Raw genomic sequence first — 71,095 nt, 5'->3', positions numbered from 1 at the left:
TGGGTAACAGAACCTGGTCCGAGCCACACAAGTCACCCCATCTTGGATTCCCCTAGGTCTCTAGTTTTCAGAAATGCACAGGTTTGGTAGGTTTCCCTAGGTGGCGGCTGAGCTACAGGCCAAAATCTACAGGTAGGCACTTTGCAAAAAACACCTCTGTTTTCCTTCAAAAATTTGTCTGTGTCCACATTGCGCTTTGGGGCGTTTCCTGTCGCGGGCGCTAGGCCTACCCACACAAGTGAGGTATCATTTTTATTGGGAGACGTGGGGGAACACTGAGTGGAAGGAAATTTGTGGCTCCTCTCAGATTCCAGAACTTTCTGCCACAGAAATGTGAGGAACATGTGTTTTTTTAGCCAAATTTTGAGGTTTGCAAAGGATTCTGGGTAACAGAACCTGGTCCGAGCCACATAAGTCACCCCATCTTGGATTCCCCTAGGTCTCTAGTTTTCAGAAATGCACAGGTTTGGTACGTTTCCCTAGGTGGCGGCTGAGCTACAGGCCAAAATCTACAGGTAGGCACTTTGCAAAAAACACCTCTGTTTTCCTTCCAAAATGTGGCTGTGTCCACGTTGCGCTTTGGGGCGTTTCCTGTCGCGGGCGCTAGGCCTACCCGCACAAGTGGGGTATCATTTTTATCGGGAAACATGGGGGAAATCTGGGTGGAAGGAAATTTGTGGCTCCTCTCAGATTCCAGAACTTTCTGCCAGAGAAATGTGAGGAACATGTGTTTTTTTAGCCAAATTTTGAGGTTTGCAAAGGATTCTGGGTAACAGAACCTGGTCCGAGCCACACAAGTCACCCCATCTTGGATTCCCCTAGGTCTCTAGTTTTCAGAAATGCACAGGTTTGGTAGGTTTCCCTAGGTGGCGCTGAGCTACAGGCCAAAATCTACAGGTAGGCACTTTGCAAAAAACACCTCTGTTTTCCTTCAAAAATGTGGCTGTGTCCACGTTGCGCTATATGGCGTTTCCTGTCGCGGGCGCTAGGCCTACCCACATAAGTGAGGTGTCATTTTTATCGGGAGACGTGGGGGAACGCTGGGTGGAAGGAAATTTGTGGCTCCTCTCAGATTCCAGAACTTTCTGCCACAGAAATGTGAGGAACATGTGTTTTTTTAGCCAAATTTTGAGGTTTGCAATGGATTCTGGGTAACAGAACCTGGTCCGAGCCACACAAGTCACCCCATCATGGATTCCCCTAGGTCTCTAGTTTTCAGAAATGCACAGGTTTGGTAGGTTTCTCTAGGTGGCGGCTGAGCTACAGGCCAAAATCTACAGGTAGGCACTTTGCAAAAAACACCTCTGTTTTCCTTCAAAAATTTGGCTGTGTCCACATTGCGCTTTGGGGCGTTTCCTGTCGCGGGCGCTAGGCCTACCCACACAAGTGAGGTATAATTTTTATTGGGAGATGTGGGGGAACGCTGGGTGGAAGGAAATTTGTGGCTCCTCTCAGATTCCAGAACTTTCTGCCACAGAAATGTGAGGAACATGTGTTTTTTTAGCCAAATTTTGAGGTTTGCAAAGGATTCTGGGTAACAGAACCTGGTCCGAGCCACACAAGTCACCCCATCTTGGATTCCCCTAGGTCTCTAGTTTTCAGAAATGTACAGGTTTGGTAGGTTTCCCTAGGTGGCGGCTGAGCTACAGGCCAAAATCTACAGGTAGGCACTTTGCAAAAAACACCTCAGTTTTCCTTCAAAAATTTGTCTATGTCCACGTTGCGCTTTGGGGCGTTTTTGTCGCGGGCGCTAGGCCTACCCACACAAGTGAGGTATCATTTTTATCGGGAGACGTGGGGAAACGCTGGGTGGAAGGAAATTTGTGGCTCCTCCCAGATTCCAGAACTTTCTGCCACAGAAATGTGAGGAACATGTGTTTTTTTAGACAAATTTTGAGGTTTGCAAAGGATTCTGGGTAACAGAACCTGGTCCGAGCCACACAAGTCACCCCATCTTGGATTCCCCTAGGTCTCTAGTTTTCAGAAATGCACAGGTTTGGTAGGTTTCCCTAGGTGGCGGCTGAGCTACAGGCCAAAATCTACAGGTAGGCACTTTGCAAAAAACACCTCTGTTTTCCTTCAAAAATTTGTCTGTGTCCACGTTGCGCTTTGGGGCGTTTCCTGTCGCGGGCGCTAGGCCTACCCACACAAGTGAGGTATCATTTTTATCGGGAGACGTGGGGGAACGCTGGGTGGAAGAAAATTTGTGGCTCCTCTCAGATTCCAGAACTTTCTGCCACAGAATTGTGAGGAACATGTGTTTTTTTAGCCAAATTTTGAGGTTTGCAAAGGATTCTGGGTAACAGAACCTGGTCCAAGCCACACAAGTCACCCCATCTTGGATTCCCCTAGGTCTCTAGTTTTCAGAAATGCACAGGTTTGGTAGGGTTCCCTAGGTGGCGGCTGAGCTAAAGGCCAAAATCTACAGGTAGGCACTTTGCAAAAAATACCTCTGTTTTCCTTCAAAAATTTGGCTGTGTCCACGTTGCACTTTGGGGCGTTTCCTGTCGCGGGCGCTAGGCCTACCCACACAAGTGAGGTATCATTTTTACCAGGAGACGTGGGGGAACGCTGGGTGGAAGGAAATTTGTGGCTCCTCTCAGATTTCAGAACTTTATGCCACAGAAATGTGAGGAACATGTGTTTTTTTAGCCAAATTTTGAGGTTTGCAATGGATTCTGGGTAACAGAACCTGGTCCGAGCCACACAAGTCACCCCATCTTGGATTCCCCTAGGTCTCTAGTTTTCAGAAATGCACAGGTTTGGTAGGTTTCCCTGGGTGGCGGCTGAGCTACAGGCCAAAATCTACAGGTAGGCACTTTGCAAAAAACACCTCTGTTTTCCTTCAAAAATTTGTCTATGTCCATGTTGCGCTTTGGGGCGTTTCTGTCGCGGGCGCTAGGCCTACCCACAAAAGTGAGGTATCATTTTAATCGGGAGACGTGGGGAAACGCTGGGTGGAAGGAAATTTGTGGCTCCTCCAAGATTCCAGACTTTCTGCCACAGAAATGTGAGGAACATGTGTTTTTTTAGACAAACTTTGAGGTTTGCAAAGGATTCTGGGTAACAGAACCTGGTCCGAGCCACACAAGTCACCCCATCTTGGATTCCCCTAGGTCTCTAGTTTTCAGAAATGCACAGGTTTGGTAGGGTTCCCTAGGTGGCGGCTGAGCTAAAGGCCAAAATCTACAGGTAGGCACTTTGCAAAAAATACCTCTGTTTTCCTTCAAAAATTTGGCTGTGTCCACGTTGCACTTTGGGGCGTTTCCTGTCACGGGCGCTAGGCCTACCCACACAAGTGAGGTATCATTTTTATCGGGAGACGTGGGGGAACGCTGGGTGGAAGGAAATTTGTGGCTCCTCTCAGATTTCAGAACTTTATGCCACAGAAATGTGAGGAACATGTGTTTTTTTAGCCAAATTTTGAGGTTTGCAATGGATTCTGGGTAACAGAACCTGGTCCGAGCCACACAAGTCACCCCATCTTGGATTCCCCTAGGTCTCTAGTTTTCAGAAATGCACAGGTTTGGTAGGTTTCCCTAGGTGGCGGCTGAGCTACAGGCCAAAATCTACAGGTAGGCACTTTGCAAAAAACACCTCTGTTTTCCTTCAAAAATGTGTCTATGTCCACGTTGCGCTTTGGGGCGTTTCTGTCGCGGGCGCTAGGCCTACCCACAAAAGTGAGGTATCATTTTTATCGGGAGACTTGGGTAAACGCTGGGTGGAAGGAAATTTGTGGCTCCTCCAAGATTCCAGACTTTCTGCCACAGAAATGTGAGGAACATGTGTTTTTTTAGACAAACTTTGAGGTTTGCAAAGGATTCTGGTTAACAGAACCTGGTCCGAGCCACACAAGTCACCCCATCTTGGATTCCCCTAGGTCTCTAGTTTTCAGAAATGCACAGGTTTGGTAGGTTTCCCTAAATGGCGGTTGAGCTAAGGGCCAAAATCTACAGGTAGGCACTTTGCAAAAAACACCTCTGTTTTCCTTCAAAAATGTGTCTGTGTCCACGTTGTGATTTGGGGCGCTTCCTGTCGCGGGCGCTAGGCCTACCCACACAAGTGAGGTATCATTTTTATCGGGAGACGTGCGGGAACACTGGGTGGAAGGAAATTTGTGGCTCCTCTCAGATTCCAGAACTTTCTGCCACAGAAATGTGAGGAACATGTGTTTTTTTAGCCAAATTTTGAGGTTTGCAAAGGATTCTGGGTAACAGAACCTGGTCCGAGCCACACAAGTCACCCCATCTTGGATTCCCCTAGGCCTCTAGTTTTCAGAAATGCACAGGTTTGGTAGGTTTCCCTAGGTGGCGGCTGAGCTACAGGCCAAAATCTACAGGTAGGTACTTTGCAAAAAACACCTCTGTTTTCCTTCAAAAATTTGGCTGTGTCCACTTTGCGCTTTGGGGCGTTTCCTGTTGCGGGCGCTAGGCCTACTCACACAAGTGAGGTATCATTTTTATCGGGAGACGTGGGGAAACGCTGGGTGGAAGGAAATTTGTGGCTCCTCCCAGATTCCAGAACTTTCTGCCACAGAAATGTGAGGAACATGTGTTTTTTTAGACAAATTTTGAGGTTTGCAAAGGATTCTGGGTAACAGAACCTGGTCCGAGCCACACAAGTCACCCCATCTTGGATTCCCCTAGGTCTCTAGTTTTCAGAAATGCACAGGTTTGGTAGGTTTCCCTAGGTGGCGGCTGAGCTACAGGCCAAAATCTACAGGTAGGCACTTTGCAAAAAACACCTCTGTTTTCCTTCAAAAATTTGTCTGTGTCCACGATGCGCTTTGGGGTGTTTCCTGTCGCGGGCGCTAGGCCTACCCACATAAGTGAGGTATCATTTTTATCGGGAGACGTGGGGGAACGCTGGGTGGAAGGAAATTTGTGGCTCCTCTCAGATTCCAAAACTTTCTGCCACAGAATTGTGAGGATCATGTGTTTTTTTAGCCAAATTTTGAGGTTTGCAAAGGATTCTGGGTAACAGAACCTGGTCCAAGCCACACAAGTCACCCCATCTTGGATTCCCCTAGGTCTCTAGTTTTCAGAAATGCACAGGTTTGGTAGGTTTCCCTGGGTGGCGGCTGAGCTACAGGCCAAAATCTACAGGTAGGCACTTTGCAAAAAACACCTCTGTTTTCCTTCAAAAATTTGTCTATGTCCACGTTGCGCTTTGGGGCGTTTCTGCCGCGGGCGCTAGGCCTACCCACAAAAGTGAGGTATCATTTTTATCGGGAGACGTGGGGAAACGCTGGGTGGAAGGAAATTTGTGGCTCCTCCAAGATTCCAGACTTTCTGCCACAGAAATGTGAGGAACATGTGTTTTTTTAGACAAACTTTGAGGTTTGCAAAGGATTCTGGGTAACAGAACCTGGTCCGAGCCACACAAGTCACCCCATCTTGGATTCCCCTAGGTCTCTAGTTTTCAGAAATGCACAGGTTTGGTAGGGTTCCCTAGGTGGCGGCTGAGCTAAAGGCCAAAATCTACAGGTAGGCACTTTGCAAAAAATACCTCTGTTTTCCTTCAAAAATTTGGCTGTGTCCACGTTGCACTTTGGGGCGTTTCCTGTCACGGGCGCTAGGCCTACCCACACAAGTGAGGTATCATTTTTATCGGGAGACGTGGGGGAACGCTGGGTGGAAGGAAATTTGTGGCTCCTCTCAGATTTCAGAACTTTATGCCACAGAAATGTGAGGAACATGTGTTTTTTTAGCCAAATTTTGAGGTTTGCAATGGATTCTGGGTAACAGAACCTGGTCCGAGCCACACAAGTCACCCCATCTTGGATTCCCCTAGGTCTCTAGTTTTCAGAAATGCACAGGTTTGGTAGGTTTCCCTAGGTGGCGGCTGAGCTACAGGCCAAAATCTACAGGTAGGCACTTTGCAAAAAACACCTCTGTTTTCCTTCAAAAATGTGTCTATGTCCACGTTGCGCTTTGGGGCGTTTCTGTCGCGGGCGCTAGGCCTACCCACAAAAGTGAGGTATCATTTTTATCGGGAGACTTGGGTAAACGCTGGGTGGAAGGAAATTTGTGGCTCCTCCAAGATTCCAGACTTTCTGCCACAGAAATGTGAGGAACATGTGTTTTTTTAGACAAACTTTGAGGTTTGCAAAGGATTCTGGTTAACAGAACCTGGTCCGAGCCACACAAGTCACCCCATCTTGGATTCCCCTAGGTCTCTAGTTTTCAGAAATGCACAGGTTTGGTAGGTTTCCCTAAATGGCGGTTGAGCTAAGGGCCAAAATCTACAGGTAGGCACTTTGCAAAAAACACCTCTGTTTTCCTTCAAAAATGTGTCTGTGTCCACGTTGTGATTTGGGGCGCTTCCTGTCGCGGGCGCTAGGCCTACCCACACAAGTGAGGTATCATTTTTATCGGGAGACGTGCGGGAACACTGGGTGGAAGGAAATTTGTGGCTCCTCTCAGATTCCAGAACTTTCTGCCACAGAAATGTGAGGAACATGTGTTTTTTTAGCCAAATTTTGAGGTTTGCAAAGGATTCTGGGTAACAGAACCTGGTCCGAGCCACACAAGTCACCCCATCTTGGATTCCCCTAGGCCTCTAGTTTTCAGAAATGCACAGGTTTGGTAGGTTTCCCTAGGTGGCGGCTGAGCTACAGGCCAAAATCTACAGGTAGGCACTTTGCAAAAAACACCTCTGTTTTCCTTCAAAAATTTGGCTGTGTCCACTTTGCGCTTTGGGGCGTTTCCTGTTGCGGGCGCTAGGCCTACTCACACAAGTGAGGTATCATTTTTATCGGGAGACGTGGGGAAACGCTGGGTGGAAGGAAATTTGTGGCTCCTCCCAGATTCCAGAACTTTCTGCCACAGAAATGTGAGGAACATGTGTTTTTTTAGACAAATTTTGAGGTTTGCAAAGGATTCTGGGTAACAGAACCTGGTCCGAGCCACACAAGTCACCCCATCTTGGATTCCCCTAGGTCTCTAGTTTTCAGAAATGCACAGGTTTGGTAGGTTTCCCTAGGTGGCGGCTGAGCTACAGGCCAAAATCTACAGGTAGGCACTTTGCAAAAAACACCTCTGTTTTCCTTCAAAAATTTGTCTGTGTCCACGATGCGCTTTGGGGTGTTTCCTGTCGCGGGCGCTAGGCCTACCCACATAAGTGAGGTATCATTTTTATCGGGAGACGTGGGGGAACGCTGGGTGGAAGGAAATTTGTGGCTCCTCTCAGATTCCAAAACTTTCTGCCACAGAATTGTGAGGATCATGTGTTTTTTTAGCCAAATTTTGAGGTTTGCAAAGGATTCTGGGTAACAGAACCTGGTCCAAGCCACACAAGTCACCCCATCTTGGATTCCCCTAGGTCTCTAGTTTTCAGAAATGCACAGGTTTGGTAGGTTTCCCTAGGTGGCGGCTGAGCTACAGGCCAAAATCTACAGGTAGGCACTTTGCAAAAAACACCTCTGTTTTCCTTCAAAAATTTGGCTGTGTCCACTTTGCGCTTTGGGGCGTTTCCTGTTGCGGGCGCTAGGCCTACTCACACAAGTGAGGTATCATTTTTATCGCGAGACGTGGGGGAACGCTGGGAGGAAGGAAATTTGTGGCTCCTCTCAGATTCCAGAACTTTCTGCCACAGTAATGTGAGGAACATGTGTTTTTTTAGCCAAATTTTGAGGTTTGCAAAGGATTCTGGGTAACAGAACCTGGTCCGAGCCACACAAGTCACCCCATCTTGGATTCCCCTAGGTCTCTAGTTTTCAGAAATGCACAGGTTTGGTAGGTTTCCCTAGGTGGCGGCTGAGCTACAGGCCAAAATCTACAGGTAGGCACTTTGCAAATAACACCTCTGTTTTCCTTCAAAAATTTGGCTGTGTCCACGTTGCGCTATGGGGCGTTTCCTGTCGCGGGCGCTAGGCCTACCCACATAAGTGAGGTGTCATTTTTATCGGGAGACGTGGGGGAACACTGGGTGGAAGGAAATTTGTGGCTCCTCTCAGATTCCAGAACTTTCTTCCACAGAAATGTGAGGAACATGTGTTTTTTTAGCCAAATTTTGAGGTTTGCAAAGGATTCTGGGTAACAGAACCTGGTCCGAGCCACACAAGTCACCCCATCTTGGATTCCCCTAGGTCTCTAGTTTTCAGAAATGCACAGGTTTGGAAGGTTTCCCAGGTGGCGGCTGAGCTACAGGTCAAAATCTACAGGTAGGCATTTTGCAAAAAACACCTCTGTTTTCCTTCAAAAATTTGGCTGTGTCCACGTTGCGCTTTGGGGCGTTTCCTGTCGCGGGCGCTAGGCCGACCCACACAAGTGAGGTATCATTTTTATCGGGAGACGTGGGGGAACGCTGGGTGGAAGGAAATTTGTGGCTCCTCTCAGATTCCAGAACTTTCTGCCACAGAAATGTGAGGAACATGTGTTTTTTTAGCCACATTTTGAGGTTTGCAAAGGATTCTAGGTAACAGAACCTGGTCCGAGCCACATAAGTCACCCCATCTTGGATTCCCCTAGGTCTCTAGTTTTCAGAAATGCACAGGTTTGGTAGGTTTCCCTAGGTGGCGGCTGAGCTACAGGCCAAAATCTACAGGTAGGCACTTTGCAAAAAACACCTCTGTTTTCCTTCAAAAATGTGGCTGTGCCAACGTTGCGCTTTGAGGCGTTTCCTGTCGCGGGCGCTAGGCCTACCCACACAAGTGAGGTATCATTTTTATCGGGAGACGTGGGGGAACGCTAGGTGGAAGGAAATTTGTGGCTCCTCTCAGATTCCAGAACTTTCTGCCACAGAAATGTGAGGAACATGTGTTTTTTTAGCCAAATTTTGAGGTTTGCAAAGGATTCTGGGTAACAGAACCTGGTCCGAGCCACACAAGTCACCCCATCTTGGATTCCCCTAGGTCTCTAGTTTTCAGAAATGCACAGGTTTGGTAGGTTTCCCTAGGTGGCGGCTGAGCTACAGGCCAAAATCTACAGGTAGGCACTTTGCAAAAAACACCTCTGTTTTCCTTCAAAAATTTGGCTGTGTCCACGTTGCGCTATGGGGCTTTTCCTGTCGCGGGCGCTAGGCCTACCCACATAAGTGAGGTGTCATTTTTATCGGGAGACGTGGGGGAACGCTGGGTGGAACGAAATTTGTGGCTCCTCTCAGATTCCAGAACTTTCTGCCACAGAAATGTGATGAACATGTGTTTTTTTAGCCAAATTTTGAGGTTTCCAAAGAATTCGGGGTAACAGAACCTGGTCCGAGCCACACAAGTCACCCCATCTTGGATTCCCCTAGGTCTCTAGTTTTCAGAAATGCACAGGTTTGGTAGGTTTCCCTAGGTGGCGGCTGAGCTACAGGCCAAAATCTACAGGTAGGCACTTTGCAAAAAACACCTCTGTTTTCCTTCAAAAATTTGTCTATGTCCACGTTGCGCTTTGGGGCGTTTCTGCCGCGGGCGCTAGGCCTACCCACAAAAGTGAGGTATCATTTTTATCGGGAGACGTGGGGAAACGCTGGGTGGAAGGAAATTTGTGGCTCCTCCAAGATTCCAGACTTTCTGCCACAGAAATGTGAGGAACATGTGTTTTTTTAGACAAATTTTGAGGTTTGCAAAGGATTTCTGGTTAACAGAACCTGGTCCGAGCCACACAAGTCACCCCATCTTGGATTCCCCTAGGTCTCTAGTTTTCAGAAATGCACAGGTTTGGTAGGTTTCCCTAGGTGGCGGCTGAGCTACAGGCCAAAATCTACAGGTAGGCACTTTGCAAAAAACACCTCTGTTTTCCTTCAAAAATTTGTCTATGTCCACGTTGCGCTTTGGGGCGTTTCTGCCGCGGGCGCTAGGCCTACCCACAAAAGTGAGGTATCATTTTTATCGGGAGACGTGGGGAAACGCTGGGTGGAAGGAAATTTGTGGCTCCTCCAAGATTCCAGACTTTCTGCCACAGAAATGTGAGGAACATGTGTTTTTTTAGACAAATTTTGAGGTTTGCAAAGGATTTCTGGATAACAGAACCTGGTCCGAGCCACACAAGTCACCCCATCTTGGATTCCCCTAGGTCTCTAGTTTTCAGAAATGCACAGGTTTGGTAGGTTTCCCTAGATGGCGAATGAGCTAAGGGCCAAAATCTACAGGTAGGCACTTTGCAAAAAACACCTCTGTTTTCCTTCAAAAATGTGTCTGTGTCCACGTTGCGCTTTGGGGCGCTTCCTGTCGCGGGCGCTAGGCCTACCCACACAAGTGAGTTATCATTTTTATCGGGAGACGTGTGGGAACACTGGGTGGAAGGAAATTTGTGGCTCCTCTCAGATTCCAGAACTTTCTGCCACAGAAATGTGAGGAACATATGTTTTTTTAGCCAAATTTTGAGGTTTGCAAAGGATTCTGGGTAACAGAACCTGGTCCGAGCCACACAAGTCACCCCATCTTGGATTCCCCTAGGTCTCTAGTTTTCAGAAATGCACAGGTTTGGTAGGTTTCCCTAGGTGGCGGCTGAGCTACAGGCCAAAATCTACAGGTAGGCACTTTGCAAAAAACACCTCTGTTTTCCTTCAAAAATTTGGCTGTGTCCACTTTGCGCTTTGGGGCGTTTCCTGTTGCGGGCGCTAGGCCTACTCACACAAGTGAGGTATCATTTTTATCGCGAGACGTGGGGGAACGCTGGCAGGAAGGAAATTTGTGGCTCCTCTCAGATTCCAGAACTTTCTGCCACAGTAATGTGAGGAACATGTGTTTTTTTAGCCAAATTTTGAGGTTTGCAAAGGATTCTGGGTAACAGAACCTGGTCCGAGCCACACAAGTCACCCCATCTTGGATTCCCCTAGGTCTCTAGTTTTCAGAAATGCACAGGTTTGGTAGGTTTCCCTAGGTGGCGGCTGAGCTACAGGCCAAAATCTACAGGTAGGCACTTTGCAAAAAACACCTCTGTTTTCCTTCAAAAATTTGGCTGTGTCCACGTTGCGCTATGGGGCGTTTCCTGTCGCGGGCGCTAGGCCTACCCACATAAGTGAGGTGTCATTTTTATCGGGAGACGTGGGGGAACACTGGGTGGAAGGAAATTTGTGGCTCCTCTCAGATTCCAGAACTTTCTTCCACAGAAATGTGAGGAACATGTGTTTTTTTAGCCAAATTTTGAGGTTTGCAAAGGATTCTGGGTAACAGAACCTGGTCCGAGCCACACAAGTCACCCCATCTTGGATTCCCCTAGGTCTCTAGTTTTCAGAAATGCACAGGTTTGGAAGGTTTCCCAGGTGGCGGCTGAGCTACAGGTCAAAATCTACAGGTAGGCATTTTGCAAAAAACACCTCTGTTTTCCTTCAAAAATTTGGCTGTGTCCACGTTGCGCTTTGGGGCGTTTCCTGTCGCGGGCGCTAGGCCGACCCACACAAGTGAGGTATCATTTTTATCGGGAGACGTGGGGGAACGCTGGGTGGAAGGAAATTTGTGGCTCCTCTCAGATTCCAGAACTTTCTGCCACAGAAATGTGAGGAACATGTGTTTTTTTAGCCACATTTTGAGGTTTGCAAAGGATTCTAGGTAACAGAACCTGGTCCGAGCCACATAAGTCACCCCATCTTGGATTCCCCTAGGTCTCTAGTTTTCAGAAATGCACAGGTTTGGTAGGTTTCCGTAGGTGGCGGCTGAGCTACAGGCCAAAATCTACAGGTAGGCACTTTGCAAAAAACACCTCTGTTTTCCTTCAAAAATGTGGCTGTGCCAACGTTGCGCTTTGGGGCGTTTCCTGTCGCGGGCGCTAGGCCTACCCACACAAGTGAGGTATCATTTTTATCGGGAGACGTGGGGGAACGCTAGGTGGAAGGAAATTTGTGGCTCCTCTCAGATTCCAGAACTTTCTGCCACAGAAATGTGAGGAACATGTGTTTTTTTAGCCAAATTTTGAGGTTTGCAAAGGATTCTGGGTAACAGAACCTGGTCCGAGCCACACAACTCACCCCATCTTGGATTCCCCTAGGTCTCTAGTTTTCAGAAATGCACAGGTTTGGTAGGTTTCCCTAGGTGGCGGCTGAGCTACAGGCCAAAATCTACAGGTAGGCACTTTGCAAAAAACACCTCTGTTTTCCTTCAAAAATTTGGCTGTGTCCACGTTGCGCTATGGGGCTTTTCCTGTCGCGGGCGCTAGGCCTACCCACATAAGTGAGGTGTCATTTTTATCGGGAGACGTGGGGGAACGCTTGGTGGAACGAAATTTGTGGCTCCTCTCAGATTCCAGAACTTTCTGCCACAGAAATGTGATGAACATGTGTTTTTTTAGCCAAATTTTGAGGTTTCCAAAGAATTCTGGGTAACAGAACCTGGTCCGAGCCACACAAGTCACCCCATCTTGGATTCCCCTAGGTCTCTAGTTTTCAGAAATGCACAGGTTTGGTAGGTTTCCCTAGGTGGCGGCTGAGCTACAGGCCAAAATCTACAGGTAGGCACTTTGCAAAAAACACCTCTGTTTTCCTTCAAAAATTTGGCTGTGTCCACGTTGCGCTTTGGGGCGTTTCCTGTCGCGGGCGCTAGGCCGACCCACATAAGTGAGGTGTCATTTTTATCGGGAGACGTGGAGGAACGCTGGGTGGAACGAAATTTGTGGCTCCTCTCAGATTCCAGAACTTTCTGCCACAGAAATGTGATGAACATGTGTTTTTTTAGCCAAATTTTGAGGTTTCCAAAGAATTCTGGGTAACAGAACCTGGTCCGAGCCACACAAGTCACCCCATCTTGGATTCCCCTAGGTCTCTAGTTTTCAGAAATGCACAGGTTTGGTAGGTTTCCCTAGGTGGCGGCTGAGCTACAGGCCAAAATCTACAGGTAGGCACTTTGCAAAAAACACCTCTGTTTTCCTTCAAAAATTAGGTTGTGTCCACGTTGCGCTTTGGGGCGTTTCCTGTCGCGGGCGCTAGGCCGACCCACACAAGTGAGGTATCATTTTTATCGGGAGACGTGGGGGAACGCTGGGTGGAAGGAAATTTGTGGCTCCTCTCAGATTCCAGAACTTTCTGCCACAGAAATGTGAGGAACATGTGTTTTTTTAGCCAAATTTTGAGGTTTGCAAAGGATTCTGGGTAACAGAACCTGGTCCGAGCCACACAACTCACCCCATCTTGGATTCCCCTATTTCTCTAGTTTTCAGAAATGCACAGGTTTGGTAGGTTTCGCTAGGTGGCGGCTGAGCTACAGGCCAAAATCTACAGGTAGGCACTTTGCAAAAAACACCTCTGTTTTCCTTCAAAAATATGTCTATGTCCACGTTGTGCTTTGGGGCGTTTCCTGTCGCGGGCGCTAGGCCTACCCACACAAGTGAGGTATCATTTTTATCGGGAGACGTGGGGGAATGATGGGTGGAAGGTAATTTGTGGCTCCTCTCAGATTCCAGAACTTTCTTCCACAGAAATGTGAGGAACATGTGTTTTTTTAGCCAAATTTTGAGGTTTGCAAAGGATTCTGGGTAACATAACCTGGTCCGAGCCACACAAGTCACCCATCTTGGATTCCCCTAGGTCTCTAGTTTTCAGAAATGCACAGGTTTGGAAGGTTTCCCAGGTGGCGGCTGAGCTACAGGTCAAAATCTACAGGTAGGCATTTTGCAAAAAACACCTCTGTTTTCCTTCAAAAATTTGGCTGTGTCCACGTTGCGCTTTGGGGCGTTTCCTGTCGCGGGCGCTAGGCCGACCCACACAAGTGAGGTATCATTTTTATCGGGAGACGTGGGGGAACGCTGGGTGGAAGGAAATTTGTGGCTCCTCTCAGATTCCAGAACTTTCTGCCACAGAAATGTGAGGAACATGTGTTTTTTTAGCCACATTTTGAGGTTTGCAAAGGATTCTAGGTAACAGAACCTGGTCCGAGCCACATAAGTCACCCCATCTTGGATTCCCCTAGGTCTCTAGTTTTCAGAAATGCACAGGTTTGGTAGGTTTCCCTAGGTGGCGGCTGAGCTACAGGCCAAAATCTACAGGTAGGCACTTTGCAAAAAACACCTCTGTTTTCCTTCAAAAATGTGGCTGTGCCAACGTTGCGCTTTGGGGCGTTTCCTGTCGCGGGCGCTAGGCCTACCCACACAAGTGAGGTATCATTTTTATCGGGAGACGTGGGGGAACGCTAGGTGGAAGGAAATTTGTGGCTCCTCTCAGATTCCAGAACTTTCTGCCACAGAAATGTGAGGAACATGTGTTTTTTTAGCCAAATTTTGAGGTTTGCAAAGGATTCTGGGTAACAGAACCTGGTCCGAGCCACACAAGTCACCCCATCTTGGATTCCCCTAGGTCTCTAGTTTTCAGAAATGCACAGGTTTGGTAGGTTTCCCTAGGTGGCGGCTGAGCTACAGGCCAAAATCTACAGGTAGGCACTTTGCAAAAAACACCTCTGTTTTCCTTCAAAAATTTGTCTATGTCCACGTTGCGCTTTGGGGCGTTTCTGTCGCGGGCGCTAGGCCTACCCACACAAGTGAGGTATCATTTTTATCGGGAGACGTGGGGAAACGCTGGGTGGAAGGAAATTTGCGGCTCCTCCCAGATTCCAGAACTTTCTGCCACAGAAATGTGAGAAACATGTGTTTTTGTAGACAAATTTTGAGGTTTGCAAAGGATTCTGGGTAACAGAACCTGGTCCGAGCCACACAAGTCACCCCATCTTGGATTCCCCTTGGTCTCTAGTTTTCAGAAATGCACAGGTTTGGTAGGTTTCCCTAGGTGGCGGCTGAGCTACAGGCCCAAATCTACAGGTAGGCACTTTGCAAGAAACACCTCTGTTTTCCTTCAAAAATTTGTCTATGTCCACGTTGAGCTTTGGGGCGTTTCTGTCGCGGGCGCTAGGCCTACCCACACAAGTGAGGTATCATTTTTATCGGGAGACGTGGGGAAACGCTGGGTGGAAGGAAATTTGTGGCTCCTCCCAGATTCCAGAACTTTCTGCCACAGAAATGTGAGGAACATGTGTTTTTTTAGACAAATTTTGAGGTTTGCAAAGGATTCTGGGTAACAGAACCTGGTCCGAGCCACACAAGTCACCCCATCTTGGATTCCCCTAGGTCTCTAGTTTTCAGAAATGCACAGGTTTGGTAGGTTTCCCTAGGTGGCGGCTGAGCTACAGGCCAAAATCTACAGGTAGGCACTTTGCAAAAAACACCTCTGTTTTCCTTCAAAAATTTGTCAGTGTCCACGTTGCGCTTTGGGGTGTTTCCTGTCGCGGGCGCTAGGCCTACCCACACAAGTGAGGTATCATTTTTAACAGGAGACGTGGGGGAACACTGGGTGGAAGGAAATTTGTGGCTCCTCTCAGATTCCAGAACTTTCTGCCACAGAAATGAGAGGAACATGTGTTTTTTTAGCCAAATTTTGAGGTTTGCATAGGATTCTGGGTAACAGAACCTGGTCCGAGCCACACAAGTCACCACATCTTGGATTCCCCTAGGTCTCTAGTTTTCAGAAATGCACAGGATTGGTAGGGTTCCCCAGGTGGCGGCTGAGCTACAGGCCAAAATCTACAGGTAGACACTTTGCAAAAAACACCTCTGTTTTCCTTCAAAAATCTGTCTATGTCCACGTTGCGCTATGGGGCGTTTCCTGTCGCGGGCGCTAGGCCTACCCACATAAGTGAGGTGTCATTTTTAACAGGAGACGTGGGGGAACACTGGGTGGAAGGAAATTTGTGGCTCCTCTCAGATTCCAGAACTTTCTGCCACAGAAATGTGAGGAACATGTGTTTTTTTAGCCAAATTGTGAGGTTTGCAAAGGATTCTGGGTAACAGAACCTGGTCCGAGCCACATAAGTCACCCCATCTTGGATTCCCCTAGGTCTCTAGTTTTCAGAAATGCACAGGTTTGGTAGGTTTCCATAGGTGGCGGCTGAGCTACAGGCTAAAATCTACAGGTAGGCACTTTGCAAAAAACACCTCTGTTTTCCTTCAAAAATTTGGCTGTGTCCACGTTGCGCTATGGGGCGTTTCCTGTCGCGGGCGCTAGGCCTACCCACATAAGTGAGGTGTCATTTTTATCGGGAGACGTGGAGGAACGCTGGGTGGAACGAAATTTGTGGCTCCTCTCAGATTCCAGAACTTTCTGCCACAGAAATGTGATGAACATGTGTTTTTTTAGCCAAATTTTGAGGTTTCCAAAGAATTCTGGGTAACAGAACCTGGTCCGAGCCACACAAGTCACCCCATCTTGGATTCCCCTAGGTCTCTAGTTTTCAGAAATGCACAGGTTTGGTAGGTTTCCCTAGGTGGCGGCTGAGCTACAGGCCAAAATCTACAGGTAGGCACTTTGCAAAAAACACCTCTGTTTTCCTTCAAAAATTTGGCTGTGTCCACGTTGCGCTTTGGGGCGTTTCCTGTCGCGGGCGCTAGGCCGACCCACACAAGTGAGGTATCATTTTTATCGGGAGACGTGGGGGAACGCTGGGTGGAAGGAAATTTGTGGCTCCTCTCAGATTCCAGAACTTTCTGCCAGAGAAATGTGAGGAACATGTGTTTTTTTAGCCAAATTTTGAGGTTTGCAAAGGATTCTGGGTAACAGAACCTGGTCCGAGCCACACAACTCACCCCATCTTGGATTCCCCTATTTCTCTAGTTTTCAGAAATGCACAGGTTTGGTAGGTTTCGCTAGGTGGCGGCTGAGCTACAGGCCAAAATCTACAGGTAGGCACTTTGCAAAAAACACCTCTGTTTTCCTTCAAAAATATGTCTATGTCCACGTTGTGCTTTGGGGCGTTTCCTGTCGCGGGCGCTAGGCCTACCCACACAAGTGAGGTATCATTTTTATCGGGAGACGTGGGGGAACGATGGGTGGAAGGTAATTTGTGGCTCCTCTCAGATTCCAGAACTTTCTTCCACAGAAATGTGAGGAACATGTGTTTTTTTAGCCAAATTTTGAGGTTTGCAAAGGATTCTGGGTAACAGAACCTGGTCCGAGCCACACAAGTCACCCCATCTTGGATTCCCCTAGGTCTCTAGTTTTCAGAAATGCACAGGTTTGGAAGGTTTCCCAGGTGGCGGCTGAGCTACAGGTCAAAATCTACAGGTAGGCATTTTGCAAAAAACACCTCTGTTTTCCTTCAAAAATTTGGCTGTGTCCACGTTGCGCTTTGGGGCGTTTCCTGTTGCGGGCGCTAGGCCGACCCACACAAGTGAGGTATCATTTTTATCGGGAGACGTGGGGGAACGCTGGGTGGAAGGAAATTTGTGGCTCCTCTCAGATTCCAGAACTTTCTGCCACAGAAATGTGAGGAACATGTGTTTTTTTAGCCACATTTTGAGGTTTGCAAAGGATTCTAGGTAACAGAACCTGGTCCGAGCCTCATAAGTCACCCCATCTTGGATTCCCCTAGGTCTCTAGTTTTCAGAAATGCACAGGTTTGGTAGGTTTCCCTAGATGGCGAATGAGCTAAGGGCCAAAATCTACAGGTAGGCACTTTGCAAAAAACACCTCTGTTTTCCTTCAAAAATGAGTCTGTGTCCACGTTGCGCTTTGGGGCGCTTCTGTCGCGGGCGCTAGGCCTACCCACACAAGTGAGGTATCATTTTTATCGGGAGACGTGGGGGAACGCTGGGTGGAAGGAAATTTGTGGCTCCTCTCAGATTCCAGAACTTTATGCCACAGAAATGTGAGGAACATGTGTTTTTTTAGCCAAATTTTGAGGTTTGTAAAGGATTCTGGGTAACAGGACCTGGTCCGAGCCACACAAGTCACCCCATCTTGGATTCCCCTAGGTCTCTAGTTTTCAGAAATGCACTGGTTTGGTAGGTTTCCCTAGGTGGCGGCTGAGCTACAGGCCAAAATCTACAGGTAGACACTTTGCAAAAAACACCTCTGTTTTCCTTCAAAAATCTGTCTATGTCCACGTTGCGCTATGGGGCGTTTCCTGTCGCGGGCGCTAGGCCTACCCACATAAGTGAGGTGTCATTTTTAACAGGAGACGTGGGGGAACACTGGGTGGAAGGAAATTTGTGGCTCCTCTCAGATTCCAGAACTTTCTGCCACAGAAATGTGAGGAACATGTGTTTTTTTAGCCAAATTGTGAGGTTTGCAAAGGATTCTGGGTAACAGAACCTGGTCCGAGCCACATAAGTCACCCCATCTTGGATTCCCCTAGGTCTCTAGTTTTCAGAAATGCACAGGTTTGGTAGGTTTCCATAGGTGGCGGCTGAGCTACAGGCTAAAATCTACAGGTAGGCACTTTGCAAAAAACACCTCTGTTTTCCTTCAAAAATTTGGCTGTGTCCACGTTGCGCTATGGGGCGTTTCCTGTCGCGGGCGCTAGGCCTACCCACATAAGTGAGGTGTCATTTTTATCGGGAGACGTGGAGGAACGCTGGGTGGAACGAAATTTGTGGCTCCTCTCAGATTCCAGAACTTTCTGCCACAGAAATGTGATGAACATGTGTTTTTTTAGCCAAAGTTTGAGGTTTCCAAAGAATTCTGGGTAACAGAACCTGGTCCGAGCCACACAAGTCACCCCATCTTGGATTCCCCTAGGTCTCTAGTTTTCAGAAATGCACAGGTTTGGTAGGTTTCCCTAGGTGGCGGCTGAGCTACAGGCCAAAATCTACAGGTAGGCACTTTGCAAAAAACACCTCTGTTTTCCTTCAAAAATTTGGCTGTGTCCACGTTGCGCTTTGGGGCGTTTCCTGTCGCGGGCGCTAGGCCGACCCACACAAGTGAGGTATCATTTTTATCGGGAGACGTGGGGGAACGATGGGTGGAAGGTAATTTGTGGCTCCTCTCAGATTCCAGAACTTTCTTCCACAGAAATGTGAGGAACATGTGTTTTTTTAGCCAAATTTTGAGGTTTGCAAAGGATTCTTGGTAACAGAACCTGGTCCGAGCCACACAAGTCACCCCATCTTGGATTCCCCTAGGTCTCTAGTTTTCAGAAATGCACAGGTTTGGAAGGTTTCCCAGGTGGCGGCTGAGCTACAGGTCAAAATCTACAGGTAGGCATTTTGCAAAAAACACCTCTGTTTTCCTTCAAAAATTTGGCTGTGTCCACGTTGCGCTTTGGGGCGTTTCCTGTTGCGGGCGCTAGGCCGACCCACACAAGTGAGGTATCATTTTTATCGGGAGACGTGGGGGAACGCTGGGTGGAAGGAAATTTGTGGCTCCTCTCAGATTCCAGAACTTTCTGCCACAGAAATGTGAGGAACATGTGTTTTTTTAGCCACATTTTGAGGTTTGCAAAGGATTCTAGGTAACAGAACCTGGTCCGAGCCACATAAGTCACCCCATCTTGGATTCCCCTAGGTCTCTAGTTTTCAGAAATGCACAGGTTTGGTAGGTTTCCCTAGGTGGCGGCTGAGCTACAGGCCAAAATCTACAGGTAGGCACTTTGCAAAAAACACCTCTGTTTTCCTTCAAAAATGTGGCTGTGCCAATGTTGCGCTTTGGGGCGTTTCCTGTCGCGGGCGCTAGGCCTACCCACATAAGTGAGGTGTCATTTTTAACAGGAGACGTGGGGGAACACTGGGTGGAAGGAAATTTGTGGCTCCTCTCAGATTCCAGAACTTTCTGCCAGAGAAATGTGAGGAACATGTGTTTTTTGGGCCAAATTCTGAGGTTTGCAAAGGATTCTGGGTAACAGAACCTGGTCCGAGCCACACAAGTCACCCCATCTTGGATTCCCCTAGGTCTCTAGTTTTCAGAAATGCACAGGTTTGGTAGGTTTCCCTAGGTGGCGGCTGAGCTACAGGCCAAAATCTACAGGTAGGCACTTTGCAAAAAACACCTCTGTTTTCCTTCAAAAATTTGGCTGTGTCCACGTTGCGCTATGGGGCGTTTCCTGTCGCGGGCGCTAGGCCTACCCACATAAGTGAGGTGTCATTTTTATCGGGAGACGTGGAGGAACGCTGGGTGGAACGAAATTTGTGGCTCCTCTCAGATTCCAGAACTTTCTGCCACAGAAATGTGATGAACATGTGTTTTTTTAGCCAAATTTTGAGGTTTCCAAAGAATTCTGGGTAACAGAACCTGGTCCGAGCCACACAAGTCACCCCATCTTGGATTCCCCTAGGTCTCTAGTTTTCAGAAATGCACAGGTTTGGTAGGTTTCCCTAGGTGGCGGCTGAGCTACAGGCCAAAATCTACAGGTAGGCACTTTGCAAAAAACACCTCTGTTTTCCTTCAAAAATGTGGCTGTGTCCACGTTGCACTTTGGGGCGTTTCCTGTCGCGGGCGCTAGGCCTACCCACACAAGTGAGGTATCATTTTTATCGGGAGACGTGGGGGAACGCTGGGTGGAAGGAAATTTGTGGCTCCTCTCAGATTTCAGAACTTTATGCCACAGAAATGTGAGGAACATGTGTTTTTTTAGCCAAATTTTGAGGTTTGCAATGGATTCTGGGTAACAGAACCTGGTCCGAGCCACACAAGTCACCCCATCTTAGATTCCCCTAGGTCTCTAGTTTTCAGAAATGCACAGGTTTGGTAGGTTTCCCTAGGTGGCGGCTGAGCTACAGGCCAAAATCTACAGGTAGGCACTTTGCAAAAAACACCTCTGTTTTCCTTCAAAAATGTGTCTATGTCCATGTTGCGCTTTGGGGCGTTTCTGTCGCGGGCGCTAGGCCTACCCACAAAAGTGAGGTATCATTTTTATCGGGAGACGTGGGGAAACGCTGGGTGGAAGGAAATTTGTGGCTCCTCCAAGATTCCAGACTTTCTGCCACAGAAATGTGAGGAACATGTGTTTTTTTAGACAAACTTTGAGGTTTGCAAAGGATTCTGGGTAACAGAACCTGGTCCGAGCCACACAAGTCACCCCATCTTGGATTCCCCTAGGTCTCTAGTTTTCAGAAATGCACAGGTTTGGTAGGGTTCCCTAGGTGGCGGCTGAGCTAAAGGCCAAAATCTACAGGTAGGCACTATGCAAAAAATACCTCTGTTTTCCTTCAAAAATTTGGCTGTGTCCACGTTGCACTTTGGGGCGTTTCCTGTCGCGGGCGCTAGGCCTACCCACACAAGTGAGGTATCATTTTTATCGGGAGACGTGGGGGAACGCTGGGTGGAAGGAAATTTGTGGCTCCTCTCAGATTTCAGAACTTTATGCCACAGAAATGTGAGGAACATGTGTTTTTTTAGCCAAATTTTGAGGTTTGCAATGGATTCTGGGTAACAGAACCTGGTCCGAGCCACACAAGTCACCCCATCTTGGATTCCCCTAGGTCTCTAGTTTTCAGAAATGCACAGGTTTGGTAGGTTTCCCTAGGTGGCGGCTGAGCTACAGGCCAAAATCTACAGGTAGGCACTTTGCAAAAAACACCTCTGTTTTCCTTCAAAAATTTGTCTATGTCCACGTTGCGCTTTGGGGCGTTTCTGTCGCGGGCGCTAGGCCTACCCACAAAAGTGAGGTATCATTTTTATCGGGAGACGTGGGGAAACGCTGGGTGGAAGGAAATTTGTGGCTCCTCCAAGATTCCAGACTTTCTGCCACAGAAATGTGAGGAACATGTGTTTTTTTAGACAAACTTTGAGGTTTGCAAAGGATTCTGGTTAACAGAACCTGGTACGAGCCACACAAGTCACCCCATCTTGGATTCCCCTAGGTCTCTAGTTTTCAGAAATGCACAGGTTTGGTAGGTTTCCCTAGATGGCGGTTGAGCTAAGGGCCAAAATCTACAGGTAGGCACTTTGCAAAAAACACCTCTGTTTTCCTTCAAAAATGTGTCTGTGTCCACGTTGTGCTTTGGGGCGCTACCTGTCGCGGGCGCTAGGCCTACCCACACAAGTGAGGTATCATTTTTATCGGGAGACGTGCGGGAACACTGGGTGGAAGGAAATTTGTGGCTCCTCTCAGATTCCAGAACTTTCTGCCACAGAAATGTGAGGAACATGTGTTTTTTTAGCCAAATTTTGAGGTTTGCAAAGGATTCTGGGTAACAGAACCTGGTCCGAGCCACACAAGTCACCCCATCTTGGATTCCCCTAGGCCTCTAGTTTTCAGAAATGCACAGGTTTGGTAGGTTTCCCTAGGTGGCGGCTGAGCTACAGGCCAAAATCTACAGGTAGGCACTTTGCAAAAAACACCTCTGTTTTCCTTCAAAAATTTGGCTGTGTCCACTTTGCGCTTTGGGGCGTTTCCTGTTGCGGGCGCTAGGCCTACTCACACAAGTGAGGTATCATTTTTATCGGGAGATGTGGGGGAACGCTGGGTGGAAGGAAATTTGTGGCTCCTCTCAGATTCCAGAACTTTCTCCCACAGTAATGTGAGGAACATGGGTTTTTTTAGCCAAATTTTGAGGTTTGCAAAGGATTCTGGGTAACAGAACCTGGTCCGAGCCACACAAGTCACCCCATCTTGGATTCCCCTAGGTCTCTAGTTTTCAGAAATGTACAGGTTTGGTAGGTTTCCCTAGGTGGAGGCTGAGCTACAGGCCAAAATCTACAGGTAGGCACTTTGCAAAAAACACCTCTGTTTTCCTTCAAAAATGTGTCTATGTCCACGTTGCGCTTTGGGGCGTTTCTGTCGCGGGCGCTAGGCCTACCCACACAAGTGAGGTATCATTTTTATCGGGAGACGTGGGGAAACGCTGGGTGGAAGGAAATTTGTGGCTCCTCCCAGATTCCAGTACTTTCTGCCACAGAAATGTGAGGAACATGTGTTTTTTTAGACAAATTTTGAGGTTTGCAAAGGATTCTGGGTAACAGAACCTGGTCCGAGCCACACAAGTCACCCCATCTTGGATTCCCCTAGGTCTCTAGTTTTCAGAAATGCACAGGTTTGGTAGGTTTCCCTAGGTGGCGGCTGAGCTACAGGCCAAAATCTACAGGTAGGCACTTTGCAAAAAACACCTCTGTTTTCCTTCAAAAATTTGTCTGTGTCCACGATGCGCTTTGGGGCGTTTCCTGTCGCGGGCGCTAGGCCTACCCACATAAGTGAGGTATCATTTTTATCGGGAGACGTGGGGGAACGCTGGGTGGAAGGAAATTTGTGGCTCCTCTCAGATTCCAAAACTTTCTGCGACAGAATTGTGAGGATCATGTGTTTTTTTAGCCAAATTTTGAGGTTTGCAAAGGATTCTGGGTAACAGAACCTGGTCCGAGCCACACAAGTCACCCCATCTTGGATTCCCCTAGGTCTCTAGTTTTCAGAAATGCACAGGTTTGGTAGGGTTCCCTAGGTGGCGGCTGAGCTAAAGGCCAAAATCTACAGGAAGGCACTTTGCAAAAAATACCTCTGTTTTCCTTCAAAAATTTGGCTATGTCCACGTTGCACTTTGGGGCGTTTCCTGTCGCGGGCGCTAGGCCTACCCACACAAGTGAGGTATCATTTTTATCGGGAGACGTGGGGGAACGCTGGGTGGAAGGAAATTTGTGGCTCCTCTCAGATTTCAGAACTTTATGCCACAGAAATGTGAGGAACATGTGTTTTTTAGCCAAATTTTGAGGTTTGCAATGGATTCTGGGTAACAGAACCTGGTCCGAGCCACACAAGTCACCCCATCTTGGATTCCCCTAGGTCTCTAGTTTTCAGAAATGCACAGGTTTGGTAGGTTTCCCTAGGTGGCGGCTGAGCTACAGGCCAAAATCTACAGGTAGGCACTTTGCAAAAAACACCTCTGTTTTCCTTCAAAAATTTTTCTATGTCCACGTTGCGCTTTGGGGCGTTTCTGCCGCGGGCGCTAGGCCTACCCACAAAAGTGAGGTATCATTTTTATCGGGAGACGTGGGGAAACGCTGGGTGGAAGGAAATTTGTGGCTCCTCCAAGATTCCAGACTTTCTGCCACAGAAATGTGAGGAACATGTGTTTTTTTAGACAAATTTTGAGGTTTGCAAAGGATTTCTGGTTAACAGAACCTGGTCCGAGCCACACAAGTCACCCCATCTTGGATTCCCCTAGGTCTCTAGTTTTCAGAAATGCACAGGTTTGGTAGGTTTCCCTAGATGGCGAATGAGCTAAGGGCCAAAATCTACAGGTAGGCACTTTGCAAAAAACACCTCTGTTTTCCTTCAAAAATGTGTCTGTGTCCACGTTGCGCTTTGGGGCGCTTCCTGTCGCGGGCGCTAGGCCTACCCACACAAGTGAGTTATCATTTTTATCGGGAGACGTGTGGGAACACTGGGTGGAAGGAAATTTGTGGCTCCTCTCAGATTCCAGAACTTTCTGCCACAGAAATGTGAGGAACATGTGTTTTTTTAGCCAAATTTTGAGGTTTGCAAAGGATTCTGGGTAACAGAACCTGGTCCGAGCCACACAAGTCACCCCATCTTGGATTCCCCTAGGTCTCTAGTTTTCAGAAATGCACAGGTTTGGTAGGTTTCCCTAGGTGGCGGCTGAGCTACAGGCCAAAATCTACAGGTAGGCACTTTGCAAAAAACACCTCTGTTTTCCTTCAAAAATTTGGCTGTGTCCACTTTGCGCTTTGGGGCGTTTCCTGTTGCGGGCGCTAGGCCTACTCACATAAGTGAGGTATCATTTTTATCGCGAGACGTGGGGGAATGCTGGGAGGAAGGAAATTTGTGGCTCCTCTCAGATTCCAGAACTTTCTGCCACAGTAATGTGAGGAACATGTGTTTTTTTAGCCAAATTTTGAGGTTTGCAAAGGATTCTGTGTAACAGAACCTGGTCCGAGCCACACAAATCACCCCATCTTGGATTCCCCTAGGTCTCTAGTTTTCAGAAATGCACAGGTTTGGTAGGGTTCCTTAGGTGGCGGCTGAGCTACAGGCCAAAATCTACAGGTAGGCACTTTGCAAAAAATACCTCTGTTTTCCTTCAAAAATTTGGCTGTGTCCACGTTGCGCTTTGGGGCGTTTCCTGTAGCGGGCACTGGGTCTACCCACACAAGTGAGGTATCATTTTTATCGGGAGACGTGGGGGAACGCTGGGTGGAAGGAAATGTGTGGCTCCTCTCAGATTCCAGAACTTTCTGCCACAGAAATGTGAGGAACATGTGTTTTTTTAGCCAAATTTTGAGGTTTGCAATGGATTCTGGGTAACAGAACCTGGTCCGAGCCACACAAGTCACCCCATCTTGGATTCCCCTAGGTCTCTAGTTTTCAGAAATGCACAGGTTTGGTAGGTTTCCCTAGGTGGCGGCTGAGCTACAGGCCAAAATCTACAGGTAGGCACTTTGCAAAAAACACCTCTGTTTTCCTTCAAAAATGTGTCTATGTCCACGTTGCGCTTTGGGGCGTTTCTGTCGCGGGTGCTAGGCCTACCCACACAAGTGAGGTATCATTTTTATCGGGAGACGTGGGGAAACGCTGGGTGGAAGGAAATTTGTGGCTCCTCCCAGATTCCAGAACTTTCTGCCACAGAATTGTGAGGAACATGTGTTTTTTTAGACAAATTTTGAGGTTTGCAATGGATTCTGGGTAACAGAACCTGGTCCGAGCCACACAAGTCACCCCATCTTGGATTCCCCTAGGTCTCTAGTTTTCAGAAATGCACAGGTTTGGTAGGTTTCCCTAGGTGGCGGCTGAGCTACAGGCCAAAATCTACAGGTAGGCACTTTGCAAAAAACACCTCTGTTTTCCTTCAAAAATGTGTCTATGTCCACGTTGCGCTTTGGGGCGTTTCTGTCGCGGGCGCTAGGCCTACCCACACAAGTGAGGTATCATTTTTATCGGGAGACGTGGGGAAACGCTGGGTAGAAGGAAATTTGTGGCTCCTCCCAGATTCCAGAACTTTCTGCCACAGAAATGTGAGGAACATGTGTTTTTTTAGACAAATTTTGAGGTTTGCAAAGGATTCTGGGTAACAGAACCTGGTCCGAGCCACACAAGTCACCCCATCTTGGATTCCCCTAGGTCTCTAGTTTTCAGAAATGCACAGGTTTGGTAGGTTTCCCTAGGTGGCGGCTGAGCTACAGGCCAAAATCTACAGGTAGGCACTTTGCAAAAAATACCTCTGTTTTCCTTCAAAAATTTGTCTGTGTCCACGTTGCGCTTTGGGGCGTTTCCTGTCGCGGGCGCTAGGCCTACCCACACAAGTGAGGTATCATTTTTATCGGGAGAAGTGGGGGAACGCTGGGTGGAAGGAAATTTGTGGCTCCTCTCAGATTTCAGAACTTTATGCCACAGAAATGTGAGGAACATGTGTTTTTTAGCCAAATTTTGAGGTTTGCAATGGATTCTGGGTAACAGAACCTGGTCCGAGCCACACAAGTCACCCCATCTTGGATTCCCCTAGGTCTCTAGTTTTCAGAAATGCACAGGTTTGGTAGGTTTCCCTAGGTGGCGGCTGAGCTACAGGCCAAAATCTACAGGTAGGCACTTTGCAAAAAACACCTCTGTTTTCCTTCAAAAATTTGTCTATGTCCACGTTGCGCTTTGGGGCGTTTCTGCCGCGGGCGCTAGGCCTACCCACAAAAGTGAGGTATCATTTTTATCGGGAGACGTGGGGAAACGCTGGGTGGAAGGAAATTTGTGGCTCCTCCAAGATTCCAGACTTTCTGCCACAGAAATGTGAGGAACATGTGTTTTTTTAGACAAATTTTGAGGTTTGCAAAGGATTTCTGGTTAACAGAACCTGGTCCGAGCCACACAAGTCACCCCATCTTGGATTTCCCTAGGTCTCTAGTTTTCAGAAATGCACAGGTTTGGTAGGTTTCCCTAGATGGCGAATGAGCTACGGGCCAAAATCTACAGGTAGGCACTTTGCAAAAAACACCTCTGTTTTCCTTCAAAAATGTGTCTGTGTCCACGTTGCGCTTTGGGGCGCTTCCTGTCGCGGGCGCTAGGCCTACCCACACAAGTGAGTTATCATTTTTATCGGGAGACGTGTGGGAACACTGGGTGGAAGGAAATTTGTGGCTCCTCTCAGATTCCAGAACTTTCTGCCACAGAAATGTGAGGAACATATGTTTTTTTAGCCAAATTTTGAGGTTTGCAAAGGATTCTGGGTAACAGAACCTGGTCCGAGCCACACAAGTCACCCCATCTTGGATTCCCCTAGGTCTCTAGTTTTCAGAAATGCACAGGTTTGGTAGGTTTCCATAGGTGGCGGCTGAGCTACAGGCCAAAATCTACAGGTAGGCACTTTGCAAAAAACACCTCTGTTTTCCTTCAAAAATTTGGCTGTGTCCACTTTGCGCTTTGGGGCGTTTCCTGTTGCGGGCGCTAGGCCTACTCACATAAGTGAGGTATCATTTTTATCGCGAGACGTGGGGGAATGCTGGGAGGAAGGAAATTTGTGGCTCCTCTCAGATTCCAGAACTTTGTGCCACAGTAATGTGAGGAACATGTGTTTTTTTAGCCAAATTTTGAGGTTTGCAAAGGATTCTGTGTAACAGAACCTGGTCCGAGCCACACAAATCACCCCATCTTGGATTCCCCTAGGTCTCTAGTTTTCAGAAATGCACAGGTTTGGTAGGGTTCCTTAGGTGGCGGCTGAGCTACAGGCCAAAATCTACAGGTAGGCACTTTGCAAAAAATACCTCTGTTTTCCTTCAAAAATTTGGCTGTGTCCACGTTGCGCTTTGGGGCGTTTCCTGAAGCGGGCGCTGGGTCTACCCACACAAGTGAGGTATCATTTTTATCGGGAGACGTGGGGGAACGCTGGGTGGAAGGAAATGTGTGGCTCCTCTCAGATTCCAGAACTTTCTGCCACAGAAATGTGAGGAACATGTGTTTTTTTAGCCAAATTTTGAGGTTTGCAATGGATTCTGGGTAACAGAACCTGGTCCGAGCCACACAAGTCACCCCATCTTGGATTCCCCTAGGTCTCTAGTTTTCAGAAATGCACAGGTTTGGTAGGTTTCCCTAGGTGGCGGCTGAGCTACAGGCCAAAATCTACAGGTAGGCACTTTGCAAAAAACACCTCTGTTTTCCTTCAAAAATGAGTCTATGTCCACGTTGCGCTTTGGGGCGTTTCTGTCGCGGGCGCTAGGCCTACCCACACAAGTGAGGTATCATTTTTATCGGGAGACGTGGGGAAACGCTGGGTGGAAGGAAATTTGTGGCTCCTCCCAGATTCCAGAACTTTCTGCCACAGAAATGTGAGGAACATGTGTTTTTTTAGACAAATTTTGAGGTTTGCAAAGGATTCTGGGTAACAGAACCTGGTCCGAGCCACACAAGTCACCCCATCTTGGATTCCCCTAGGTCTCTAGTTTTCAGAAATGCACAGGTTTGGTAGGTTTCCCTAGGTGGCGGCTGAGCTACAGGCCAAAATCTACAGGTAGTCACTTTGCAAAAAATACCTCTGTTTTCCTTCCAAAATTTGTCTGTGTCCACGTTGCGCTTTGGGGCGTTTCCTGTCGCCGGCGCTAGGCCTACCCACACAAGTGAGGTATCATTTTTATCGGGAGAAGTGGGGGAACGCTGGGTGGAAGGAAATTTGTGGCTCCTCTCAGATTCCAGAACTTTCTGCCACAGAAATGTGAGGAACATGTGTTTTTTTAGCCAAATTTTGAGGTTTGTAAAGGATTCTGTGTAACAGAACCTGGTCCGAACCACACAAGTCACCCCATCTTGGATTCCCCTAGGTTTCTAGTTTTCAGAAATGCAGAGGTTTGGTAGGTTTCCCTAGGTGGCGGCTGAGCTACAGGCCAAAATCTACAGGTAGGCACTTTGCAAAAAACACCTCTGTTTTCCTTCAAAAATGTGTCTATGTCCACGTTGCGCTTTGGGGCGTTTCTGTCGCGGGCGCTAGGCCTACCCACACAAGTGACGCATCATTTTTATCGGGAGACGTGGGGGAAATCTGGGTGGAAGGAAATTTGTGGCTCCTCTCAGATTCCAGAACTTTCTGCCACAGAAATGTGAGGAACATGTGTTTTTTTAGCCAAATTTTGAGGTTTGCAAAGGATTCTGGGTAACAGAACCTGGTCCGAGCCACACAAGTCACCCCATCTTGGATTCCCCTAGGTCTCTAGTTTTCAGAAATGCACAGGTTTGGTAGGTTTCCCTAGGTGGCGGCTGAGCTACAGGCCAAAATCTACAGGTAGGCACTTTGCAAAAAACACCTCTGTTTTCCTTCAAAAATTTGGCTGTGTCCACGTTGCGCTATGGGGCGTTTCCTGACGCGGGCGCTAGGCCTACCCACATAAGTGAGGTGTCATTTTTATCGGGAGACGTGGGGGAACGCTGGGTGGAACGAAATTTGTGGCTCCTCTCAGATTCCAGAACTTTCTGCCACAGAAATGTGATGAACATGTGTTTTTTTAGCCAAATTTTGAGGTTTCCAAAGAATTCTGGGTAACAGAACCTGGTCCGAGCCACACAAGTCACCCCATCTTGGATTCCCCTAGGTCTCTAGTTTTCAGAAATGCACAGGTTTGGTAGGTTTCCCTAGGTGGCGGCTGAGCTACAGGCCAAAATCTACAGGTAGGCACTTTGCAAAAAACACCTCTGTTTTCCTTCAAAAATTTGGCTGTGTCCACGTTGCGCTTTGGGGCGTTTCCTGTCGCGGGCGCTAGGCCGACCCACACAAGTGAGGTATCATTTTTATCGGGAGACGTGGGGGAACACTGGGTGGAAGGAAATTTGTGGCTCCTCTCAGATTCCAGAACTTTCTGCCACAGAAATGTGAGGAACATGTGTTTTGTTAGCCAAATTGTGAAGTTTGCAAAGGATTCTGGGTAACAGAACCTGGTCCGAGCCACATAAGTCACCCCATCTTGGATTCCCCTAGGTCTCTAGTTTTCAGAAATGCACAGGTTTGGTAGGTTTCCCTAGGTGGCGGCTGAGCTACAGGCCAAAATCTACAGGTAGGCACTTTGCAAAAAACACCTCTGTTTTCCTTCCAAAATTTGGCTGTGTCCACGTTGCGCTTTGGGGCGTTTCCTGTCGCGGGCGCTAGGCCTACCCACACAAGTGGGGTATCATTTTTATCGGGAAACATGGGGGAAATCTGGGTGGAAGGAAATTTGTGGCTCCTCTCAGATTCCAGAACTTTCTGCCAGAGAAATGTGAGGAACATGTGTTTTTTGGGCCAAATTTTGAGGTTTGCAAAGGATTCTGGGTAACAGAACCTGGTCCGAGCCACACAAGTCACCCCATCTTGGATTCCCCTAGGTCTCTAGTTTTCAGAAATGCACAGGTTTGGTAGGTTTCCCTAGGTGGCGGCTGAGCTACAGGCCAAAATCTACAGGTAGGCACTTTGCAAAAAACACCTCTGTTTTCCTTCAAAAATTTGGCTGTGTCCACGTTGCGCTATGGGGCGTTTCCTGTCGCGGGCGCTAGGCCTACCCACATAAGTGAGGTGTCATTTTTATCGGGAGACGTGGAGGAACGCTGGGTGGAACGAAATTTGTGGCTCCTCTCAGATTCCAGAACTTTCTGCCACAGAAATGTGATGAACATGTGTTTTTTTAGCCAAATTTTGAGGTTTCCAAAGAATTCTGGGTAACAGAACCTGGTCCGAGCCACACAAGTCACCCCATCTTGGATTCCCCTATGTCTCTAGTTTTCAGAAATGCACAGGTTTGGTAGGTTTCCCTAGGTGGCGGCTGAGCTACAGGCCAAAATCTACAGGTAGGCACTTTGCAAAAAACACCTCTGTTTTCCTTCAAAAATTTGGCTGTGTCCACGTTGCGCTTTGGGGCGTTTCCTGTCGCGGGCGCTAGGCCGACCCACACAAGTGAGGTATCATTTTTATCGGGAGACGTGGGGGAACGCTGGGTGGATGGAAATTTGTGGCTCCTCTCAGATTCCAGAACTTTCTGCCACAGAAATGTGAGGAATATGTGATTTTTTAGCCAAATTTTGAGGTTTGCAAAGGATTCTGGGTAACAGAACCTGGTCCGAGCCACACAACTCACCCCATCTTGGATTCCCCTATTTCTCTAGTTTTCAGAAATGCACAGGTTTGGTAGGTTTCGCTAGGTGGCGGCTGAGCTACAGGCCAAAATCTACAGGTAGGCACTTTGCAAAAAACTCCTCTGTTTTCCTTCAAAAATATGTCTATGTCCACGTTGTGCTTTGGGGCGTTTCCTGTCGCGGGCGCTAGGCCTACCCACACAAGTGAGGTATCATTTTTATCGGGAGACGTGGGGGAACGATGGGTGGAAGGTAATTTGTGGCTCCTCTCAGATTCCAGAACTTTCTTCCACAGAAATGTGAGGAACATGTGTTTTTTTAGCCAAATTTTGAGGTTTGCAAAGGATTCTGGGTAACAGAACCTGGTCCGAGCCACACAAGTCACCCCATCTTGGATTCCCCTAGGTCTCTAGTTTTCAGAAATGCACAGGTTTGGAAGGTTTCCCAGGTGGCGGCTGAGCTACAGGTCAAAATCTACAGGTAGGCATTTTTCAAAAAACACCTCTGTTTTCCTTCAAAAATTTGGCTGTGTCCACGTTGCGCTTTGGGGCGTTTCCTGTCGCGGGCGCTAGGCCGACCCACACAAGTGAGGTATCATTTTTATCGGGAGACGTGGGGGAACGCTGGGTGGAAGGAAATTTGTGGCTCCTCTCAGATTCCAGAACTTTCTGCCACAGAAATGTGAGGAACATGTGTTTTTTTAGCCATATTTTGAGGTTTGCAAAGGATTCTAGGTAACAGAACCTGGTCCGAGCCACATAAGTCACCCCATCTTGGAATCCCCTAGGTCTCTAGTTTTCAGAAATGCACAGGTTTGGTAAGTTTCCCTAGGTGGCGGCTGAGCTACAGGCCAAAATCTACAGGTAGGCACTTTGCAAAAAACACCTCTGTTTTTCCTTCAAAAATGTGGCTGTGCCAACGTTGCGCTTTGGGGCGTTTCCTGTCGCGGGCGCTAGGCCTACCCACACAAGTGAGGTATCATTTTTATCGGGAGACGTGGGGGAACGCTAGGTGGAAGGAAATTTGTGGCTCCTCTCAGATTCCAGAACTTTCTGCCACAGAAATGTGAGGAACATGTGTTTTTTTAGCCAAATTTTGAGGTTTGCAAAGGATTCTGGGTAACAGAACCTGGTCCGAGCCACACAAGTCACCCCATCTTGGATTCCCCTTGGTCTCTAGTTTTCAGAAATGCACAGGTTTGGTAGGTTTCCCTAGGTGGCGGCTGAGCTACAGGCCCAAATCTACAGGTAGGCACTTTGCAAGAAACACCTCTGTTTTCCTTCAAAAATTTGTCTATATCCACGTTGAGCTTTGGGGCGTTTCTGTCGCGGGCGCTAGGCCTACCCACACAAGTGAGGTATCATTTTTATCGGGAGACGTGGGGAAACGCTGGGTGGAAGGAAATTTGTGGCTCCTCCAAGATTCCAGAACTTTCTGCCACAGAAATGTGAGGAACATGTGTTTTTTTAGACAAATTTTGAGGTTTGCAAAGGATTCTGGGTAACAGAACCTGGTCCGAGCCACACAAGTCACCCCATCTTGGATTCCCCTAGGTGTCTAGTTTTCAGAAATGCACAGGTTTGGTAGGTTTCCCTAGGTGGCGGCTGAGCTACAGGCCAAAATCTACAGGTAGGCACTTTGCAAAAAACACCTCTGTTTTCCTTCAAAAATTTGTCAGTGTCCACGTTGCGCTTTGGGGTGTTTCCTGTCGCGGGCGCTAGGCCTACCCACTCAAGTGAGGTATCATTTTTAACAGGAGAAGTGGGGGAACACTGGGTGGAAGGAAATTTGTGGCTCCTCTCAGATTCCAGAACTTTCTGCCACAGAAATGTGAGGAACATGTGTTTTTTTAGCCAAATTTTGAGGTTTGCATAGGATTCTGGGTAACAGAACCTGGTCCGAGCCACACAAGTCACCACATCTTGGATTCCCCTAGGTCTCTAGTTTTCAGAAATGCACAGGATTGGTAGGGTTCCCCAGGTGGCGGCTGAGCTACAGGCCAAAATCTACAGGTAGGCACTTTGCAAAAAACACCTCTGTTTTCCTTCAAAAATCTGTCTATGTCCACGTTGCGCTATGGGGCGTTTCCTGTCGCGGGCGCTAGGCCTACCCACATAAGTGAGGTGTCATTTTTAACAGGAGACGTGGGGGAACACTGGGTGGAAGGAAATTTGTGGCTCCTCTCAGATTCCAGAACTTTCTGCCACAGAAATGTGAGGAACATGTGTTTTTTTAGCCAAATTGTGAGGTTTGCAAAGGATTCTGGGTAACAGAACCTGGTCCGAGCCACATAAGTCACCCCATCTTGGATTCCCCTAGGTCTCTAGTTTTCAGAAATGCACAGGTTTGGTAGGTTTCCCTAGGTGGCGGCTGAGCTACAGGCCAAAATCTACAGGTAGGCACTTTGCAAAAAACACCTCTGTTTTCCTTCAAAAATTTGGCTGTGTCCACGTTGCGCTATGGGGCGTTTCCTGTCGCGGGCGCTAGGCCTACCCACATAAGTGAGGTGTCATTTTTATCGGGAGACGTGGAGGAACGCTGGGTGGAACGAAATTTGTGGCTCCTCTCAGATTCCAGAACTTTCTGCCACAGAAATGTGATGAACATGTGTTTTTTTAGCCAAATTTTGAGGTTTCCAAAGAATTCTGGGTAACAGAACCTGGTCCGAGCCACACAAGTCACCCCATCTTGGATTCCCCTAGGTCTCTAGTTTCCAGAAATGCACAGGTTTGGTAGGTTTCCCTAGGTGGCGACTGAGCTACAGGCCAAAATCTACAGGTAGGCACTTTGCAAAAAACACCTCTGTTTTCCTTCAAAAATTTCGCTGTGTCCACGTTGCGCTTTGGGGCGTTTCCTGTCGCGGGCGCTAGGCCGACCCACACAAGTGAGGTATCATTTTTATCGGGAGACGTGGGGGAACGCTGGGTGGAAGGAAATTTGTGGCTCCTCTCAGATTCCAGAACTTTCTGCCACAGAAATGTGAGGAACATGTGTTTTTTGGGCCAAATTTTGAGGTTTGCAAAGGATTCTGGGTAACAGAACCTGGTCCGAGCCACACAAGTCACCCCATCTTGGATTTCCCTAGGTCTCTAGTTTTCAGAAATGCACAGGTTTGGTAGGTTTCCCTAGGTGGCCGCTGAGCTACAGGCCAAAATCTACAGGTAGGCACTTTGCAAAAAACACCTCTGTTTTCCTTCAAAAATTTGGCTGTGTCCACGTTGCGCTATGGGGCGTTTCCTGTCGCGGGCGCTAGGCCTACCCACATAAGTGAGGTGTCATTTTTATCGGGAGACGTGGAGGAACGCTGGGTGGAACGAAATTTGTGGCTCCTCTCAGATTCCAGAACTTTCTGCCACAGAAATGTGATGAACATGTGTTTTTTTAGCCAAATTTTGAGGTTTCCAAAGAATTCTGGGTAACAGAACCTGGTCCGAGCCACACAAGTCACCCCATCTTGGATTCCCCTATGTCTCTAGTTTTCAGAAATGCACAGGTTTGGTAGGTTTCCCTAGGTGGCGGCTGAGCTACAGGCCAAAATCTACAGGTAGGCACTTTGCAAAAAACACCTCTGTTTTCCTTCAAAAATATGTCTATGTCCACGTTGTGCTTTGGGGCGTTTCCTGTCGCGGGCGCTAGGCCTACCCACACAAGTGAGGTATCATTTTTATCGGGAGACGTGGGGGAACGATGGGTGGAAGGTAATTTGTGGCTCCTCTCAGATTCCAGAACTTTCTTACACAGAAATGTGAGGAACATGTGTTTTTTTAGCCAAATTTTGAGGTTTGCAAAGGATTCTGGGTAACAGAACCTGGTCCGAGCCACACAAGTCACCCCATCTTGGATTCCCTAGGTCTCTAGTTTTCAGAAATGCACAGGTTTGGAAGGTTTCCCAGGTGGCGGCTGAGCTACAGGTCAAAATCTACAGGTAGGCATTTTTCAAAAAACACCTCTGTTTTCCTTCAAAAATTTGGCTGTGTCCACGTTGCGCTTTGGGGCGTTTCCTGTCGCGGGCGCTAGGCCGACCCACACAAGTGAGGTATCATTTTTATCGGGAGACGTGGGGGAACGCTGGGTGGAAGGAAATTTGTGGCTCCTCTCAGATTCCAGAACTTTCTGCCACAGAAATGTGAGGAACATGTGTTTTTTTAGCCATATTTTGAGGTTTGCAAAGGATTCTAGGTAACAGAACCTGGTCCGAGCCACATAAGTGACCCCATCTTGGATTCCCCTAGGTCTCTAGTTTTCAGAAATGCACAGGTTTGGTAGGTTTCCCTAGGTGGCGGCTGAGCTACAGGCCAAAATCTACAGGTAGGCACTTTGCAAAAAACACCTCTGTTTTCCTTCAAAAATGTGGCTGTGCCAACATTGCGCTTTGGGGCGTTTCCTGTCGCGGGCGCTAGGCCTACCCACACAAGTGAGGTATCATTTTTATCGGGAGACGTGGGGGAACGCTAGGTGGAAGGAAATTTGTGGCTCCTCTCAGATTCCAGAACTTTCTGCCACAGAAATGTGAGGAACATGTGTTTTTTTAGCCAAATTTTGAGGTTTGCAAAGGATTCTGGGTAACAGAACCTGGTCCGAGCCACACAAGTCACCCCATCTTGGATTCCCCTAGGTCTCTAGTTTTCAGAAATGCACAGGTTTGGTAGGTTTCCCTAGGTGGCGGCTGAGCTACAGGCCAAAATCTACAGGTAGGCACTTTGCAAAAAACACCTCTGTTTTCCTTCAAAAATTTGTCTATGTCCACGTTGCGCTTTGGGGCGTTTCTGTCGCGGGCGCTAGGCCTTCCCACACAAGTGAGGTATCATTTTTATCGGGAGACGTGGGGAAACGCTGGGTGGAAGGAAATTTGCGGCTCCTCCCAGATTCCAGAACTTTCTGCCACAGAAATGTGAGAAACATGTGTTTTTTTAGACAAATTTTGAGGTTTGCAAAGGATTCTGGGTAACAGAACCTGGTCCGAGCCACACAAGTCACCCCATCTTGGATTCCCCTTGGTCTCTAGTTTTCAGAAATGCACAGGTTTGGTAGGTTTCCCTAGGTGGCGGCTGAGCTACAGGCCCAAATCTACAGGTAGGCACTTTGCAAGAAACACCTCTGTTTTCCTTCAAAAATTTGTCTATGTCCACGTTGAGCTTTGGGGCGTTTCTGTCGCGGGCGCTAGGCCTACCCACACAAGTGAGGTATCATTTTTATCGGGAGACGTGGGGAAACGCTGGGTGGAAGGAAATTTGTGGCTCCTCCCAGATTCCAGAACTTTCTGCCACAGAAATGTGAGGAACATGTGTTTTTTTAGACAAATTTTGAGGTTTGCAAAGGATTCTGGGTAACAGAACCTGGTCCGAGCCACACAAGTCACCCCATCTTGGATTCCCCTAGGTCTCTAGTTTTCAGAAATGCACAGGTTTGGTAGGTTTCCCTAGGTGGCGGCTGAGCTACAGGCCAAAATCTACAGGTAGGCACTTTGCAAAAAACACCTCTGTTTTCCTTCAAAAATTTGTCAGTGTCCACGTTGCGCTTTGGGGTGTTTCCTGTCGCGGGCGCTAGGCCTACCCACACAAGTGAGGTATCATTTTTAACAGGAGACGTGGGGGAACACTGGGTGGAAGGAAATTTGTGGCTCCTCTCAGATTCCAGAACTTTCTGCCACAGAAATGTGAGGAACATGTGTTTTTTTAGCCAAATTTTGAGGTTTGCATAGGATTCTGGGTAACAGAACCTGGTCCGAGCCACACAAGTCACCACATCTTGGATTCCCCTAGGTCTCTAGTTTTCAGAAATGCACAGGATTGGTAGGGTTCCCCAGGTGGCGGCTGAGCTACAGGCCAAAATCTACAGGTAGGCACTTTGCAAAAAACACCTCTGTTTTCCTTCAAAAATCTGTCTATGTCCACGTTGCGCTATGGGGCGTTTCCTGTCGCGGGCGCTAGGCCTACCCACATAAGTGAGGTGTCATTTTTAACAGGAGACGTGGGGGAACACTGGGTGGAAGGAAATTTGTGGCTCCTCTCAGATTCCAGAACTTTCTGCCACAGAAATGTGAGGAACATGTGTTTTTTTAGCCAAATTGTGAGGTTTGCAAAGGATTCTGGGTAACAGAACCTGGTCCGAGCCACATAAGTCACCCCATCTTGGATTCCCCTAGGTCTCTAGTTTTCAGAAATGCACAGGTTTGGTAGGTTTCCCTAGGTGGCGGCTGAGCTACAGGCCAAAATCTACAGGTAGGCACTTTGCAAAAAACACCTCTGTTTTCCTTCCAAAATTTGGCTGTGTCCACGTTGCGCTTTGGGGCGTTTCCTGTCGCGGGCGCTAGGCCTACCCACACAAGTGGGGTATCATTTTTATCGGGAAACATGGGGGAAATCTGGGTGGAAGGAAATTTGTGGCTCCTCTCAGATTCCAGAACTTTCTGCCAGAGAAATGTGAGGAACATGTGTTTTTTGGGCCAAATTTTGAGGTTTGCAAAGGATTCTGGGTAACAGAACCTGGTCCGAGCCACACAAGTCACCCCATCTTGGATTCTCCTAGGTCTCTAGTTTTCAGAAATGCACAGGTTTGGTAGGTTTCCCTAGGTGGCGGCTGAGCTACAGGCCAAAATCTACAGGTAGGCACTTTGCAAAAAACACCTCTGTTTTCCTTCAAAAATTTGGCTGTGTCCACGTTGCGCTATGGGGCGTTTCCTGTCGCGGGCGCTAGGCCTACCCACATAAGTGAGGTGTCATTTTTATCGGGAGACGTGGAGGAACGCTGGGTGGAACGAAATTTGTGGCTCCTCTCAGATTCCAGAACTTTCTGCCACAGAAATGTGATGAACATGTGTTTTTTTAGCCAAATTTTGAGGTTTCCAAAGAATTCTGGGTAACAGAACCTGGTCCGAGCCACACAAGTCACCCCATCTTGGATTCCCCTATGTCTCTAGTTTTCAGAAATGCACAGGTTTGGTAGGTTTCCCTAGGTGGCGGCTGAGCTACAGGCCAAAATCTACAGGTAGGCACTTTGCAAAAAACACCTCTGTTTTCCTTCAAAAATTTGGCTGTGTCCACGTTGCGCTTTGGGGCGTTTCCTGTCGCGGGCGCTAGGCCGACCCACACAAGTGAGGTATCATTTTTATCGGGAGACGTGGGGGAACGCTGGGTGGAAGGAAATTTGTGGCTCCTCTCAGATTCCAGAACTTTCTGCCACAGAAATGTGAGGAACATGTGTTTTTTTAGCCAAATTTTGAGGTTTGCAAAGGATTCTGGGTAACAGAACCTGGTCCGAGCCACACAACTCACCCCATCTTGGATTCCCCTATTTCTCTAGTTTTCAGAAATGCACAGGTTTGGTAGGTTTCGCTAGGTGGCGGCTGAGCTACAGGCCAAAATCTACAGGTAGGCACTTTGCAAAAAACACCTCTGTTTTCCTTCAAAAATATGTCTATGTCCACGTTGTGCTTTGGGGCGTTTCCTGTCGCGGGCGCTAGGCCTACCCACACAAGTGAGGTATCATTTTTATCGGGAGACGTGGGGGAACGATGGGTGGAAGGTAATTTGTGGCCCCTCTCAGATTCCAGAACTTTCTTCCACAGAAATGTGAGGAACATGTGTTTTTTTAGCCAAATTTTGAGGTTTGCAAAGGATTCTGGGTAACAGAACCTGGTCCGAGCCACACAAGTCACCCCATCTTGGATTCCCCTAGGTCTCTAGTTTTCAGAAATGCACAGGTTTGGAAGGTTTCCCAGGTGGCGGCTGAGCTACAGGTCAAAATCTACAGGTAGGCATTTTTCAAAAAACACCTCTGTTTTCCTTCAAAAATTTGGCTGTGTCCACGTTGCGCTTTGGGGCGTTTCCTGTCGCGGGCGCTAGGCCGACCCACACAAGTGAGGTATCATTTTTATCGGGAGACGTGGGGGAACGCTGGGTGGAAGGAAATTTGTGGCTCCTCTCAGATTCCAGAACTTTCTGCCACAGAAATGTGAGGAACATGTGTTTTTTGGGCCAAATTTTGAGGTTTGCAAAGGATTCTGGGTAACAGAACCTGGTCCGAGCCACACAAGTCACCCCATCTTGGATTTCCCTAGGTCTCTAGTTTTCAGAAATGCACAGGTTTGGTAGGTTTCCCTAGGTGGCCGCTGAGCTACAGGCCAAAATCTACAGGTAGGCACTTTGCAAAAAACACCTCTGTTTTCCTTCAAAAATTTGGCTGTGTCCACGTTGCGCTATGGGGCGTTTCCTGTCGCGGGCGCTAGGCCTACCCACATAAGTGAGGTGTCATTTTTATCGGGAGACGTGGAGGAACGCTGGGTGGAACGAAATTTGTGGCTCCTCTCAGATTCCAGAACTTTCTGCCACAGAAATGTGATGAACATGTGTTTTTTTAGCCAAATTTTGAGGTTTCCAAAGAATTCTGGGTAACAGAACCTGGTCCGAGCCACACAAGTCACCCCATCTTGGATTCCCCTATGTCTCTAGTTTTCAGAAATGCACAGGTTTGGTAGGTTTCCCTAGGTGGCGGCTGAGCTACAGGCCAAAATCTACAGGTAGGCACTTTGCAAAAAACACCTCTGTTTTCCTTCAAAAATATGTCTATGTCCACGTTGTGCTTTGGGGCGTTTCCTGTCGCGGGCGCTAGGCCTACCCACACAAGTGAGGTATCATTTTTATCGGGAGACGTGGGGGAACGATGGGTGGAAGGTAATTTGTGGCTCCTCTCAGATTCCAGAACTTTCTTACACAGAAATGTGAGGAACATGTGTTTTTTTAGCCAAATTTTGAGGTTTGCAAAGGATTCTGGGTAACAGAACCTGGTCCGAGCCACACAAGTCACCCCATCTTGGATTCCCTAGGTCTCTAGTTTTCAGAAATGCACAGGTTTGGAAGGTTTCCCAGGTGGCGGCTGAGCTACAGGTCAAAATCTACAGGTAGGCATTTTTCAAAAAACACCTCTGTTTTCCTTCAAAAATTTGGCTGTGTCCACGTTGCGCTTTGGGGCGTTTCCTGTCGCGGGCGCTAGGCCGACCCACACAAGTGAGGTATCATTTTTATCGGGAGACGTGGGGGAACGCTGGGTGGAAGGAAATTTGTGGCTCCTCTCAGATTCCAGAACTTTCTGCCACAGAAATGTGAGGAACATGTGTTTTTTTAGCCATATTTTGAGGTTTGCAAAGGATTCTAGGTAACAGAACCTGGTCCGAGCCACATAAGTGACCCCATCTTGGATTCCCCTAGGTCTCTAGTTTTCAGAAATGCACAGGTTTGGTAGGTTTCCCTAGGTGGCGGCTGAGCTACAGGCCAAAATCTACAGGTAGGCACTTTGCAAAAAACACCTCTGTTTTCCTTCAAAAATGTGGCTGTGCCAACATTGCGCTTTGGGGCGTTTCCTGTCGCGGGCGCTAGGCCTACCCACACAAGTGAGGTATCATTTTTATCGGGAGACGTGGGGGAACGCTAGGTGGAAGGAAATTTGTGGCTCCTCTCAGATTCCAGAACTTTCTGCCACAGAAATGTGAGGAACATGTGTTTTTTTAGCCAAATTTTGAGGTTTGCAAAGGATTCTGGGTAACAGAACCTGGTCCGAGCCACACAAGTCACCCCATCTTGGATTCCCCTAGGTCTCTAGTTTTCAGAAATGCACAGGTTTGGTAGGTTTCCCTAGGTGGCGGCTGAGCTACAGGCCAAAATCTACAGGTAGGCACTTTGCAAAAAACACCTCTGTTTTCCTTCAAAAATTTGTCTATGTCCACGTTGCGCTTTGGGGCGTTTCTGTCGCGGGCGCTAGGCCTTCCCACACAAGTGAGGTATCATTTTTATCGGGAGACGTGGGGAAACGCTGGGTGGAAGGAAATTTGCGGCTCCTCCCAGATTCCAGAACTTTCTGCCACAGAAATGTGAGAAACATGTGTTTTTTTAGACAAATTTTGAGGTTTGCAAAGGATTCTGGGTAACAGAACCTGGTCCGAGCCACACAAGTCACCCCATCTTGGATTCCCCTTGGTCTCTAGTTTTCAGAAATGCACAGGTTTGGTAGGTTTCCCTAGGTGGCGGCTGAGCTACAGGCCCAAATCTACAGGTAGGCACTTTGCAAGAAACACCTCTGTTTTCCTTCAAAAATTTGTCTATGTCCACGTTGAGCTTTGGGGCGTTTCTGTCGCGGGCGCTAGGCCTACCCACACAAGTGAGGTATCATTTTTATCGGGAGACGTGGGGAAACGCTGGGTGGAAGGAAATTTGTGGCTCCTCCCAGATTCCAGAACTTTCTGCCACAGAAATGTGAGGAACATGTGTTTTTTTAGACAAATTTTGAGGTTTGCAAAGGATTCTGGGTAACAGAACCTGGTCCGAGCCACACAAGTCACCCCATCTTGGATTCCCCTAGGTCTCTAGTTTTCAGAAATGCACAGGTTTGGTAGGTTTCCCTAGGTGGCGGCTGAGCTACAGGCCAAAATCTACAGGTAGGCACTTTGCAAAAAACACCTCTGTTTTCCTTCAAAAATTTGTCAGTGTCCACGTTGCGCTTTGGGGTGTTTCCTGTCGCGGGCACTAGGCCTACCCACACAAGTGAGGTATCATTTTTAACAGGAGACGTGGGGGAACACTGGGTGGAAGGAAATTTGTGGCTCCTCTCAGATTCCAGAACTTTCTGCCACAGAAATGTGAGGAACATGTGTTTTTTTAGCCAAATTTTGAGGTTTGCATAGGATTCTGGGTAACAGAACCTGGTCCGAGCCACACAAGTCACCACATCTTGGATTCCCCTAGGTCTCTAGTTTTCAGAAATGCACAGGATTGGTAGGGTTCCCCAGGTGGCGGCTGAGCTACAGGCCAAAATCTACAGGTAGGCACTTTGCAAAAAACACCTCTGTTTTCCTTCAAAAATCTGTCTATGTCCACGTTGCGCTATGGGGCGTTTCCTGTCGCGGGCGCTAGGCCTACCCACATAAGTGAGGTGTCATTTTTAACAGGAGACGTGGGGGAACACTGGGTGGAAGGAAATTTGTGGCTCCTCTCAGATTCCAGAACTTTCTGCCACAGAAATGTGAGGAACATGTGTTTTTTTAGCCAAATTGTGAGGTTTGCAAAGGATTCTGGGTAACAGAACCTGGTCCGAGCCACATAAGTCACCCCATCTTGGATTCCCCTAGGTCTCTAGTTTTCAGAAATGCACAGGTTTGGTAGGTTTCCCTAGGTGGCGGCTGAGCTACAGGCCAAAATCTACAGGTAGGCACTTTGCAAAAAACACCTCTGTTTTCCTTCCAAAATTTGGCTGTGTCCACGTTGCGCTTTGGGGCGTTTCCTGTCGCGGGCGCTAGGCCTACCCACACAAGTGGGGTATCATTTTTATCGGGAAACATGGGGGAAATCTGGGTGGAAGGAAATTTGTGGCTCCTCTCAGATTCCAGAACTTTCTGCCAGAGAAATGTGAGGAACATGTGTTTTTTGGGCCAAATTTTGAGGTTTGCAAAGGATTCTGGGTAACAGAACCTGGTCCGAGCCACACAAGTCACCCCATCTTGGATTCCCCTAGGTCTCTAGTTTTCAGAAATGCACAGGTTTGGTAGGTTTCCCTAGGTGGCGGCTGAGCTACAGGCCAAAATCTACAGGTAGGCACTTTGCAAAAAACACCTCTGTTTTCCTTCAAAAATTTGGCTGTGTCCACGTTGCGCTATGGGGCGTTTCCTGTCGCGGGCGCTAGGCCTACCCACATAAGTGGGGTGTCATTTTTATCGGGAGACGTGGAGGAACGCTGGGTGGAACGAAATTTGTGGCTCCTCTCAGATTCCAGAACTTTCTGCCACAGAAATGTGATGAACATGTGTTTTTTTAGCCAAATTTTGAGGTTTCCAAAGAATTCTGGGTAACAGAACCTGGTCCGAGCCACACAAGTCACCCCATCTTGGATTCCCCTAGGTCTCTAGTTTTCAGAAATGCACAGGTTTGGTAGGTTTCCCTAGGTGGCGGCTGAGCTACAGGCCAAAATCTACAGGTAGGCACTTTGCAAAAAACACCTCTGTTTTCCTTCAAAAATTTCGCTGTGTCCACGTTGCGCTTTGGGGCGTTTCCTGTCGCGGGCGCTAGGCCGACCCACACAAGTGAGGTATCATTTTTATCGGGAGACGTGGGGGAACGCTGGGTGGAAGGAAATTTGTGGCTCCTCTCAGATTCCAGAACTTTCTGCCACAGAAATGTGAGGAACATGTGTTTTTTTAGCCAAATTTTGAGGTTTGCAAAGGATTCTGGGTAACAGAACCTGGTCCGAGCCACACAACTCACCCCATCTTGGATTCCCCTAGGTCTCTAGTTTTCAGAAATGCACAGGTTTGGTAGGTTTCCCTAGGTGGCGGCTGAGCTACAGGCCAAAATCTACAGGTAGGCACTTTGCAAAAAACACCTCTGTTTTCCTTCCAAAATTTGGCTGTGTCCACGTTGCGCTTTGGGGCGTTTCCTGTCGCGGGCGCTAGGCCTACCCACACAAGTGGGGTATCATTTTTATCGGGAAACATGGGGGAAATCTGGGTGGAAGGAAATTTGTGGCTCCTCTCAGATTCCAGAACTTTCTGCCAGAGAAATGTGAGGAACATGTGTTTTTTGGGCCAAATTTTTAGGTTTGCAAAGGATTCTGGGTAACAGAACCTGGTCCGAGCCACACAAGTCACCCCATCTTGGATTCTCCTAGGTCTCTAGTTTTCAGAAATGCACAGGTTTGGTAGGTTTCCCTAGGTGGCGGCTGAGCTACAGGCCAAAATCTACAGGTAGGCACTTTGCAAAAAACACCTCTGTTTTCCTTCAAAAATTTGGCTGTGTCCACGTTGCGCTATGGGGCGTTTCCTGTCGCGGGCGCTAGGCCTACCCACATAAGTGAGGTGTCATTTTTATCGGGAGACGTGGAGGAACGCTGGGTGGAACGAAATTTGTGGCTCCTCTCAGATTCCAGAACTTTCTGCCACAGAAATGTGATGAACATGTGTTTTTTTAGCCAAATTTTGAGGTTTCCAAAGAATTCTGGGTAACAGAACCTGGTCCGAGCCACACAAGTCACCCCATCTTGGATTCCCCTATGTCTCTAGTTTTCAGAAATGCACAGGTTTGGTAGGTTTCCCTAGGTGGCGGCTGAGCTACAGGCCAAAATCTACAGGTAGGCACTTTGCAAAAAACACCTCTGTTTTCCTTCAAAAATTTGGCTGTGTCCACGTTGCGCTTTGGGGCGTTTCCTGTCGCGGGCGCTAGGCCGACCCACACAAGTGAGGTATCATTTTTATCGGGAGACGTGGGGGAACGCTGGGTGGAAGGAAATTTGTGGCTCCTCTCAGATTCCAGAACTTTCTGCCACAGAAATGTGAGGAACATGTGTTTTTTTAGCCAAATTTTGAGGTTTGCAAAGGATTCTGGGTAACAGAACCTGGTCCGAGCCACACAACTCACCCCATCTTGGATTCCCCTATTTCTCTAGTTTTCAGAAATGCACAGGTTTGGTAGGTTTCGCTAGGTGGCGGCTGAGCTACAGGCCAAAATCTACAGGTAGGCACTTTGCAAAAAACACCTCTGTTTTCCTTCAAAAATATGTCTATGTCCACGTTGTGCTTTGGGGCGTTTCCTGTCGCGGGCGCTAGGCCTACCCACACAAGTGAGGTATCATTTTTATCGGGAGACGTGGGGGAACGATGGGTGGAAGGTAATTTGTGGCCCCTCTCAGATTCCAGAACTTTCTTCCACAGAAATGTGAGGAACATGTGTTTTTTTAGCCAAATTTTGAGGTTTGCAAAGGATTCTGGGTAACAGAACCTGGTCCGAGCCACACAAGTCACCCCATCTTGGATTCCCCTAGGTCTCTAGTTTTCAGAAATGCACAGGTTTGGAAGGTTTCCCAGGTGGCGGCTGAGCTACAGGTCAAAATCTACAGGTAGGCATTTTTCAAAAAACACCTCTGTTTTCCTTCAAAAATTTGGCTGTGTCCACGTTGCGCTTTGGGGCGTTTCCTGTCGCGGGCGCTAGGCCGACCCACACAAGTGAGGTATCATTTTTATCGGGAGACGTGGGGGAACGCTGGGTGGAAGGAAATTTGTGGCTCCTCTCAGATTCCAGAACTTTCTGCCACAGAAATGTGAGGAACATGTGTTTTTTTAGCCATATTTTGAGGTTTGCAAAGGATTCTAGGTAACAGAACCTGGTCCGAGCCACATAAGTCACCCCATCTTGGATTCCCCTAGGTCTCTAGTTTTCAGAAATGCACAGGTTTGGTAGGTTTCCCTAGGTGGCGGCTGAGCTACAGGCCAAAATCTACAGGTAGGCACTTTGCAAAAAACACCTCTGTTTTCCTTCAAAAATGTGGCTGTGCCAACGTTGCGCTTTGGGGCGTTTCCTGTCGCGGGCGCTAGGCCTACCCACACAAGTGAGGTATCATTTTTATCGGGAGACGTGGGGGAACGCTAGGTGGAAGGAAATTTGTGGCTCCTCTCAGATTCCAGAACTTTCTGCCACAGAAATGTGAGGAACATGTGTTTTTTTAGCCAAATTTTGAGGTTTGCAAAGGATTCTGGGTAACAGAACCTGGTCCGAGCCACACAAGTCACCCCATCTTGGATTCCCCTAGGTCTCTAGTTTTCAGAAATGCACAGGTTTGGTAGGTTTCCCTAGGTGGCGGCTGAGCTACAGGCCAAAATCTACAGGTAGGCACTTTGCAAAAAACACCTCTGTTTTCCTTCAAAAATTTGTCTATGTCCACGTTGCGCTTTGGGGCGTTTCTGTCGCGGGCGCTAGGCCTTCCCACACAAGTGAGGTATCATTTTTATCGGGAGACGTGGGGAAACGCTGGGTGGAAGGAAATTTGCGGCTCCTCCCAGATTCCAGAACTTTCTGCCACAGAAATGTGAGAAACATGTGTTTTTTTAGACAAATTTTGAGGTTTGCAAAGGATACTGGGTAACAGAACCTGGTCCGAGCCACACAAGTCACCCCATCTTGGATTCCCCTTGGTCTCTAGTTTTCAGAAATGCACAGGTTTGGTAGGTTTCCCTAGGTGGCGGCTGAGCTACAGGCCCAAATCTACAGGTAGGCACTTTGCAAGAAACACCTCTGTTTTCCTTCAAAAATTTGTCTATGTCCACGTTGAGCTTTGGGGCGTTTCTGTTGCGGGCGCTAGGCCTACCCACACAAGTGGGGTATCATTTTTATCGGGAAACATGGGGGAAATCTGGGTGGAAGGAAATTTGTGGCTCCTCTCAGATTCCAGAACTTTCTGCCAGAGAAATGTGAGGAACATGTGTTTTTTGGGCCAAATTTTGAGGTTTGCAAAGGATTCTGGGTAACAGAACCTGGTCCGAGCCACACAAGTCACCCCATCTTGGATTCCCCTAGGTCTCTAGTTTTCAGAAATGCACAGGTTTGGTAGGTTTCCCTAGGTGGCGGCTGAGCTACAGGCCAAAATCTACAGGTAGGCACTTTGCAAAAAACACCTCTGTTTTCCTTCAAAAATTTGTCAGTGTCCACGTTGCGCTTTGGGGTGTTTCCTGTCGCGGGCGCTAGGCCTACCCACACAAGTGAGGTATCATTTTTAACAGGAGACGTGGGGGAACACTGGGTGGAAGGAAATTTGTGGCTCCTCTCAGATTCCAGAACTTTCTGCCACAGAAATGTGATGAACATGTGTTTTTTTAGCCAAATTTTGAGGTTTCCAAAGAATTCTGGGTAACAGAACCTGGTCCGAGCCACACAAGTCACCCCATCTTGGATTCCCCTATGTCTCTAGTTTTCAGAAATGCACAGGTTTGGTAGGTTTCCCTAGGTGGCGGCTGAGCTACAGGCCAAAATCTACAGGTAGGCACTTTGCAAAAAACACCTCTGTTTTCCTTCAAAAATTTGGCTGTGTCCACGTTGCGCTTTGGGGCGTTTCCTGTCGCAGGCGCTAGGCCGACCCACACAAGTGAGGTATCATTTTTATCGGGAGACGTGGGGGAACGCTGGGTGGAAGGAAATTTGTGGCTCCTCTCAGATTCCAGAACTTTCTGCCACAGAAATGTGAGGAACATGTGTTTTTTTAGCCAAATTTTGAGGTTTGCAAAGGATTCTGGGTAACAGAACCTGGTCCGAGCCACACAACTCACCCCATCTTGGATTCCCCTATTTCTCTAGTTTTCAGAAATGCACAGGTTTGGTAGGTTTCGCTAGGTGGCGGCTGAGCTACAGGCCAAAATCTACAGGTAGGCACTTTGCAAAAAACACCTCTGTTTTCCTTCAAAAATATGTCTATGTCCACGTTGTGCTTTGGGGCGTTTCCTGTCGCGGGCGCTAGGCCTACCCACACAAGTGAGGTATCATTTTTATCGGGAGACGTGGGGGAACGATGGGTGGAAGGTAATTTGTGGCTCCTCTCAGATTCCAGAACTTTCTTCCACAGAAATGTGAGGAACATGTGTTTTTTTAGCCAAATTTTGAGGTTTGCAAAGGATTCTGGGTAACAGAACCTGGTCCGAGCCACACAAGTCACCCCATCTTGGATTCCCCTAGGTCTCTAGTTTTCAGAAATGCACAGGTTTGGAAGGTTTCCCAGGTGGCGGCTGAGCTACAGGTCAAAATCTACAGGTAGGCATTTTTCAAAAAACACCTCTGTTTTCCTTCAAAAATTTGGCTGTGTCCACGTTGCGCTTTGGGGCGTTTCCTGTCGCGGGCGCTAGGCCGACCCACACAAGTGAGGTATCATTTTTATCGGGAGACGTGGGGGAACGCTGGGTGGAAGGAAATTTGTGGCTCCTCTCAGATTCCAGAACTTTCTGCCACAGAAATGTGAGGAACATGTGTTTTTTTAGCCATATTTTGAGGTTTGCAAAGGATTCTAGGTAACAGAACCTGGTCCGAGCCACATAAGTCACCCCATCTTGGATTCCCCTAGGTCTCTAGTTTTCAGAAATGCACAGGTTTGGTAGGTTTCCCTAGGTGGCGGCTGAGCTACAGGCCAAAATCTACAGGTAGGCACTTTGCAAAAAACACCTCTGTTTTCCTTCAAAAATGTGGCTGTGCCAACGTTGCGCTTTGGGGCGTTTCCTGTCGCGGGCGCTAGGCCTACCCACACAAGTGAGGTATCATTTTTATCGGGAGACGTGGGGGAACGCTAGGTGGAAGGAAATTTGTGGCTCCTCTCAGATTCCAGAACTTTCTGCCACAGAAATGTGAGGAACATGTGTTTTTTTAGCCAAATTTTGAGGTTTGCAAAGGATTCTGGGTAACAGAACCTGGTCCGAGCCACACAAGTCACCCCATCTTGGATTCCCCTAGGTCTCTAGTTTTCAGAAATGCACAGGTTTGGTAGGTTTCCCTAGGTGGCGGCTGAGCTACAGGCCAAAATCTACAGGTAGGCACTTTGCAAAAAACACCTCTGTTTTCCTTCAAAAATTTGTCTATGTCCACGTTGCGCTTTGGGGCGTTTCTGTCGCGGGCGCTAGGCCTTCCCACACAAGTGAGGTATCATTTTTATCGGGAGACGTGGGGAAACGCTGGGTGGAAGGAAATTTGCGGCTCCTCCCAGATTCCAGAACTTTCTGCCACAGAAATGTGAGAAACATGTGATTTTTTAGACAAATTTTGAGGTTTGCAAAGGATTCTGGGTAACAGAACCTGGTCCGAGCCACACAAGTCACCCCATCTTGGATTCCCCTTGGTGTCTAGTTTTCAGAAATGCACAGGTTTGGTAGGTTTCCCTAGGTGGCGGCTGAGCTACAGGCCCAAATCTACAGGTAGGCACTTTGCAAGAAACACCTCTGTTTTCCTTCAAAAATTTGTCTATGTCCACGTTGAGCTTTGGGGCGTTTCTGTCGCGGGCGCTAGGCCTACCCACACAAGTGAGGTATCATTTTTATCGGGAGACGTGGGGAAACGCTGGGTGGAAGGAAATTTGTGGCTCCTCCCAGATTCCAGAACTTTCTGCCACAGAAATGTGAGGAACATGTGTTTTTTTAGACAAATTTTGAGGTTTGCAAAGGATTCTGGGTAACAGAACCTGGTCCGAGCCACACAAGTCACCCCATCTTGGATTCCCCTAGGTCTCTAGTTTTCAGAAAAGCACAGGTTTGGTAGGTTTCCCTAGGTGGCGGCTGAGCTACAGGCCAAAATCTACAGGTAGGCACTTTGCAAAAAACACCTCTGTTTTCCTTCAAAAATTTGTCAGTGTCCACGTTGCGCTTTGGGGTGTTTCCTGTCGCGGGCGCTAGGCCTACCCACACAAGTGAGGTATCATTTTTAACAGGAGACGTGGGGGAACACTGGGTGGAAGGAAATTTGTGGCTCCTCTCAGATTCCAGAACTTTCTGCCACAGAAATGTGAGGAACATGTGTTTTTTTAGCCAAATTTTGAGGTTTGCATAGGATTCTGGGTAACAGAACCTGGTCCGAGCCACACAAGTCACCACATCTTGGATTCCCCTAGGTCTCTAGTTTTCAGAAATGCACAGGATTGGTAGGGTTCCCCAGGTGGCGGCTGAGCTACAGGCCAAAATCTACAGGTAGGCACTTTGCAAAAAACACCTCTGTTTTCCTTCAAAAATCTGTCTATGTCCACGTTGCGCTATGGGGCGTTTCCTGTCGCGGGCGCTAGGCCTACCCACATAAGTGAGGTGTCATTTTTAACAGGAGACGTGGGGGAACACTGGGTGGAAGGAAATTTGTGGCTCCTCTCAGATTCCAGAACTTTCTGCCACAGAAATGTGAGGAACATGTGTTTTTTTAGCCAAATTGTGAGGTTTGCAAAGGATTCTGGGTAACAGAACCTGGTCCGAGCCACATAAGTCACCCCATCTTGGATTCCCCTAGGTCTCTAGTTTTCAGAAATGCACAGGTTTGGTAGGTTTCCCTAGGTGGCGGCTGAGCTACAGGCCAAAATCTACAGGTAGGCACTTTGCAAAAAACACCTCTGTTTTCCTTCCAAAATTTGGCTGTGTCCACGTTGCGCTTTGGGGCGTTTCCTGTCGCGGGCGCTAGGCCTACCCACACAAGTGGGGTATCATTTTTATCGGGAAACATGGGGGAAATCTGGGTGGAAGGAAATTTGTGGCTCCTCTCAGATTCCAGAACTTTCTGCCAGAGAAATGTGAGAAACATGTGTTTTTTGGGCCAAATTTTGAGGTTTGCAAAGGATTCTGGGTAACAGAACCTGGTCCGAGCCACACAAGTCACCCCATCTTGGATTCCCCTAGGTCTCTAGTTTTCAGAAATGCACAGGTTTGGTAGGTTTCCCTAGGTGGCGTCTGAGCTACAGGCCAAAATCTACAGGTAGGCACTTTGCAAAAAACACCTCTGTTTTCCTTCAAAAATTTGGCTGTGTCCACGTTGCGCTATGGGGCGTTTCCTGTCGCGGGCGCTAGGCCTACCCACATAAGTGAGGTGTCATTTTTATCGGGAGACGTGGAGGAACGCTGGGTGGAACGAAATTTGTGGCTCCTCTCAGATTCCAGAACTTTCTGCCACAGAAATGTGATGAACATGTGTTTTTTTTAGCCAAATTTTGAGGTTTCCAAAGAATTCTGGGTAACAGAACCTGGTCCGAGCCACACAAGTCACCCCATCTTGGATTCCCCTATGTCTCTAGTTTTCAGAAATGCACAGGTTTGGTAGGTTTCCCTAGGTGGCGGCTGAGCTACAGGCCAAAATCTACAGGTAGGCACTTTGCAAAAAACACCTCTGTTTTCCTTCAAAAATTTGGCTGTGTCCACGTTGCGCTTTGGGGCGTTTCCTGTCGCGGGCGCTAGGCCGACCCACACAAGTGAGGTATCATTTTTATCGGGAGACGTGGGGGAACGCTGGGTGGAAGGAAATTTGTGGCTCCTCTCAGATTCCAGAACTTTCTGCCACAGAAATGTGAGGAACATGTGTTTTTTTAGCCAAATTTTGAGGTTTGCAAAGGATTCTGGGTAACAGAACCTGGTCCGAGCCACACAACTCACCCCATCTTGGATTCCCCTATTTCTCTAGTTTTCAGAAATGCACAGGTTTGGTAGGTTTCGCTAGGTGGCGGCTGAGCTACAGGCCAAAATCTACAGGTAGGCACTTTGCAAAAAACACCTCTGTTTTCCTTCAAAAATATGTCTATGTCCACGTTGTGCTTTGGGGCGTTTCCTGTCGCGGGCGCTAGGCCTACCCACACAAGTGAGGTATCATTTTTATCGGGAGACGTGGGGGAACGATGGGTGGAAGGTAATTTGTGGCCCCTCTCAGATTCCAGAACTTTCTTCCACAGAAATGTGAGGAACATGTGTTTTTTTAGCCAAATTTTGAGGTTTGCAAAGGATTCTGGGTAACAGAACCTGGTCCGAGCCACACAAGTCACCCCATCTTGGATTCCCCTAGGTCTCTAGTTTTCAGAAATGCACAGGTTTGGAAGGTTTCCCAGGTGGCGGCTGAGCTACAGGTCAAAATCTACAGGTAGGCATTTTTCAAAAAACACCTCTGTTTTCCTTCAAAAATTTGGCTGTGTCCACGTTGCGCTTTGGGGCGTTTCCTGTCGCGGGCGCTAGGCCGACCCACACAAGTGAGGTATCATTTTTATCGGGAGAAGTGGGGGAACGCTGGGTGGAAGGAAATTTGTGGCTCCTCTCAGATTCCAGAACTTTCTGCCACAGAAATGTGAGGAACATGTGTTTTTTTAGCCATATTTTGAGGTTTGCAAAGGATTCTAGGTAACAGAACCTGGTCCGAGCCACATAAGTCACCCCATCTTGGATTCCCCTAGGTCTCTAGTTTTCAGAAATGCACAGGTTTGGTAGGTTTCCCTAGGTGGCGGCTGAGCTACAGGCCAAAATCTACAGGTAGGCACTTTGCAAAAAACACCTCTGTTTTCCTTCAAAAATGTGGCTGTGCCAACGTTGCGCTTTGGGGCGTTTCCTGTCGCGGGCGCTAGGCCTACCCACACAAGTGAGGTATCATTTTTATCGGGAGACATGGGGGAACGCTAGGTGGAAGGAAATTTGTGGCTCCTCTCAGATTCCAGAACTTTCTGCCACAGAAATGTGAGGAACATGTGTTTTTTTAGCCAAATTTTGAGGTTTGCAAAGGATTCTGGGTAACAGAACCTGGTCCGAGCCACACAAGTCACCCCATCTTGTATTCCCCTAGGTCTCTAGTTTTCAGAAATGCACAGGTTTGGTAGGTTTCCCTAGGTGGCGGCTGAGCTACAGGCCAAAATCTACAGGTAGGCACTTTGCAAAAAACACCTCTGTTTTCCTTCAAAAATTTGTCTATGTCCACGTTGCGCTTTGGGGCGTTTCTGTCGCGGGCGCTAGGCCTTCCCACACAAGTGAGGTATCATTTTTATCGGGAGACGTGGGGAAACGCTGGGTGGAAGGAAATTTGCGGCTCCTCCCAGATTCCAGAACTTTCTGCCACAGAAATGTGAGAAACATGTGTTTTTTTAGACAAATTTTGAGGTTTGCAAAGGATTCTGGGTAACAGAACCTGGTCCGAGCCACACAAGTCACCCCATCTTGGATTCCCCTTGGTCTCTAGTTTTTAGAAATGCACAGGTTTGGTAGGTTTCCCTAGGTGGCGGCTGAGCTACAGGCCCAAATCTACAGGTAGGCACTTTGCAAGAAACACCTCTGTTTTCCTTCAAAAATTTGTCTATGTCCACGTTGAGCTTTGGGGCGTTTCTGTCGCGGGCGCTAGGCCTACCCACACAAGTGAGGTATCATTTTTATCGGGAGACGTGGGGAAACGCTGGGTGGAAGGAAATTTGTGGCTCCTCCCAGATTCCAGAACTTTCTGCCACAGAAATGTGAGGAACATGTGTTTTTTTAGACAAATTTTGAGGTTTGCAAAGGATTCTGGGTAACAGAACCTGGTCCGAGCCACACAAGTCACCCCATCTTGGATTCCCCTAGGTCTCTAGTTTTCAGAAATGCACAGGTTTGGTAGGTTTCCCTAGGTGGCGGCTGAGCTACAGGCCAAAATCTACAGGTAGGCACTTTGCAAAAAACACCTCTGTTTTCCTTCAAAAATTTGTCAGTGTCCACGTTGCGCTTTGGGGTGTTTCCTGTCGCGGGCCGCTAGGCCTACCCACACAAGTGAGGTATCATTTTTAACAGGAGACGTGGGGGAACACTGGGTGGAAGGAAATTTGTGGCTCCTCTCAGATTCCAGAACTTTCTGCCACAGAAATGTGATGAACATGTGTTTTTTTAGCCAAATTTTGAGGTTTCCAAAGAATTCTGGGTAACAGAACCTGGTCCGAGCCACACAAGTCACCCCATCTTGGATTCCCCTATGTCTCTAGTTTTCAGAAATGCACAGGTTTGGTAGGTTTCCCTAGGTGGCGGCTGAGCTACAGGCCAAAATCTACAGGTAGGCACTTTGCAAAAAACACCTCTGTTTTCCTTCAAAAATTTGGCTGTGTCCACGTTGCGCTTTGGGGCGTTTCCTGTCGCGGGCGCTAGGCCGACCCACACAAGTGAGGTATCATTTTTATCGGGAGACGTGGGGGAACGCTGGGTGGAAGGAAATTTGTGGCTCCTCTCAGATTCCAGAACTTTCTGCCACAGAAATGTGAGGAACATGTGTTTTTTTAGCCAAATTTTGAGGTTTGCAAAGGATTCTGGGTAACAGAACCTGGTCCGAGCCACACAACTCACCCCATCTTGGATTCCCCTATTTCTCTAGTTTTCAGAAATGCACAGGTTTGGTAGGTTTCGCTAGGTGGCGGCTGAGCTACAGGCCAAAATCTACAGGTAGGCACTTTGCAAAAAACACCTCTGTTTTCCTTCAAAAATATGTCTATGTCCACGTTGTGCTTTGGGGCGTTTCCTGTCGCGGGCGCTAGGCCTACCCACACAAGTGAGGTATCATTTTTATCGGGAGACGTGGGGGGAACGATGGGTGGAAGGTAATTTGTGGCTCCTCTCAGATTCCAGAACTTTCTTCCACAGAAATGTGAGGAACATGTGTTTTTTTAGCCAAATTTTGAGGTTTGCAAAGGATTCTGGGTAACAGAACCTGGTCCGAGCCACACAAGTCACCCCATCTTGGATTCCCCTAGGTCTCTAGTTTTCAGAAATGCACAGGTTTGGAAGGTTTCCCAGGTGGCGGCTGAGCTACAGGTCAAAATCTACAGGTAGGCATTTTTCAAAAAACACCTCTGTTTTCCTTCAAAAATTTGGCTGTGTCCACGTTGCGCTTTGGGGCGTTTCCTGTCGCGGGCGCTAGGCCGACCCACACAAGTGAGGTATCATTTTTATCGGGAGACGTGGGGGAACGCTGGGTGGAAGGAAATTTGTGGCTCCTCTCAGATTCCAGAACTTTCTGCCACAGAAATGTGAGGAACATGTGTTTTTTTAGCCATATTTTGAGGTTTGCAAAGGATTCTAGGTAACAGAACCTGGTCCGAGCCACATAAGTCACCCCATCTTGGATTCCCCTAGGTCTCTAGTTTTCAGAAATGCACAGGTTTGGTAGGTTTCCCTAGGTGGCGGCTGAGCTACAGGCCAAAATCTACAGGTAGGCACTTTGCAAAAAACACCTCTGTTTTCCTTCAAAAATGTGGCTGTGCCAACGTTGCGCTTTGGGGCGTTTCCTGTCGCGGGGCGCTAGGCCTACCCACACAAGTGAGGTATCATTTTTATCGGGAGACGTGGGGGAACGCTAGGTGGAAGGAAATTTGTGGCTCCTCTCAGATTCCAGAACTTTCTGCCACAGAAATGTGAGGAACATGTGTTTTTTTAGCCAAATTTTGAGGTTTGCAAAGGATTCTGGGTAACAGAACCTGGTCCGAGCCACACAAGTCACCCCATCTTGGATTCCCCTAGGTCTCTAGTTTTCAGAAATGCACAGGTTTGGTAGGTTTCCCTAGGTGGCGGCTGAGCTACAGGCCAAAATCTACAGGTAGGCACTTTGCAAAAAACACCTCTGTTTTCCTTCAAAAATTTGTCTATGTCCACGTTGCGCTTTGGGGCGTTTCTGTCGCGGGCGCTAGGCCTTCCCACACAAGTGAGGTATCATTTTTATCGGGAGACGTGGGGAAACGCTGGGTGGAAGGAAATTTGCGGCTCCTCCCAGATTCCAGAACTTTCTGCCACAGAAATGTGAGAAACATGTGATTTTTTAGACAAATTTTGAGGTTTGCAAAGGATTCTGGGTAACAGAACCTGGTCCGAGCCACACAAGTCACCCCATCTTGGATTCCCCTTGGTGTCTAGTTTTCAGAAATGCACAGGTTTGGTAGGTTTCCCTAGGTGGCGGCTGAGCTACAGGCCCAAATCTACAGGTAGGCACTTTGCAAGAAACACCTCTGTTTTCCTTCAAAAATTTGTCTATGTCCACGTTGAGCTTTGGGGCGTTTCTGTCGCGGGCGCTAGGCCTACCCACACAAGTGAGGTATCATTTTTATCGGGAGACGTGGGGAAACGCTGGGTGGAAGGAAATTTGTGGCTCCTCCCAGATTCCAGAACTTTCTGCCACAGAAATGTGAGGAACATGTGTTTTTTTAGACAAATTTTGAGGTTTGCAAAGGATTCTGGGTAACAGAACCTGGTCCGAGCCACACAAGTCACCCCATCTTGGATTCCCCTAGGTCTCTAGTTTTCAGAAAAGCACAGGTTTGGTAGGTTTCCCTAGGTGGCGGCTGAGCTACAGGCCAAAATCTACAGGTAGGCACTTTGCAAAAAACACCTCTGTTTTCCTTCAAAAATTTGTCAGTGTCCACGTTGCGCTTTGGGGTGTTTCCTGTCGCGGGCGCTAGGCCTACCCACACAAGTGAGGTATCATTTTTAACAGGAGACGTGGGGGAACACTGGGTGGAAGGAAATTTGTGGCTCCTCTCAGATTCCAGAACTTTCTGCCACAGAAATGTGAGGAACATGTGTTTTTTTAGCCAAATTTTGAGGTTTGCATAGGATTCTGGGTAACAGAACCTGGTCCGAGCCACACAAGTCACCACATCTTGGATTCCCCTAGGTCTCTAGTTTTCAGAAATGCACAGGATTGGTAGGGTTCCCCAGGTGGCGGCTGAGCTACAGGCCAAAATCTACAGGTAGGCACTTTGCAAAAAACACCTCTGTTTTCCTTCAAAAATCTGTCTATGTCCACGTTGCGCTATGGGGCGTTTCCTGTCGCGGGCGCTAGGCCTACCCACATAAGTGAGGTGTCATTTTTAACAGGAGACGTGGGGGAACACTGGGTGGAAGGAAATTTGTGGCTCCTCTCAGATTCCAGAACTTTCTGCCACAGAAATGTGAGGAACATGTGTTTTTTTAGCCAAATTGTGAGGTTTGCAAAGGATTCTGGGTAACAGAACCTGGTCCGAGCCACATAAGTCACCCCATCTTGGATTCCCCTAGGTCTCTAGTTTTCAGAAATGCACAGGTTTGGTAGGTTTCCCTAGGTGGCGGCTGAGCTACAGGCCAAAATCTACAGGTAGGCACTTTGCAAAAAACACCTCTGTTTTCCTTCCAAAATTTGGCTGTGTCCACGTTGCGCTTTGGGGCGTTTCCTGTCGCGGGCGCTAGGCCTACCCACACAAGTGGGGTATCATTTTTATCGGGAAACATGGGGGAAATCTGGGTGGAAGGAAATTTGTGGCTCCTCTCAGATTCCAGAACTTTCTGCCAGAGAAATGTGAGAAACATGTGTTTTTTGGGCCAAATTTTGAGGTTTGCAAAGGATTCTGGGTAACAGAACCTGGTCCGAGCCACACAAGTCACCCCATCTTGGATTCCCCTAGGTCTCTAGTTTTCAGAAATGCACAGGTTTGGTAGGTTTCCCTAGGTGGCGTCTGAGCTACAGGCCAAAATCTACAGGTAGGCACTTTGCAAAAAACACCTCTGTTTTCCTTCAAAAATTTGGCTGTGTCCACGTTGCGCTATGGGGCGTTTCCTGTCGCGGGCGCTAGGCCTACCCACATAAGTGAGGTGTCATTTTTATCGGGAGACGTGGAGGAACGCTGGGTGGAACGAAATTTGTGGCTCCTCTCAGATTCCAGAACTTTCTGCCACAGAAATGTGATGAACATGTGTTTTTTTTAGCCAAATTTTGAGGTTTCCAAAGAATTCTGGGTAACAGAACCTGGTCCGAGCCACACAAGTCACCCCATCTTGGATTCCCCTATGTCTCTAGTTTTCAGAAATGCACAGGTTTGGTAGGTTTCCCTAGGTGGCGGCTGAGCTACAGGCCAAAATCTACAGGTAGGCACTTTGCAAAAAACACCTCTGTTTTCCTTCAAAAATTTGGCTGTGTCCACGTTGCGCTTTGGGGCGTTTCCTGTCGCGGGCGCTAGGCCGACCCACACAAGTGAGGTATCATTTTTATCGGGAGACGTGGGGGAACGCTGGGTGGAAGGAAATTTGTGGCTCCTCTCAGATTCCAGAACTTTCTGCCACAGAAATGTGAGGAACATGTGTTTTTTTAGCCAAATTTTGAGGTTTGCAAAGGATTCTGGGTAACAGAACCTGGTCCGAGCCACACAACTCACCCCATCTTGGATTCCCCTATTTCTCTAGTTTTCAGAAATGCACAGGTTTGGTAGGTTTCGCTAGGTGGCGGCTGAGCTACAGGCCAAAATCTACAGGTAGGCACTTTGCAAAAAACACCTCTGTTTTCCTTCAAAAATATGTCTATGTCCACGTTGTGCTTTGGGGCGTTTCCTGTCGCGGGCGCTAGGCCTACCCACACAAGTGAGGTATCATTTTTATCGGGAGACGTGGGGGAACGATGGGTGGAAGGTAATTTGTGGCCCCTCTCAGATTCCAGAACTTTCTTCCACAGAAATGTGAGGAACATGTGTTTTTTTAGCCAAATTTTGAGGTTTGCAAAGGATTCTGGGTAACAGAACCTGGTCCGAGCCACACAAGTCACCCCATCTTGGATTCCCCTAGGTCTCTAGTTTTCAGAAATGCACAGGTTTGGAAGGTTTCCCAGGTGGCGGCTGAGCTACAGGTCAAAATCTACAGGTAGGCATTTTTCAAAAAACACCTCTGTTTTCCTTCAAAAATTTGGCTGTGTCCACGTTGCGCTTTGGGGCGTTTCCTGTCGCGGGCGCTAGGCCGACCCACACAAGTGAGGTATCATTTTTATCGGGAGAAGTGGGGGAACGCTGGGTGGAAGGAAATTTGTGGCTCCTCTCAGATTCCAGAACTTTCTGCCACAGAAATGTGAGGAACATGTGTTTTTTTAGCCATATTTTGAGGTTTGCAAAGGATTCTAGGTAACAGAACCTGGTCCGAGCCACATAAGTCACCCCATCTTGGATTCCCCTAGGTCTCTAGTTTTCAGAAATGCACAGGTTTGGTAGGTTTCCCTAGGTGGCGGCTGAGCTACAGGCCAAAATCTACAGGTAGGCACTTTGCAAAAAACACCTCTGTTTTCCTTCAAAAATGTGGCTGTGCCAACGTTGCGCTTTGGGGCGTTTCCTGTCGCGGGCGCTAGGCCTACCCACACAAGTGAGGTATCATTTTTATCGGGAGACATGGGGGAACGCTAGGTGGAAGGAAATTTGTGGCTCCTCTCAGATTCCAGAACTTTCTGCCACAGAAATGTGAGGAACATGTGTTTTTTTAGCCAAATTTTGAGGTTTGCAAAGGATTCTGGGTAACAGAACCTGGTCCGAGCCACACAAGTCACCCCATCTTGTATTCCCCTAGGTCTCTAGTTTTCAGAAATGCACAGGTTTGGTAGGTTTCCCTAGGTGGCGGCTGAGCTACAGGCCAAAATCTACAGGTAGGCACTTTGCAAAAAACACCTCTGTTTTCCTTCAAAAATTTGTCTATGTCCACGTTGCGCTTTGGGGCGTTTCTGTCGCGGGCGCTAGGCCTTCCCACACAAGTGAGGTATCATTTTTATCGGGAGACGTGGGGAAACGCTGGGTGGAAGGAAATTTGCGGCTCCTCCCAGATTCCAGAACTTTCTGCCACAGAAATGTGAGAAACATGTGTTTTTTTAGACAAATTTTGAGGTTTGCAAAGGATTCTGGGTAACAGAACCTGGTCCGAGCCACACAAGTCACCCCATCTTGGATTCCCCTTGGTCTCTAGTTTTTAGAAATGCACAGGTTTGGTAGGTTTCCCTAGGTGGCGGCTGAGCTACAGGCCCAAATCTACAGGTAGGCACTTTGCAAGAAACACCTCTGTTTTCCTTCAAAAATTTGTCTATGTCCACGTTGAGCTTTGGGGCGTTTCTGTCGCGGGCGCTAGGCCTACCCACACAAGTGAGGTATCATTTTTATCGGGAGACGTGGGGAAACGCTGGGTGGAAGGAAATTTGTGGCTCCTCCCAGATTCCAGAACTTTCTGCCACAGAAATGTGAGGAACATGTGTTTTTTTTAGACAAATTTTGAGGTTTGCAAAGGATTCTGGGTAACAGAACCTGGTCCGAGCCACACAAGTCACCCCATCTTGGATTCCCCTAGGTCTCTAGTTTTCAGAAATGCACAGGTTTGGTAGGTTTCCCTAGGTGGCGGCTGAGCTACAGGCCAAAATCTACAGGTAGGCACTTTGCAAAAAACACCTCTGTTTTCCTTCAAAAATTTGTCAGTGTCCACGTTGCGCTTTGGGGTGTTTCCTGTCGCGGGCGCTAGGCCTACCCACACAAGTGAGGTATCATTTTTAACAGGAGACGTGGGGGAACACTGGGTGGAAGGAAATTTGTGGCTCCTCTCAGATTCCAGAACTTTCTTCCACAGAAATGTGAGGAACATGTGTTTTTTTAGCCAAATTTTGAGGTTTGCAAAGGATTCTGGGTAACAGAACCTGGTCCGAGCCACACAAGTCACCCCATCTTGGATTCCCCTAGGTCTCTAGTTTTCAGAAATGCACAGGTTTGGTAGGTTTCCCTAGGTGGCGGCTGAGCTACAGGCCAAAATCTACAGGTAGGCACTTTGCAAAAAACACCTCTGTTTTCCTTCAAAAATTTCGCTGTGTCCACGTTGCGCTTTGGGGCGTTTCCTGTCGCGGGCGCTAGGCTGACCCACACAAGTGAGGTATCATTTTTATCGGGAGACGTGGGGGAACGCTGGGTGGAAGGAAATTTGTGGCTCCTCTCAGATTCCAGAACTTTCTGCCACAGAAATGTGAGGAACATGTGTTTTTTTAGCCAAATTTTGAGGTTTGCAAAGGATTCTGGGTAACAGAACCTGGTCCGAGCCACACAACTCACACCATCTTGGATTCCCCTATTTCTCTAGTTTTCAGAAATGCACAGGTTTGATCGGTTTCGCTAGGTGGCGGCTGAGCTACAGGCCAAAATCTACAGGTAGGCACTTTGCAAAAAACACCTCTGTTTTCCTTCAAAAATATGTCTATGTCCACGTTGTGCTTTGGGGCGTTTCCTGTCGCGGGCGCTAGGCCTACCCACACAAGTGAGGTATCATTTTTATCGGGAGACGTGGGGGAACGATGGGTGGAAGGTAATTTGTGGCTCCTCTCAGATTCCAGAACTTTCTTCCACAGAAATGTGAGGAACATGTGTTTTTTTAGCCAAATTTTGAGGTTTGCAAAGGATTCTGGGTAACAGAACCTGGTCCGAGCCACACAAGTCACCCCATCTTGGATTCCCCTAGGTCTCTAGTTTTCAGAAATGCACAGGTTTGGAAGGTTTCCCAGGTGGCGGCTGAGCTACAGGTCAAAATCTACAGGTAGGCATTTTGCAAAAAACACCTCTGTTTTTCTTCAAAAATTTGGCTATGTCCACGTTGCGCTTTGGGGCGTTTCCTGTCGCGGGCGCTAGGCCGACCCACACAAGTGAGGTATCATTTTTATCGGGAGACGTGGGGGAACGCTGGGTGGAAGGAAATTTGTGGCTCCTCTCAGATTCCAGAACTTTCTGCCACAGAAATGTGAGGAACATGTGTTTTTTTAGCCACATTTTGAGGTTTGCAAAGGATTCTAGGTAACAGAACCTGGTCCGAGCCACATAAGTCACCCCATCTTGGATTCCCCTAGGTCTCTAGTTTTCAGAAATGCACAGGTTTGGTAGGTTTCCCTAGGTGGCGGCTGAGCTACAGGCCAAAATCTACAGGTAGGCACTTTGCAAAAAACACCTCTGTTTTCCTTCAAAAATGTGGCTGTGCCAACGTTGCGCTTTGGGGCGTTTCCTGTCGCGGGCGCTAGGCCTAAACACACAAGTGAGGTATCATTTTTATCGGGAGACGTGGGGGAACGCTAGGTGGAAGGAAATTTGTGGCTCCTCTCAGATTCCAGAACTTTCTGCCACAGAAATGTGAGGAACATGTGTTTTTTTAGCCAAATTTTGAGGTTTGCAAAGGATTCTGGGTAACAGAACCTGGTCCGAGCCACACAAGTCACCCCATCTTGGATTCCCCTAGGTCTCTAGTTTTCAGAAATGCACAGGTTTGGTAGGTTTCCCTAGGTGGCGGCTGAGCTACAGGCCAAAATCTACAGGTAGGCACTTTGCAAGAAACACCTCTGTTTTCCTTAAAAAATTTGTCTATGTCCACGTTGAGCTTTGGGGCGTTTCTGTCGCGGGCGCTAGGCCTACCCACACAAGTGAGGTATCATTTTTATCGGGAGACGTGGGGAAACGCTGGGTGGAAGGAAATTTGTGGCTCCTCCCAGATTCCAGAACTTTCTGCCACAGAAATGTGAGGAACATGTGTTTTTTTAGACAAATTTTGAGGTTTGCAAAGGATTCTGGGTAACAGAACCTGGTCCGAGCCACACAAGTCACCCCATCTTGGATTCCCCTAGGTCTCTAGTTTTCAGAAATGCACAGGTTTGGAAGGTTTCCCAGGTGGCGGCTGAGCTACAGGTCAAAATCTACAGGTAGGCATTTTGCAAAAAACACCTCTGTTTTCCTTCAAAAATTTGTCAGTGTCCACGTTGCGCTTTGGGGTGTTTCCTGTCGCGGGCGCTAGGCCTACCCACACAAGTGAGGTATCATTTTTAACAGGAGACGTGGGGGAACACTGGGTGGAAGGAAATTTGTGGCTCCTCTCAGATTCCAGAACTTTCTGCCACAGAAATGTGAGGAACATGTGTTTTTTTAGCCAAATTTTGAGGTTTGCATAGGATTCTGGGTAACAGAACCTGGTCCGAGCCACACAAGTCACCACATCTTGGATTCCCCTAGGTCTCTAGTTTTCAGAAATGCACAGGATTGGTAGGGTTCCCCAGGTGGCGGCTGAGCTACAGGCCAAAATCTACAGGTAGGCACTTTGCAAAAAACACCTCTGTTTTCCTTCAAAAATCTGTCTATGTCCACGTTGCGCTATGGGGCGTTTCCTGTCGCGGGCGCTAGGCCTACCCACATAAGTGAGGTGTCATTTTTAACAGGAGACGTGGGGGAACACTGGGTGGAAGGAAATTTGTGGCTCCTCTCAGATTCCAGAACTTTCTGCCACAGAAATGTGAGGAACATGTGTTTTTTTAGCCAAATTGTGAGGTTTGCAAAGGATTCTGGGTAACAGAACCTGGTCCGAGCCACATAAGTCACCCCATCTTGGATTCCCCTAGGTCTCTAGTTTTCAGAAATGCACAGGTTTGGTAGGTTTCCCTAGGTGGCGGCTGAGCTACAGGCCAAAATCTACAGGTAGGCACTTTGCAAAAAACACCTCTGTTTTCCTTCAAAAATTTGGCTGTGTCCACGTTGCGCTATGGGGCGTTTCCTGTCGCGGGCGCTAGGCCTACCCACATAAGTGAGGTGTCATTTTTATCGGGAGACGTGGAGGAACGCTGGGTGGAACGAAATTTGTGGCTCCTCTCAGATTCCAGAACTTTCTGCCACAGAAATGTGATGAACATGTGTTTTTTTAGCCAAATTTTGAGGTTTCCAAAGAATTCTGGGTAATAGAAACTGGTCCGAGCCACACAAGTCACCCCATCTTGGATTCCCCTAGGTCTCTAGTTTTCAGAAATGCACAGGTTTGGTAGGTTTCCCTACGTGGCGGCTGAGCTACAGGCCAAAATCTACAGGTAGGCACTTTGCAAAAAACACCTCTGTTTTCCTTCAAAAATGTCGCTGTGTCCACGTTGCGCTTTGGGGCGTTTCCTGTCGCGGGCGCTAGGCCGACCCACACAAGTGAGGTATCATTTTTATCGGGAGACGTGGGGGAACGCTGGGTGGAAGGAAATTTGTGGCTCCTCTCAGATTCCAGAACTTTCTGCCACAGAAATGTGAGGAACATGTGTTTTTTTAGCCAAATTTTGAAGTTTGCAAAGGATTCTGGGTAACAGAACCTGGTCCGAGCCACACAACTCACCCCATCTTGGATTCCCCTAGGTCTCTAGTTTTCAGAAATGCACAGGTTTGGTAGGTTTCCCTAGGTGGCGGCTGAGCTACAGGCCAAAATCTACAGGTAGGCACTTTGCAAAAAACACCTCTGTTTTCCTTCCAAAATTTGGCTGTGTCCACGTTGCGCTTTGGGGCGTTTCCTGTCGCGGGCGCTAGGCCTACCCACACAAGTGGGGTATCATTTTTATCGGGAAACATGGGGGAAATCTGGGTGGAAGGAAATTTGTGGCTCCTCTCAGATTCCAGAACTTTCTGCCAGAGAAATGTGAGGAACATGTGTTTTTTGGGCCAAATTTTGAGGTTTGCAAAGGATTCTGGGTAACAGAACCTGGTCCGAGCCACACAAGTCACCCCATCTTGGATTCCCCTAGGTCTCTAGTTTTCAGAAATGCACAGGTTTGGTAGGTTTCCCTAGGTGGCGGCTGAGCTACAGGCCAAAATCTACAGGTAGACACTTTGCAAAAAACACCTCTGTTTTCCTTCAAAAATTTGGCTGTGTCCACGTTGCGCTATGGGGCGTTTCCTGTCGCGGGCGCTAGGCCTACCCACATAAGTGAGGTGTCATTTTTATCGGGAGACGTGGAGGAACGCTGGGTGGAACGAAATTTGTGGCTCCTCTCAGATTCCAGAACTTTCTGCCACAGAAATGTGATGAACATGTGTTTTTTTAGCCCAATTTTGAGGTTTCCAAAGAATTCTGGGTAACAGAACCTGGTCCGAGCCACACAAGTCACCCCATCTTGGATTCCCCTATGTCTCTAGTTTTCAGAAATGCACAGGTTTGGTAGGTTTCCCTAGGTGGCGGCTGAGCTACAGGCCAAAATCTACAGGTAGGCACTTTGCAAAAAACACCTCTGTTTTCCTTCAAAAATTTGGCTGTGTCCACGTTGCGCTATGGGGCGTTTCCTGTCGCGGGCGCTAGGCCTACCCACATAAGTGAGGTGTCATTTTTATCGGGAGACGTGGAGGAACGCTGGGTGGAACGAAATTTGTGGCTCCTCTCAGATTCCAGAACTTTCTGCCACAGAAATGTGATGAACATGTGTTTTGTTAGCCCAATTTTGAGGTTTCCAAAGAATTCTGGGTAACAGAACCTGGTCCGAGCCACACAAGTCACCCCATCTTGGATTCCCCTAGGTCTCTAGTTTTCAGAAATGCACAGGTTTGGTAGGTTTCCCTACGTGGCGGCTGAGCTACAGGCCAAAATCTACAGGTAGGCACTTTGCAAAAAACACCTCTGTTTTCCTTCAAAAATGTCGCTGTGTCCACGTTGCGCTTTGGGGCGTTTCCTGTCGCGGGCGCTAGGCCGACCCACACAAGTGAGGTATCATTTTTATCGGGAGACGTGGGGGAACGCTGGGTGGAAGGAAATTTGTGGCTCCTCTCAGATTCCAGAACTTTCTGCCACAGAAATGTGAGGAACATGTGTTTTTTTAGCCAAATTTTGAGGTTTGCAAAGGATTCTGGGTAACAGAACCTGGTCCGAGCCACACAACTCACCCCATCTTGGATTCCCCTAGGTCTCTAGTTTTCAGAAATGCACAGGTTTGGTAGGTTTCCCTAGGTGGCGGCTGAGCTACAGGCCAAAATCTACAGGTAGGCACTTTGCAAAAAACACCTCTGTTTTCCTTCCAAAATTTGGCTGTGTCCACGTTGCGCTTTGGGGCGTTTCCTGTCGCGGGCGCTAGGCCTACCCACACAAGTGGGGTATCATTTTTATCGGGAAACATGGGGGAAATCTGGGTGGAAGGAAATTTGTGGCTCCTCTCAGATTCCAGAACTTTCTGCCAGAGAAATGTGAGGAACATGTGTTTTTTGGGCCAAATTTTGAGGTTTGCAAAGGATTCTGGGTAACAGAACCTGGTCCGAGCCACACAAGTCACCCCATCTTGGATTCCCCTAGGTCTCTAGTTTTCAGAAATGCACAGGTTTGGTAGGTTTCCCTAGGTGGCGGCTGAGCTACAGGCCAAAATCTACAGGTAGGCACTTTGCAAAAAACACCTCTGTTTTCCTTCAAAAATTTGGCTGTGTCCACGTTGCGCTATGGGGCGTTTCCTGTCGCGGGCGCTAGGCCTACCCACATAAGTGAGGTGTCATTTTTATCGGGAGACGTGGAGGAACGCTGGGTGGAACGAAATTTGTGGCTCCTCTCAGATTCCAGAACTTTCTGCCACAGAAATGTGATGAACATGTGTTTTTTTAGCCCAATTTTGAGGTTTCCAAAGAATTCTGGGTAACAGAACCTGGTCCGAGCCACACAAGTCACCCCATCTTGGATTCCCCTATGTCTCTAGTTTTCAGAAATGCACAGGTTTGGTAGGTTTCCCTAGGTGGCGGCTGAGCTACAGGCCAAAATCTACAGGTAGGCACTTTGCAAAAAACACCTCTGTTTTCCTTCAAAAATTTGGCTGTGTCCACGTTGCGCTTTGGGGCGTTTCCTGTCGCGGGCGCTAGGCCGACCCACACAAGTGAGGTATCATTTTTATCGGGAGACGTGGGGGAACGCTGGGTGGAAGGAAATTTGTGGCTCCTCTCAGATTCCAGAACTTTCTGCCACAGAAATGTGAGGAACATGTGTTTTTTTAGCCAAATTTTGAGGTTTGCAAAGGATTCTGGGTAACAGAACCTGGTCCGAGCCACACAACTCACCCCATCTTGGATTCCCCTATTTCTCTAGTTTTCAGAAATGCACAGGTTTGGTAGGTTTCGCTAGGTGGCGGCTGAGCTACAGGCCAAAATCTACAGGTAGGCACTTTGCAAAAAACACCTCTGTTTTCCTTCAAAAATATGTCTATGTCCACGTTGTGCTTTGGGGCGTTTCCTGTCGCGGGCGCTAGGCCTACCCACACAAGTGAGGTATCATTTTTATCGGGAGACGTGGGGGAACGATGGGTGGAAGGTAATTTGTGGCTCCTCTCAGATTCCAGAACTTTCTTCCACAGAAATGTGAGGAACATGTGTTTTTTTAGCCAAATTTTGAGGTTTGCAAAGGATTCTGGGTAACAGAACCTGGTCCGAGCCACACAACTCACCCCATCTTGGATTCCCCTATTTCTCTAGTTTTCAGAAATGCACAGGTTTGGTAGGTTTCGCTAGGTGGCGGCTGAGCTACAGGCCAAAATCTACAGGTAGGCACTTTGCAAAAAACACCTCTGTTTTCCTTCAAAAATATGTCTATGTCCACGTTGTGCTTTGGGGCGTTTCCTGTCGCGGGCGCTAGGCCTACCCACACAAGTGAGGTATCATTTTTATCGGGAGACGTGGGGGAACGATGGGTGGAAGGTAATTTGTGGCTCCTCTCAGATTCCAGAACTTTCTTCCACAGAAATGTGAGGAACATGTGTTTTTTTAGCCAAATTTTGAGGTTTGCAAAGGATTCTGGGTAACAGAACCTGGTCCGAGCCACACAAGTCACCCCATCTTGGATTCCCCTAGGTCTCTAGTTTTCAGAAATGCACAGGTTTGGAAGGTTTCCCAGGTGGCGGCTGAGCTACAGGTCAAAATCTACAGGTAGGCATTTTTCAAAAAACACCTCTGTTTTCCTTCAAAAATTTGGCTGTGTCCACGTTGCGCTTTGGGGCGTTTCCTGTCGCGGGCGCTAGGCCGACCCACACAAGTGAGGTATCATTTTTATCGGGAGACGTGGGGGAACGCTGGGTGGAAGGAAATTTGTGGCTCCTCTCAGATTCCAGAACTTTCTGCCACAGAAATGTGAGGAACATGTGTTTTTTTAGCCATATTTTGAGGTTTGCAAAGGATTCTAGGTAACAGAACCTGGTCCGAGCCACATAAGTCACCCCATCTTGGATTCCCCTAGGTCTCTAGTTTTCAGAAATGCACAGGTTTGGTAGGTTTCCCTAGGTGGCGGCTGAGCTACAGGCCAAAATCTACAGGTAGGCACTTTGCAAAAAACACCTCTGTTTTCCTTCAAAAATGTGGCTGTGCCAACGTTGCGCTTTGGGGCGTTTCCTGTCGCGGGCGCTAGGCCTACCCACACAAGTGAGGTATCATTTTTATCGGGAGACGTGGGGGAACGCTAGGTGGAAGGAAATTTGTGGCTCCTCTCAGATTCCAGAACTTTCTGCCACAGAAATGTGAGGAACATGTGTTTTTTTAGCCAAATTTTGAGGTTTGCAAAGGATTCTGGGTAACAGAACCTGGTCCGAGCCACACAAGTCACCCCATCTTGGATTCCCCTAGGTCTCTAGTTTTCAGATATGCACAGGTTTGGTAGGTTTCCCTAGGTGGCGGCTGAGCTACAGGCCAAAATCTACAGGTAGGCACTTTGCAAAAAACACCTCTGTTTTCCTTCAAAAATTTGTCTATGTCCACGTTGCGCTTTGGGGCGTTTCTGTCGCGGGCGCTAGGCCTTCCCACACAAGTGAGGTATCATTTTTATCGGGAGACGTGGGGAAACGCTGGGTGGAAGGAAATTTGCGGCTCCTCCCAGATTCCAGAACTTTCTGCCACAGAAATGTGAGAAACATGTGTTTTTTTAGACAAATTTTGAGGTTTGCAAAGGATTCTGGGTAACAGAACCTGGTCCGAGCCACACAAGTCACCCCATCTTGGATTCCCCTTGGTGTCTAGTTTTCAGAAATGCACAGGTTTGGTAGGTTTCCCTAGGTGGCGGCTGAGCTACAGGCCCAAATCTACAGGTAGGCACTTTGCAAGAAACACCTCTGTTTTCCTTCAAAAATTTGTCTATGTCCACGTTGAGCTTTGGGGCGTTTCTGTCGCGGGCGCTAGGCCTACCCACACAAGTGAGGTATCATTTTTATCGGGAGACGTGGGGAAACGCTGGGTGGAAGGAAATTTGTGGCTCCTCCCAGATTCCAGAACTTTCTGCCACAGAAATGTGAGGAACATGTGTTTTTTTAGACAAATTTTGAGGTTTGCAAAGGATTCTGGGTAACAGAACCTGGTCCGAGCCACACAAGTCACCCCATCTTGGATTCCCCTAGGTCTCTAGTTTTCAGAAATGCACAGGTTTGGTAGGTTTCCCTAGGTGGCGGCTGAGCTACAGGCCAAAATCTACAGGTAGGCACTTTGCAAAAAACACCTCTGTTTTCCTTCAAAAATTTGTCAGTGTCCACGTTGCGCTTTGGGGTGTTTCCTGTCGCGGGCGCTAGGCCTACCCACACAAGTGAGGTATCATTTTTAACAGGAGACGTGGGGGAACACTGGGTGGAAGGAAATTTGTGGCTCCTCTCAGATTCCAGAACTTTCTGCCACAGAAATGTGAGGAACATGTGTTTTTTTAGCCAAATTTTGAGGTTTGCGTAGGATTCTGGGTAACAGAACCTGGTCCGAGCCACACAAGTCACCACATCTTGGATTCCCCTAGGTCTCTAGTTTTCAGAAATGCACAGGATTGGTAGGGTTCCCCAGGTGGCGGCTGAGCTACAGGCCAAAATCTACAGGTAGGCACTTTGCAAAAAACACCTCTGTTTTCCTTCAAAAATCTGTCTATGTCCACGTTGCGCTATGGGGCGTTTCCTGTCGCGGGCGCTAGGCCTACCCACATAAGTGAGGTGTCATTTTTAACAGGAGACGTGGGGGAACACTGGGTGGAAGTAAATTTGTGGCTCCTCTCAGATTCCAGAACTTTCTGCCACAGAAATGTGAGGAACATGTGTTTTTTTAGCCAAATTGTGAGGTTTGCAAAGGATTCTGGGTAACAGAACCTGGTCCGAGCCACATAAGTCACCCCATCTTGGATTCCCCTTGGTCTCTAGTTTTCAGAAATGCACAGGTTTGGTAGGTTTCCCTAGGTGGCGGCTGAGCTACAGGCCAAAATCTACAGGTAGGCACTTTGCAAAAAACACCTCTGTTTTCCTTCCAAAATTTGGCTGTGTCCACGTTGCGCTTTGGGGCGTTTCCTGTCGCGGGCGCTAGGCCTACCCACACAAGTGGGGTATCATTTTTATCGGGAAACATGGGGGAAATCTGGGTGGAAGGAAATTTGTGGCTCCTCTCAGATTCCAGAACTTTCTGCCAGAGAAATGTGAGGAACATGTGTTTTTTGGGCCAAATTTTGAGGTTTGCAAAGGATTCTGGGTAACAGAACCTGGTCCGAGCCACACAAGTCACCCCATCTTGGATTCCCCTAGGTCTCTAGTTTTCAGAAATGCACAGGTTTGGTAGGTTTCCCTAGGTGGCGGCTGAGCTACAGGCCAAAATCTACAGGTAGGCACTTTGCAAAAAACACCTCTGTTTTCCTTCAAAAATTTGGCTGTGTCCACGTTGCGCTATGGGGCGTTTCCTGTCGCGGGCGCTAAGCCTACCCACATAAGTGAGGTGTCATTTTTATCGGGAGACGTGGAGGAATGCTGGGTGGAACGAAATTTGTGGCTCCTCTCAGATTCCAGAACTTTCTGCCACAGAATTGTGATGAACATGTGTTTTTTTAGCCAAATTTTGAGGTTTCCAAAGAATTCTGGGTAACAGAACCTGGTCCGAGCCACACAAGTCACCCCATCTTGGATTCCCCTAGGTCTCTAGTTTTCAGAAATGCACAGGTTTGGTAGGTTTCCCTAGGTGGCGGCTGAGCTACAGGCCAAAATCTACAGGTAGGCACTTTGCAAAAAACACCTCTGTTTTCCTTCAAAAATTTCGCTGTGTCCACGTTGCGCTTTGGGGCGTTTCCTGTCGCGGGCGCTAGGCTGACCCACACAAGTGAGGTATCATTTTTATCGGGAGACGTGGGGGAACGCTGGGTGGAAGGAAATTTGTGGCTCCTCTCAGATTCCAGAACTTTCTGCCACAGAAATGTGAGGAACATGTGTTTTTTTAGCCAAATTTTGAGGTTTGCAAAGGATTCTGGGTAACAGAACCTGGTCCGAGCCACACAACTCACACCATCTTGGATTCCCCTATTTCTCTAGTTTTCAGAAATGCACAGGTTTGATCGGTTTCGCTAGGTGGCGGCTGAGCTACAGGCCAAAATCTACAGGTAGGCACTTTGCAAAAAACACCTCTGTTTTCCTTCAAAAATATGTCTATGTCCACGTTGTGCTTTGGGGCGTTTCCTGTCGCGGGCGCTAGGCCTACCCACACAAGTGAGGTATCATTTTTATCGGGAGACGTGGGGGAACGATGGGTGGAAGGTAATTTGTGGCTCCTCTCAGATTCCAGAACTTTCTTCCACAGAAATGTGAGGAACATGTGTTTTTTTAGCCAAATTTTGAGGTTTGCAAAGGATTCTGGGTAACAGAACCTGGTCCGAGCCACACAAGTCACCCCATCTTGGATTCCCCTAGGTCTCTAGTTTTCAGAAATGCACAGGTTTGGAAGGTTTCCCAGGTGGCGGCTGAGCTACAGGTCAAAATCTACAGGTAGGCATTTTGCAAAAAACACCTCTGTTTTTCTTCAAAAATTTGGCTATGTCCACGTTGCGCTTTGGGGCGTTTCCTGTCGCGGGCGCTAGGCCGACCCACACAAGTGAGGTATCATTTTTATCGGGAGACGTGGGGGAACGCTGGGTGGAAGGAAATTTGTGGCTCCTCTCAGATTCCAGAACTTTCTGCCACAGAAATGTGAGGAACATGTGTTTTTTTAGCCACATTTTGAGGTTTGCAAAGGATTCTAGGTAACAGAACCTGGTCCGAGCCACATAAGTCACCCCATCTTGGATTCCCCTAGGTCTCTAGTTTTCAGAAATGCACAGGTTTGGTAGGTTTCCCTAGGTGGCGGCTGAGCTACAGGCCAAAATCTACAGGTAGGCACTTTGCAAAAAACACCTCTGTTTTCCTTCAAAAATGTGGCTGTGCCAACGTTGCGCTTTGGGGCGTTTCCTGTCGCGGGCGCTAGGCCTAAACACACAAGTGAGGTATCATTTTTATCGGGAGACGTGGGGGAACGCTAGGTGGAAGGAAATTTGTGGCTCCTCTCAGATTCCAGAACTTTCTGCCACAGAAATGTGAGGAACATGTGTTTTTTTAGCCAAATTTTGAGGTTTGCAAAGGATTCTGGGTAACAGAACCTGGTCCGAGCCACACAAGTCACCCCATCTTGGATTCCCCTAGGTCTCTAGTTTTCAGAAATGCACAGGTTTGGTAGGTTTCCCTAGGTGGCGGCTGAGCTACAGGCCAAAATCTACAGGTAGGCACTTTGCAAGAAACACCTCTGTTTTCCTTAAAAAATTTGTCTATGTCCACGTTGAGCTTTGGGGCGTTTCTGTCGCGGGCGCTAGGCCTACCCACACAAGTGAGGTATCATTTTTATCGGGAGACGTGGGGAAACGCTGGGTGGAAGGAAATTTGTGGCTCC

The sequence above is a fragment of the Pleurodeles waltl genome, chromosome 2_1, assembly GCF_031143425.1.
Source record: "Pleurodeles waltl isolate 20211129_DDA chromosome 2_1, aPleWal1.hap1.20221129, whole genome shotgun sequence".
In the NCBI taxonomy this organism is placed as follows: Eukaryota; Metazoa; Chordata; class Amphibia; order Caudata; family Salamandridae; genus Pleurodeles; species Pleurodeles waltl.
The sequence above is the reverse complement of the archived record's forward strand: the minus strand, read 5'-3'. Positions refer to the sequence as shown.